General features: G+C 54.2%; 1 protein-coding gene across 2 annotated transcripts; it reads left to right on the top strand.

Annotated features, from left to right (window-relative positions):
* Nucleotides 1–1,470: 1,470 nt before the first annotated feature.
* On the top strand, nucleotides 1,471–55,076 carry CARS1 (cysteinyl-tRNA synthetase 1). Of its 2 annotated transcripts, XM_036764552.1 has the most exons (23): nucleotides 1,471–1,637; nucleotides 9,879–10,124; nucleotides 16,307–16,398; nucleotides 17,520–17,608; nucleotides 18,012–18,108; nucleotides 18,788–18,886; nucleotides 19,532–19,681; nucleotides 20,386–20,526; nucleotides 21,803–21,891; nucleotides 27,455–27,576; nucleotides 30,662–30,774; nucleotides 31,510–31,638; nucleotides 31,898–32,027; nucleotides 33,143–33,246; nucleotides 34,219–34,316; nucleotides 35,161–35,350; nucleotides 35,904–35,972; nucleotides 38,427–38,508; nucleotides 49,143–49,223; nucleotides 49,522–49,589; nucleotides 52,993–53,052; nucleotides 53,300–53,383; nucleotides 54,437–55,076. In XM_036764552.1, exons 1-23 carry the CDS (start codon nucleotides 1,610–1,612, stop codon nucleotides 54,569–54,571), a joined length of 2,496 nt encoding a protein of 831 aa, XP_036620447.1. In that variant the 5' UTR covers nucleotides 1,471–1,609; the 3' UTR covers nucleotides 54,572–55,076. The 2 variants fall into 2 exon arrangements, with proteins under 2 accessions (XP_036620447.1, XP_036620448.1); XM_036764553.1 differs by lacking the exon at nucleotides 9,879–10,124 and having other exon boundaries at nucleotides 1,480–1,637.
* The last annotated feature ends 2,505 nt before the right edge of the window (nucleotides 55,077–57,581 follow it).

Consider the following 57,581-nt stretch of genomic DNA (forward strand, 5'->3'; position numbering starts at 1 on the left):
ACATGACCCCTTCCTTCCTCTGACTCTGCCCCGGTGCAGACCCCCATCACCTCACACCTGGACTGTTGCAGTGATTGCTGATGGGTCGCTCTGCCTTAGGTGTCCCCTACCCCACTCCAGCCCATGCTCCATTCAGCCACCGAAGGGATTTTCCTAAAGCTCAGTAAACACCAACCATTCCTTGCTGACTCCTGAATCGACTACAGATTTGATCAAATTTAAAAGTACTGTTTGGCCTTCGACATCCTTGGTCGCCTGCCCTCTCCATCCTATCCAGGCTTCTTCCACCTTACTCTCCAACATGTACTCTTCGGTTTTGATACACTGGCCTCCTGGCTGTTCCACTAACAAGACTCTCCATCTCTGGGCATTCTCCTGGCCCATCTGCTGCCTAGGCTGCTCTCCCTCATCTCAGCCTCCTGGCTTCCCTGGTGTTCTTCTAGTTCCAGCTAAAATCTCACCTCCCACAGGAAGCCTGCCTCTCTTCATTCCAGTGCCTTCCAGCTATTAATTATCTCCTATCTATCTGATTTAAAGCTTACTTGGACACAGCTACATGGACTGGGCTTGGAATCAGGAACTCATGTTCATGAGTTCAAATATGGTCTCAAAAGAGTACTAGCTGTGTGACCCCGGGCAAGTCACTTTGCCCCGCTTGCCTCAGTTTCCATCTCTGTAAAATAAGCCGGAGAAGAAAATGGCAAAACCTTCGGTGTCTCTGCCAAGAAAACCCCAGCCTGGGGTCAGCGAGATCGAGCAGCAGTGACAAAACGCCTGCTTTGCGTATATGTGCTTGCATGGCAGCGGCAGCGTCTCTGCCGTCAGTCTGAGGGCAGGGCCTGTCTTTTGCCTCTTTGTCTTCTCCACACTCAGCACAGCATTCTCAAAGAGGACCCAAATACCTCAGGACGCTAGAGTCCAGTTTCAGTGTGTCTGACTGGCTGATCAGACCCACAGCCGCTCAGAACGCTCTGCCACGGCTGGGGCACCAACGGTGCCTGGGAACATTTGGGCATCCTGCCTTTGCTGTGAGCTGCCTCACTTCTGCTTTGCTCATAGAGCGCGGCACCTTCTCTGATGCGGGCACGTCAAGCTGAGCGGTCCTGTGCCAGTGTCTCCCGTGTCACACAGTCGATAGGTGGCGCTCGATAGGTGGTCCATTGATAACGCTGGTCAGTGCTGTCCTTTGGCCGGGGCTGGTTTTGTCCTTTTTCTCCCCTTAATATTTTGGAGGGTGAAGGGCAAGGCAGGACCCTGGGACAGATAGTGCTCCTTCCCCTTCCCACAAAGTAAGCTTTGGCAGGTCTCAGTTTCCCTAGGTTTTCCCATTGGGGCCCCGGTTGGGCGGGGCGTGCTGGTGGCTTCCTCGGGACCAAGACTACAATTCCCGCCATGCCTCGCGGCGGGGCATTTCACCACCCTCCCATCCTCTCTCCCTCGCGAGGCGTCGGGCGGTTGCCTGGCAACGCAGGGTGTCCCGGAAGCGGCCCTGGCGGGGCGGGGCGGGACTTCCGGAGCCGGGGCCGGGGTTGCATCAGCTCAGTAGGCTCAGGGGCCGAGGGGATCCCGACGTGAAGCCGCGAGCGGGGGCCGGAGAAGAGCTCGAGCCATGGCGGGAGCCGCGGGGGGCGAGCAAGGTGCGCGGGGCCGGGGGGTGGGGGGCCGAGGTACGGCCGGGCGGGGAGTGAGCCTCCCGTCAGTCTGCGGGATCACAGAGAGAGGGCGGGGAGTGATCAGTCTGGGGGATCACAGAGAGAGTGCGGAGTGAGCCCCATGTGTGTCTCAGGAGGCATGGAGGGCGGGGAGTGAGCCTCCCGTCAGTCTGGGGGATCACAGAGAGAGGGCGGGAAGTGAGCCTCCCGTCACCCTGGGGCGCCGTGGGAGTGAAGGCAGAGAGTGAGCCCCTGCTGCCTGGGAGGATCAGGGAGTGAGACCCTTTCCTGCCCCTGGAGGTCTCAGCAGGGAGGCTGGCAGCATGTCCCCCCGCCAGGGTCCCCCCAGCATCGCCAACCCTCTAAGGAGCGGACAGGTATGTGCCACATCCTTAAGCATCACCCCACCCTGTGAGGAGGCAGACCCATTTCAGAGATGGGGACACCGGTGTTTACTGGAGGGGAGCCCGGGGATCCTGGGGCAGGGGTGGGGGCACTCTGCTTCCCTCCCCGCCCCGACCACCAGGCACCGACAGACTTAATGCCGGAGGAGGGATGCTCCCCTAGGTATCTCAGAGCTCCTGCCCTCCTTGTGCCTCGGTTTCCGCATCTGTACGGTGAAGGCATTGAGCCGCCCGGTGCCCTCCGGTTGTAAATCGCCCGTGGTTGCCCTGAGAGGAGGTGACCCATGAGGGTGACTTTGGTCTCCGGCCTCGGTCTTCCCGTCCTTCTGTGAAGTGAGGGTGGCAGGGTCAAAGTTTTCTGGGTTTTCTTACAGTCCTGTGATGGCAGGGGAAGGAGGCAGCCCCTTGAGCGTAGTGCCTGGCCGAGTGCTGCTGCTGAGAGGCTGCCCCCATGGCCAGGAATGAGCCAACTATGGGGTCAGGGGTCAGGGCTCGGACCCCTGAATGCCAAGTTTGGGCAGAATCCTGGGCCCGCTCCTTCTCAACGACCTAAGGCCAGTGGGTCAGTGCCGCCACGTTGAGGGTGTGTGTGTGTGGCCAGAGGAGCACCCGATGCATCCACATCACAGATCTAGCCATGTAGCAAGCCTGGATGAGTTGGGTTCCTTTCCTTCTTCCTGGGCCTCAGTCTCCCCAGAAGGGTGTGGCTGTGCTTAGTGGCCCTTTCCAGCCCTCATACTCCTGGGTGGCTCTCAGCAATCAGTCAGTCAGTCACCATTTATCGAGCTCCTGTTATGAGCCGGGCACTGTGCTGGGGACACAGGAAGAGGCAGAAGGAGGTTCCTGCCCTCTAGGAGCTCACAGTCTAACGGGGGAGACCTAGAAGCAAATCTGTACAAAGCAAGCCGCAGACGGGATGAAGAGGAGCTAAGGGATGGAGGGAAGGCTTCCTTCTGGAGGGGGGATTGTAGTTGGGACTGAAAGGAAGGGGGGGAGGGCAGGAGTCAGTGCACTCCAGGTGTGAGGACAGCTGGGGGGAATGCCTGGAACAGCCAGAGGCCCATGGCCTGGATGGAGTCTGGATAGGTGGGCTGAGCTCCTCATTCCCAAAGGAGAAGGTCAGCTTGGAGGCAGATGAGGCCTCCATTCTGACCTCAGTATTTAGCCAACCAGTGCCAGAGCCCTGGGCCCTGGGCGGGGAGGAGGCGGGGGGGCAGAGGAAAATCTCTGTCCTCCTTGGGAGCTCTGACAATAATACTGGGTCAGGAGCTCCCATCCTGGGGCTGTACATACTAGGGAGGTTCAGGGCAGGCTTCCTGGAGAAGGTGACGTTAGAGGTGAAATAGGAATTCCAGGGATGCCTAGCTGGGGTGGAGGAGGGCAAGGCCCTGAGTGCCAGACCAGAGGCATCTGAGCTGGCTAGCACCACCACCTGATTCATGGGGCAGGAAGAACGCAGTGGGAGGCTGGAGGGGCAGGAAGAACGCAGTGGCAGGCTGGAGGGGCAGGAAGAACGCAGTGGCAGGCTGGAGGGGCAGGAAGAACGCAGTGGCAGGCTAGAGGGGCAGGTGGGTGGGAACCAGAGGATGTGGCCCATACCTCAGGTCTGGCCTCACAGGACCGCCAGGGAGGGGAGAGCCTCAGGTAACCTGTAAAAGCTCCCTTTGCTTGGCTTTATGAGCACTGTCATCTCAGGCTCCCCATTCATTAACTGAAGCCTCCTTGGCCCAGCTTTATGGAGGGAAGCCCTGGAAACTGGCATAACCTAGCCCAAGCTTCCGGGCCAAGAGGGTGATCTTGGCTTTCTCAGCTCCTGGTGCCTTAGGCTGCTGACAGGCGGGCATTGGGAGAGGGGCATTTGGATCATTCAGCCTCCCCTGGTTTCTCTGCACCCCACTCTTAAGTCTTTATTTGGAGTTAGAGGTCCCTGCCTGGGGTGGAACTGAGTTGAGGAGAATGGTCCTCTTTGCAGCGTGGGAGAAGCTAATGGGGCCCAGCCCTGTTAGTTACTGGGGAGACATAGAACCAAGGGCCAAGTGGTTACCAGAGGACAGAGGCAGAGGGATTGTCTAAGAGGACCTGAGCTGCCCCTACATGGGGGGAGGGGTCAGGCTGCTGTGGACGGAGTCCTGTACCCTGTTGGCCCCTGCCTGGGACCCATAGAGCCAGGCTTTCTGGTGAGAGCTGGTCTTCAGGAATGATCTCATCTGTAAGATGTGGATGGTAACAAGGTTATTTCAAGGATCAGATGAAATCCTACATGTAAAGTGCTGCATAACGTGTTTATTCCCTTCCCTTCCCTTCCCCTTTAAAAGCCACACAGAGGATTTTCTCTTTGATACTGGAGTCTCCTGAGCCAGAGTGAAGCCTGATTGCTTTTCCTAGCCCCTCTTCCTTCTAGTGCCCGTACAGCTGTTTGCCTGTTTCCTCTATTAGAGGAGGGGCTCCTTGAGAGCTGGGACTGGCTTTTGTCTTTGTATCCTCATCCCTTAGCAAGGTGCCTGTGGCACACAATAGGCACTTAATAAATGTTTATGGACAGATGGGCTAGGCTTTAGGAAGACCAGCTGCTACGGCAGCAGTCCTGGTGTGAGGTGACAAGGCCCTAATTCGGGGGTGGACATGTGGACATGTGAGTAGAGAGAAGGGGTCCATGAAGAGTAAGGACTCAAGGGGCACACCCAGTTTGTGGGAAGATAGAAGATGACAGTCTTGAAGCACAATGCCTAGACACCTGAGGAGGAAGAGGAGAGGAAGGGAGAGGAGGGAGGAGGAGAAAAGAGGAAGAAGAGAAGGAAAAGGAGGAGGAGAAGGGGGAGGAAGGAAGAGAAAGGGTGAAGGAGAGGAGGAAGGAGGAGGAAAAAGGGGGAAGAAAGGAAGAGAAAGGGGGAAGAAGGAAGAGGAGGAGGAGGGGAGGAAGGAAGAGAAAGGAAGAGAAAAAAGAGGAGGAGGAGAAGGGGGAGTAAGGAAGAGAAAGGGGGAAGAAGGAAGAGGAGGAGAAGGAGGAGGAAGGAAGAGAAAGGAAGAGAAGGAAGAGGAGGAGAAGGGGGAGGAAAAAGGGGGAAGAAAGGAAGAGAAAGGGGGAAGAAGGAAGAGGAGGAGAAGGAGGAGGAAGGAAGAGAAAGGGGGAAGAAAGGAAGAGGAGGAGAAGGGGAGGAAGGAAGAGAAAGGAAGAGAAGGAAGAGGAGGAGGAGAAGGGGGAAGGAAGAGAAAGGGGGAAGAAAGGAGGAAGAAAATGGGAAAAGAAAGAGGAGAAACGGGGAAACGGGGAGGGGGGGTGGGAGAAAAGGGAGGAAGGAGAAGGAATTGAACGCTCCTGGCCATGCAGGACTCAGGAAAAGCAGCCCATCCGGGTTTGCTGGAATACTGCACTCGGGTCATCAGAAGTTAGTTGGTTCCCTTCTATTTCCATGAGGCTTTTGCATTTCTTTGCAAGCTGAGAGTGGCCCATGGGCCCAGGTGACTGCCAGCCATTGTCACTTGTCACTTGTCACTTGTACCGGTGTCTGGGCTGGAATTCCCAGAGGCCCTTGGCCACCAGGATGGCGCTAAGTGGCCTCTGGGAAGGAGGGAAGCCTTTCGGCAGCTGGTGGGGGGGGGGAGGCCTGGCCCCTTTAGCAACCTCTCCAGGAGGAGCTGACCAAAGGGACACGTTCCTTCTTTTCCCTTCTCTGGGCAGCCCTTTAACCAGGAGCCAATTAGCTTTCCCAGTGGGCCCAGAAAGCTTGTGTTAAGGTAGGCTCATTCTGTGGGTGCCACTAAGAAGTCCAACCAGGAAAGTCCTCCCAGAGCAAGGTTGAGAAGTGGGGGAGACCCCAGCCTCCAATGGGTCTTCCTTTGGCACTGTGGTGAGTCACGGCTGTGCATTTTACAGGAGGACAGAAGCACCCCAAGGCTTGTTGCAAAACCCAGGTTCCTCTTTGGGAGCAAACAAGCATTCCTGGGCCAGGCTGCTTGGTGAGACTGTGCTGTGCTGGGGCACACCATCGGGGTGGCACTGCCCATCAGGCTGCCATTCAGTTTGACCATGCTCTCAATCAGGGTCGGCTGTGACCGGCATGTGGAAGCCACATTTCTTTCCTATCTGTTGGGCTCGGCTCTCCTCCCCCGGTGCTCACTGATGGCTCTGTCATCTCGTAGGTGGGGGGCTATGTTCTCCTGGCCCTCCATGGCACAGGGCCCGAATGCTGCTATTCTATTGTGCTGATGGTATCACAGCTTGGAAGGAGATCCACGGCTCCCTATCCATTTCTCTAATTCGTGGATTCTGTATGTCAGCCAAACTGGCTTGTCTCCCTTCCTCGAACCACTGCTTTCGTCTGGCCCCAGACCTGGAATGCTCTCTCCCCTCCTCCCCTCAAGCTCTGGGAATCCTCAGCTCAGGGGCACCTGCCTTGGAACAATCCCTCCAGTCACTCAGCAGGCCTCGACTCAGGGCGCTGGGCCGGGTACTGGGCCGTTACCCCCTCACACTTTGGTGTTTACTTCTCTGTTGCTATCTCATGTCCCCCTAATGTAGAATGTAAGCCTGTTCAGGACAGGCCCTATTTTTCAGGTTGTCTCTGTATCTCTCACATCCTATACAAGGCTTCACATACACACAGCAATTAACGCCCATTGGATTGCCCTGGAAGGAACCTCCTTTTGGTAGGGGCCTGCAGCTTGACCCGGCAATCACTTTCTTGTTCCTCTTATTAGAAATGAAGATTCTTCTTGTCATGCACCAAGTTGTAAGTGCTTTGAGATCCTCATCTTAAAGGCACTTTGCCAGAGCATTAGTGTGAGAAATACTACCCAGGAAGTGGTTATTTGCAGCTTAAGGATCCCTGCTTCCCCACCCCTCCCCTGTCCCCCAGGCCCTTTCTAAATCACAATGATAGTTTGGTCGGGCTCCCCTCAGGTATCTCTGAACCCTGAGTAAGTTGCTTCTCTGCATTCTTCCCTCAGTCCAGTAATGGGCTTGGTCCAGAGAGTATCTAAGTTCCTTTCTGGCCTGGAGACTCAGTGGCGTTAGGAGTCCGGGGTTTGGCTCTTACTTTATCAGATACGCTGTGTCTGCCATGGATTGTGCCAGGGGCACACCAGGCTTTTATTTTTCTTTGTCGTGTTTGGTGACAGTTCAGATCCCCTTGTTGGGAAAATGTCATCCATGCTGGTGGGCACTCATAGGTCTAGGCCTCATGGCCACTGCTCTGGGAAGCAGCATCCCTGGAGAAGAGGCTGGTCGTCCCCATTGACCGCCCTGAGGGAGAGCCAGGGACATAGTAGGTGCTTAATAAGTGCTTAGTGACTTGACTTGACTTCAGCAGCTGCCAGGGGCTGTCTCACCTCCCATTCATGGATATGGGTCAACATTGGTGTTGGTGGTCACCTAGGCCAGGCAAGTCACTCCCACCTCAACTAACTCCCTTCATATCCTTAGAGATACGAAGGCCCAAAGCCCTCAGAAGAGCAGGGTCCTCAAGGCTGCCATGTGCCTGCACCAGCTCGTCTCCAAAGAGAAAAAGCCACCCCTAGCATCCACAAGTGGCGGGTGTTGCAGGCCCTGCTTCCTCAGCATCCGCACCTACTATGTGCCTTCCATAAATGGCGGGTGTTATAGGCCCTGCTTCCTCAGCATCCACACCTACTATGTGCCTTCCACAAATGGCAGGTGTTGCAGGCCCTGCTTCCTCAGCATCCGCACCTACTATGTGCCTTCCATAAATGGCGGGTGTTACAGGCCCTGCTTCCTCAGCATCTGTACCTATATGTGCCAGGTGTTGTGCTAAGTGCTTCAGCTACAAAGAAAGGCAGGAGACAGCCCCAGCTCTCCAGGAGCTTCTAGTCTAATGAGGGAGACATATAGACAGAGGGGGGTCAGGAAAGACTTCCCATGGAAGGTAGGAATTTAGCTGAAGGAAGCTGGTCCTTGACACTGTCCAGCGATTCAGCATTTGGAACGGGTATGCTTTCATGGCTAGAAACATAAGGAAAGGAAACGCCTGACTGTGTGTGCGCTGGGGGGCCTCCCTGTGCCCTCCCAGAGGGCAGGCCTGGCTCTTCCTGTGAGGGACAGCCTGAGTGCTGCTTGAGAAGCGCTCTTTAGTCAGGCAGATTAAAGTCAAATGGACCCTAACCCTAAATGCGCTTTTCTAACCCAAGCAGCGTCTTGTCTTGTGTTGGGGGTTCCTTGCTTTTGTGACTCTGGCAGGTTTCTTGCCAAAAAGCTGTTTTAGCCCATGGTCGTCTGGGGCATCATTGGCATTGTGGCCTGCGGGTTCTTTTTGCTCTGACTTCCATCTGCTGGTGCACCATTCACTGGCGTGCCTGTGGGGCCTTTGGGTGTAAATCAGGTGACTGGAGCCTGGCCATGACCGTGGGCTCATCAGTTCTTGGCCTCCAGTCTGTGAAATGAGACTCGGGAGAATGTAGGTAAAGCGCTGTGAACTCTGGCCCTTGTTCATTCTGAAATGCAGCCAAACTATTGCTTTTGACTCATCGTCACACAGATCAAGCTTATACGTGTGTGGATGGCGTGTTGAGGCCAAAGCAAGTTCCGTGGTTGTGAGGATAAAAATAGTCCTGTTGGCCTAAGGAGCCTGCGCCAAAGCACCCTCCACCCCCATGTGCCCTGGGCTTGGGAGCTGTTTCACACGAGTCAGTGACATCTTCGTGCCCGTCCCAAAGGAGCTTGTTTTGGGACCAGCTGTGAGCCTCCTAGCTCTGGGACTGGCAGCCAGAGACTTCTCCTTCACCAGGGACACGAGGGCCATCTTCAGCACAAAATGCATGGGTGTTCGAGGGGGAAATTCTCTTCAATGTGGACATACACCTGTACAGGAATGCCAGAATCAAGGGCTGGGTAACCCAGTGAGACTCAGTATCTTCTGAGAGGCAGCTGGGGCTTCATCTCAGGTGTCTCCTGCAGAACTTAGCTCCCTGCTGTGCCCTTAATGAGCTCTCAATAAGTACAAGGAGGGAAGGGGGCAGAGAGACACATAACACAGAGACAGAGAGAGGGAGGAAAGAAGGAAGGAGAGAGGAAGGGCAGGCTTGCTTTACTTGTATAAACTACCATGGAAATTCTCACTAGCCTTAAAAATCATAGTGTTGGAAAGAATATTTCTGCGCATTATTTCTTGAAGGCCGCTTTTAAGTTGGGATTTTCCTTTTGCTGAAGTTAGTCATGCACTCTCAGAGGAGAGGAGGAAGGCAGTGACATGTCCTGGAGGGAGGTGTGGGCTTTGAGTCCCCCCCGGGTTAGTCCCAGCACACACTCCTTCCTATCCACATGCCCTTGGCCGGGTCATTCATCCCTCTGCCTCCTCACCTGTCCAAGGAAGGACTTGGACAGAAGGTTCTCACGGGTGTTCTCCCACCTGAGATCCTTTAAGCTTTTCGGAGTCAAGGTGAAGGTCTGGGGGCCTGGCCAGGGAGCTGGTGCCTGATGGGGAGGCCTAGAGAGAGTGAGGGAGGGCGATGATGAGCTGGGGAGGGGGGGATCAGGAGGCAGGACAGTCTGAAGTGAGTAGAATGTTGGCTCTTCTGGAGCTTGTGCTGGACTTCCCATCGCTTGTTGCCAGGTGGGGCCCTAAACATCTGGGAATTCCTTTTGGCAATCTCGGGTGGGCTCACAGGGGAAGTAGAAGGTCCAGAATGGCAGAGGGCAGCTTTTCTGGGAGAGCCTGAGGCAGAGATGTGGTTCTCCCCACACCGAAGGCCTTCAACAGCTCTGCCTTTGGGCCAAGGCCAGGCTGTGCCCCCTTAGCTCCTTTTTGAGCCGATTGTGGCTTGCTGGCCACACATTCCTGACTGATGTCTTGTCCCTCTGTTTTCACAGCTCCTGGCTACAGTTTTATTCTGAGCATTAGTGAAGAGGAGGCCAGGGTGAAGGCTTTGAATGAGTACCTCAGCACCCGTAGTTACCTCCAGGGCCACACCTTCTCCCAGGCAGATGTGGAAGCGTTCAGGCAGTTTACAGGCCCACCCGGGGACCAGCATTTCCACGTGGCCCGGTGGTTCAGGCACATCCACGCCCTGTCTGGCGGGAGCCCTGGCATGCAGGAGCCTTATAGAATCCAAACAAGTGAGTAACACTGTGCGAGGGGAGGCCGACAGGCTCAGCTCCTCAGCCACTCAGCCAGTCCTGTGCAAGGCTAACTTTGATCCTTCTCTGTTTGTGTCTGTGTGCCCAGCACCCGAGGGGCATGGGGCCATTTCTGGGAGGCCTGGGCAGTCAATACCAGTGATGTGTTTGCTTTGCATCGCCCAGAGCCAAAGTCCCCTTGGATATGGACCTGAGACTCCCACGCACTCACGGGCCCACCCAGCTGCTGCTGGGAAGGAGCGGCCCTGTACGGCTACCGTGGCATGATGGTGAGCACCAAGACAGTGCTTTGGGTCGCCATGGGCGCTGGCCAGATCCTGCCCTCAGCATCTAGCATCCACAACCATGACCCCGTGTCTCTAACACAGGGGCAAGCCTGGCACCTCATCCCTGTTTGGGGGGCCATGGAGGGTGGCCAAGCTGGAGAGCCGGGGGGACCGCTCCGTTTGCTGATGCTGCTGTTTGCATGTGGAACTTGGCTGTCATTCGATCTTACTGCCCAGCCCAGGGTCTCACAGTGTGGCAGGTGTTTGAGACTGTGTAAGGCTTAGGAGGTTGGGACCCCCCCCAAAAAAATCCCTAACTGATTATCAGCTTCTTCTGATGGAAGGTGGGGGGAGTGAGCCACGTCACTCTCTGGCTATGTCTGTGGGCCTTGGTTTCCTTAGGGGGAAAGGGTTAGCCAAGGTGGCTCTGAGGTTGCATTCTGCCTGCCCTGCACAGTCTGGCTCGGTGGCCTTTGGTTTCATTGTGTGTCTGGCTATGTTTGTGGGTACACACACTGGAAAGCCTCTGTGAGTCGGGTACCTGGAGGAGAAAGCGGCTAGTGGCCGGCACCATGGGGCCTCGCCAGGATGTTTGAGATGAGCTCATCCTGTGCCTCTCCCTTCCTTGACTCATCCGTGTTGACCACGACCCGCTTCCTGGTTTGTCATCACTGTTTCCTTGGTGGCTGGCCCCATCTTGTCTACATATTCCTCATGACTCCTTGGGACCCAGGCTTAGCTGTTGAGACGTCTCTATGTGGGTCTCCGCTCATCGGCCCCCTCCCTTGCCCCCCAGCACACAGGAGTCTGGCCACACGACAGCAGATTGAGATGGGGCACGCCTCCCCCAGGGCACGGCAGGTGGCTTTGAGCATCATGAGCCCTGCGTGGCTAGCCTGTTGTCTAATGAGGCCTAGCTGTCAGCAAGCATCTTTCATCTTAAGAGTTAAGAGACACTGGCCTTGTCATCTCCCAGGGGAGAGAGTGAGGTGGCCTGGCATTAGGGTAGGGCTTGGCATGAAAGTCCCTGTAATTACAGAGAGCATTGAACCAATTAAATGAGGCCACTCCGAGAGTTAATAAGATGGTTAACGTTGGTCGAGTTGGGGGTACAGGTTCTGTCTGGGGCCCGGGCCTCGGTTTTAGTTGAGCGTTCACAGCCGCAAGGAGCCCTGGGAAGAGGGACCAGGGCCTGGCAGCCTCTGGCTTCTTCAGATGTGTCTGACTCTGCCCAGCGGGCCACCTGCCCCCAAGCAAGCTCTCGGAAATCCTTTTTGAAACGTGAAAGGGGGAGTTCATTTTCTAGAGGAGACCTGGAGTCTTCTGAGGCCTATACCAACTCCTGGGGCATGCACATGCCCAAGATATTGCCTAGGTCAGAACTCCTCTGGGCCCTGACCCACTCCCTCCTGTGATTCCTTGTCACCTGGCCTTAGGTTTGAGGCCCCCACGAAGGCCTCAGGGATAGGCTGAGTGTGCGAGGTTCCCACTGGTTACGTAGAACGCCTGGCACAGTTCTGGGCTAAGCACAAGGTTCTGTCAGGCCAGGTGGGCAGAGAGCTAGGAAGTGGGTGGTCGGCATGCTCTGTGCGTGTTTCTTCAAGCTATCGAATAGAACTTAATTTGAATCCTGAGAGCCCCAACATTCCCATCAGGTTCCGGTAGCATGATAATGTTCCCTGGGAATCCACTACAGCTCCTGAGGAGGGGGAGGAAGGAAGAGGTTCCCTGGCTAGCTTCTCCCCATCCCCACCTCGCGCACACACCATCGGCCCTTCTTCTCCTCTCCTTTCTGCATCATCATCATCCTCTGGACCCTTCCACCTGTTGGTCTAAAAAAATGTGGCCAAGGAATGAAAGTCTGTCCTATGTGCCAAACTTTGTACCCAGGCCTGGGTCTGCAAATATAGAAGCCAAAGCACCAAGTGTGGAACCCAGAACATCCCTGTGCCCCAAGAACCCTTCCTTCACAGCCCTGTCACTGAGACTCCTCTGGTGTTACCGAGGGCAGCTCTCTGAGCCACTCTGAACCTTAGACTCTTCATCTAGTGGGGGGTGGGGGAGGAGCTCGATCTCACCTTGTGTGCTGGCCCTCTGACTTCTGTTCCCTCACCTGCTAAACCTATGGGTTTTTATACGGATTGATTGAAGTCGGGGGTCTTTGTCTTTGTGTCCCAATCATTTACTTCTCACTCCCCTGCCAAGATAAATCTTCCCTTTGTCTGGCAGTGTTGCTGGGAGGAAGGAGATAGTTTGTCCTCTGTGCTCTGCAACCTGGAGGAAGTTGTCCTGTTCTTCACACGTGGTCCCCCTGCTTCCTCAGTCCTACTCTTCATACCCCCATCTTCCAGCTGCCTCACTGGTTTGCATATCATAGGTGCTTAATAAATGTTGATTTAAATTGAATTTCTAAAATGCTCTCAGAATTGAACTCCATGCTCTAGTTGGGACCTGATGGGGGCAGAAGACCGCGTCTCTCGCCACCTTATTCCTGGAAGTTCCGAGGTCAAGGTTCACTTTGGGGGGCTGCCATATCACATGGTTGATGCCTAGTGAACTTGAGGCCCACCCGGACCCCCAGATTTCTTCCAGACCAATTACTTCCTCCTTGTATCTTGTACTTGTAAAATGGATTTTTCTTAACCTAAGCGTAAGACTTTGTATTTATCCTTCTTAAATCTCCACTTATTCAGTTCAACCCATTGTTCTCTTGAGCCCGTCAGGCATTTTGGATCCTGAAGCTGCCAGTCACTATGTTAGTCCAGAGCTAGCTCAGTGTTTGGGAGGCTTCAAAGGAAAGTGTGGGAGAGAAGAGGTATAAGGCTGACTACCAGACTGAAGGTCTACAGAGCCGTGGTGCTGACCTCACTGCTGTGTGAAACCTGGACAGTCTGCCAGGGCCGTGCCAGGACACTGAATCGCTCCCATTTGAAACATCTTGGGAAGATTCTGAAGATCGCCCAGCAGGACAATCACCTGCCAGACACCGAGGTCCTTTCTTGAGCTGAACTGCCAAGCATTCAAACTCTGCTTCAGAGAGCGCAACTGCGATGGGCTGGCCACAGTTGTTTGAATGCCAAATGCATGCTTGCCAAAAAGACCATTTTATGGAAAACTCCCAGAGGGCAAGGGTTCACATGGTGGTCAGAAGAAGCGATACAAGGACACTCTCAAGGTCTCTCTGAAGAACTTTGGAATCGATCGTGTGATGTGGGAGACGTTGGCACAGGACCGCCCAGCATGGCGTGCCCACATCAGAGAAGGCTCTATGCTCTATGCAAAGCATAATTGAAACAGCTCAAAGGAAACGCAAGATGCACGAGTTTGGAGAATCCTCCCCAGATGTTCACACGGACTATTTGTGCCCGGCCTGTGGTAGAGCTTTCGGAGCTCGTATTGGTCTGATCAGCCCCAGTCAGAGGCACGATTGCTGGAATCTGGCATGGTGATGTCATTCTGGACCTCTCTGAGAACGAACAACTATAGTCCTCTTTCCCAACCCTTTGCAGTCCAAGCCTTTATCCCCCTCCCTGGGTCAGGTACGAGCCCTGGGGCCCCACCCTGGAGACTTCATGTGGAATACCTAATGACTGTTAGCATCCAGGCCACTTTTGAATCCCTGTCATTGTGCTGTAGCCCAGAGTGGCTTCACTTCTGCCCTAGACTTGTCCTGGTAAAGCATCTGTGCGGTATTCCCCTGGTCTCCTGTCAAAGAGCCTAGTCAGAACAGGAGCTGGGGGAGCCAGACATAGTTCATCCTTGCTGAAGAGTGGAGCCTGGCCCTTTCCAGCCTGGGTTAAGTTGGTCACTAGTCAATAGTCTGCTTTCGGCCTTTTCCCAGGACTCCTCGTGCCTCGACCGGGCCCATTCTGTGATCTTCTGTCTCCCTGGGGTACACAGTTGGTCGTTTTCCTTCCCCTAGTGGCGGCCCTGGCTCCTGTTTGTGTGTATTGTTCCCCCAGGCGCCACAGGGCCAGACCTGTGTCCTGGGCATCTCTGAAGCCCAGGGTCCCACAGTGACCATTCTGGTAGTGTGGGTCACTCAAGGGTCTGCTCACTACATAGCAGACCTGAAAATGTGGGGAGGGATGAAGAAAACCAATCAAAGATTTCAGACTCAGAAAGCAGGGAGGTAGGAGTGAAGAATGTGCCAGACAGGGAGAAAGAAACTGAGAGTTGCCAGGGCCTCTTCATCCATCAGCTGGTCAGTCGGTCACCAGCTGAGCCAGAGCAGGGATTTGGGCACGGTGAGTCCACTCTCTGGGGAGAGTTCTGAGTCACCAGTGACTGACCACATAAAGGTGACAGTTCAGGCTGCCCTGCAGGCTGGATGGGGGAGGCCAGAGAGACCTAGGTCTGAAGGCCGCCTCTGACGCTAGTAGTGGTAGCCCCCAGTCCTTGGAAATGAGGGGAGGTGAGAGCACCTGCCTCCAGGGCTGTCGGGAGGATCAAAGGAGGGACACAGAAATGTAGGTGGGGAGTCTGCTGCCCTCAGGACTGTGACATTGTAAAGCGGTCCAGGAGAAGAGAGTGGGGTGAGGATTGTGGCTCTTGGGTGCAGGGCTTTAGCTGTTGGAATTCTTTTCCCCTGGGGTCCTTACTAGGTTCTAAGTGCTCAGTCCTGCCCCAGCCAGCCTTACTGGAGGGATTCTTGGTGGTGGTCATTGGGTCTGGTTTGAAAGGGGAGGGGAAGCAGGGGTCATGAACTTGGGCCAGAGAAGGAGGGCACTATTGAAGACTGGCTATTGAAGGGAGTGTCTGCCCAAAGCCACACATGAGTGTCTTCATTGCATTGTTTGTGGAATCCAGAACACGCAGTGGAAGGAACTTGGCCCCTTTGCCTAGTCTCTGCTCAGTCTTTCTGATTCTGTTTCATGCGACACAGTTTTTAAAACAGCTTCCTTTTATACCTGTGCTTCTGTGAAGTCAGATCAAGAGGCCAGGGGCCTAGCCTCTGGGTCAAGAGTCCAGCCTCTGACTCCGGTGAAAAGAGTAAGAGGTGTGGGCCTGGCTGAGTCTCTTCGGGCCCTGACCTCCATCCCTAAGTGGACCGGAGTGGACGAGGTGGTGTCTAAGGCCCCTTCAACCCTCAGTCTCTGCCTCTGACCCTGGCAAGCCCTTTGCCTCCCAGGATTGCAGGCTGGTCTTGAAGAGGAAGTCATCTAACACTTGGCCGCCATTTTGTCCCAAAGGAGAGTCTCTGTAATTATGTAATCAGAGGGTCCCCCCTCCCCAAAGGAAGACATTAAAGTATCATTATTAAAAACAGAAAACAATTCAATTAAATGCTAGATTTGTTTGAGTTCTGGTAAGCGGGGCATTGCTGCTTAGAGAGAGGGAGAAGTAAGCCGGTGGCTTGGGAAATCCATCTTCGGCGACGTGTCAGTAACGTGTGGATACTGTCCTTCCTGATTGGTTAGAGGCAAATTGCATTTCTAGCAATGGTTTTTTCCCTAATGGTGCTTCCGGAGGGACGTGGTCCCTTCTGATGGCTTCTCTCCAGGCTGTCATGAGGGCAGACATCGGAGGCAGGGGTGTGGGGGCCCTGGGCGGGCCAGCTCTGTGGCCACTTCCCTGGGAAGCATGGCAGGCAGAACCAAGGCTGGGGCCCAGCTCCTCTGGAGTTTCACAGTTACTGGGTTATCCTTACCCAGAGCAGTCGCTCAGGCTGTCTCTTCCTGTAGAAGGAACGAGAGGTGGGCGTGTGGGGGTCCTCAGGCCTACCAGAAGTGTGAGAGCCAAGGGCCTTGCCTACAGGCTATGCAGCAGGCCCAGGAAGCGGAGGACTCCATCTTCACATGCATTTCAGCACAGAACTCCATTCCTTCTTAAAAGCCCTGGAGGTGTCCAGGAGCCTTGAAAGGAACACCGATGCTACTCTTGCTTGCTTTCCAGGTAAGGGCCGACGTGCCCAGCCTCAGTGGTCTCCTCCAGCCGGAACTGCCCCTTGTAAACTGCGTCTGTATAACAGCCTCACTCGCAGCAAGGTGAGTGATCCCTGGGGAGATGTCTACCATCCCTGGCTCAGCCAGGCAGGAGATTGGCAGGACCCCTTCCCCCGCCACCCCCCGTGGGCTTCCCCTCTCAGTGAGCTCAGGGAGAATTTCAGAAATCTGAATGAAATGCCTTCAGTGGTTTTCTTCTGTGTGGGAACCACATCCCAGGGACTCACCAGACATCAGCCATGTGCAGAATCCTCCTGTGGCCGCCTGCTGATGGTGGGCCCAGCACCACTCGAGAAGAGGCTGATGGGGCAGCCGCCCGGCCATCTTAGACTCAGGCAAACAGAGTGACCAGAAAGGAGAAGCTGTCCTTAGGCAGTGAGGGCCCAAGGCTTCATTTAGCCCCACCAGGTGCCAGGCCTTTTGCTGAGAGCTGAGGTTACAAAGACAAGCAAACTGAGGCCCTGCCCCCAAGGAGCTCATTCTAAAGGGACAGGGCATATGGATGGGAGAAGGCATTAGCAGCTGGGGGGCGGGGAAAGTCTCCCACACAAGGAAAGATCGAAGAAGCTGGGAGAATGAGCAGGGAGGGCTGTCCAGGCACGAGGGGCAACCAAGAGATGAAGAGGGTTGTACAGGAAACAGCCAGGAAGCCATTAGGAAGCCCTCAGGAGGCGTGTGACCTGTGGGAGCTTTGCTTTGGGATTTGGGGAGCACACCGAGCCCCAGGGCAGGTCATTCCTCTGCCGTTGCTCAGGCTCAGAGAGGGTGGTTTGAAAGGCCCCTGGGCCTCATCGCCTGGCCTCCCCTGACCTGGGCTCTGGCCAGTGGCCAGTGTCTGAGGGTGGGGCCAGTGGTTGGGTTGGGTCGTAACGGTACCTTCTCTGGGACGGGTTCTATTCAGTGGCCTAGAGACGAACGTGGGCTTGGCTGTGACTCAGCCAGGTTGCATTGTAGGACAGTTGAGGCTTCTGGCCCCTTGTGCTGCAGCCTGAGGGTCTGGTTGTTGGGAAGTGGCCTGTGTGTCTTCTCCAGGGAGCATGAGGCTTCCTTCACCATGAAGCTGAATGGCCCTTGTCCCGTGGCATGTGAGCCTGGCCCTAAGGGCTTGTTCCTGGTGCCTCTGCTGCCTTCTGACCCCATCTCTTCATTCCTTCCTAACAAAGGATGAGTTTGTGCCTCAGCAAGGAAGGAGAGTAACCTGGTACTGCTGCGGACCGACCGTGTATGATGCCTCCCACATGGGCCATGCCAGGTAGGTCTTCTTACTCACTGTCTGGGTGATGGGGTTACCGTATGCAGGAATGAAACATCCAGGGCTGGGGTGAAGAGGGAGCTCAGGTGACTTAGTCTTGCTGGCAGAGGAGCAGCTCCTGGAGGGTATGGTTTTGACCTTTAAGGTCCGGCGGGCCCCATCCCCCCAATGCCCATTGCACTCTGAGCTTTAGTGAGAAGGCAGACTTGAAGATGGTCACGGTGAAGCAGTGGGCAAGGCTGCTGTGCTGGGAAGCCACTGGGCCGTGGTCAACACGTACGTGGTGCCGGTGCTGGGAAGCCATTGGGCCGCAGTCAGCACACCTCAGCCAAGGCTAACTGTCACTGCTGTATGCTTGGTGTCCTGCTTAAGGAAGATTTTGTTCCATCTTGAATGCTCGTAGGTCGTACATCTCATTTGACATCCTGAGGCGAGTGCTGCGTGATTATTTTAAATATGATGTCTTCTACTGCATGAACATCACGGATATTGATGATAAGGTGAATCAGGAAGTGGAGGAGTCAAGGGGGACCTTGAGGAGGTCGTGGTTAGTGGGCCGATTTGGGCTGGCAGTTGGAAGGGCTGTGGGCGCCCATGCCCAGTGCCCCCTGGGGAGCAGGTGAGGGCACCTCCTCCTAGGCCTCAGGGAAGGTGGGCAGAACAGGGGGTAGCTCGGCAGTAGGATCCCAAGGTGGAGCTGGCCAGGCCCAGAGGAGTGAAGTGAGCTATCCGAGGTCACGCAGTAGGGAGTAGGGGACAGAGGCAGGAGGTGGCCGCTGCCTGCCGAGCTCTGCTGCGTTCTCTGCTGGAGAGGAGCTCCCAGGTTGGAGGAGGGGGGGTTGGCAATAGGATCCTAGATGGAGGGCTGGGAGAGACCCCATCCTACCTCCCTGTTTTACAGGTGATGGAGCTCAGGGCCTAGGAGGGCTCCAGAACCTGTCTGAGGTTGCAAGCCCACCTTCCTTTTGCACTTATTAAATGCCTGCTGTGTGCCAGGCATTGTGCAAAGGGGCAAGGGTATAGAGACAAACCGACTGGTTTCTGCTCATCCGGGGTGACCAGGCATCTGAACAGAATGAGCCCGAGGGCCTTGGTAGGGGAGGGATTAGGAAAGGTGTCCATAGTCAGTGGGACGCCCAGGGCAGCTCTGGGTCACTGGGTGGCCTTCCCTGCCCACAGATCATCAAGAGAGCTCGACAGAACTATCTCTTTGAGCAGTACCGGAAAAAGAAGCCACACGCCACCCAGCTCCTCGAGGATGTGGCGACCGCCCTGAAGGTTTGTGTGCGGTTATAGCAACTTCTCCCTGGCCATATGGTGTGGAGGCTTCCTGCCGGGTCCTGGCCACTTAGAAGTTCACTGCAAAGGCCTGGGGAGCCCCCAGGGAAAGCCAGTTGCAGCCTGGTTCTCTCTCTCCCAGGGCCCTAAGGAAACCTCATGTCAACCAGAGGAATTCCTGATAGCTCTGTCCCCTTAGACCCCTACGATATCACTACTGCTGATGAGTTTTCTCCCTTCACCAGTGTGGATTGCAGCCCGTTCTTCCAGCCCTGTGCTGGCCTCCTCTGCCTTGGCTGCTTGGGGGGCAGGGTAGCCTGTACCCCGCTTCCCTGATAGTGCCCCTTTCCTAGCAACATGTGTATTCTGAGCATTGAGTCATACTTAAATATGGGGAAGCTTGAGGGGAGGGTCTGTTCCATGGTGACTTCAGGGAGTCAGACCGAGCACTGGGTGCCAGTCAGATACAAAGGGCCAGGCCTCACCATGTGGCCCTCGCCATACATCTGGTGAAAGGAAACAGGAAGGGAAGGCCAAGGTCTCTACATGCTGGGCCGGTCGGGACCCTTGGGGGAGCACCCTGTGGCCCAGAGGAGCCTCTGCATCGGGCCTTTTCTGAAAGGCTCTCTCCCTTTCTTGTGGCAGCCCTTTACTCTCAAATTAGATGCCACTACAGACCCCGATAAAAAGCAGATGCTGGAAAGAATCCGGGACGCCGTGCAGCTGGCAGTGGATCCGCTGACGAACTCAGTGCAAAGAAATGGGTCGGGAGATGAGGTCGATGCCTGTACTGAGGTGAGCCTTGGGGACCCTGAGCTGAAGGGACCGACCACTCAGTTTCCCATCCCTGCCCACAGAAGTCCAGGGGCCACCTCAGGCAGCGGCGGTGGCGGGGGGAGCTCCTGGCGCTGCCTCTTGGGCACTTGGAGCCCTTTTTTGAGGAGCTGGACTTGCCTTTTTCCAGCCTTAATACCCATCACTCCTCCAGTCAGTAATCAGCAAACAATGATTAAGCACCTACTATGTACTGGGCCCCACACCCTCCAAGCCATCAGCCTTGCTGCTCCCTGTCCTCTATATCCCATCTCTCATCTCCGTACCTTTGCCCAGGCTTTGCCTACCCTGTGCTTGGGGTTCACTGCCTTCTTACCTTCTGCTCTCCAGCCTCTCCACTGTAGGGATTCCTTCTCCCCCCACCCCCCTCACTTTGTCTTTGATCTTTTGTTCCTGGGGGTGGGGCAGGGGGGGGGTCGATGCCTCTGGGCCTGTTCTAGGCTCAAGGCTTTGTACTTGGCCACCTGTGCTGGGGTCTGGGGTGCAGATTCCTGAGATGAAGGCCCCCCCCCTGCCCTTGGTATTACGTAACGCTCTCAGAACCATCAGTATTTCTTGAATTATCTAATGGGCCCTGAATGTAAGAAGCAGGAAGGCTGACAATGGGCAGACAGAAGGATGGGAGGCGGAGGGAGGTGGTCATTGAGCCTCTGCTCTCCCCTCAGTTCTTGCTGGAGAAGGCCAAGGACCTGCTTTCCGATTGGCTCGATTCCCACCTCGGCTCCCAGGTGATGGACAACTCCATCTTCTCGGAGCTTCCGCAGTTCTGGGAGGCTGAATTCCACAAGGACATGGAGGCCCTGAACGTGAGTCTGGGCAGGGACCGGGCCAGCACACAAGGTCTCTTTGAATTGCTATGAGTCTGTCAGTTGGTGCAGTTCCCTCCCCTTTTTGGAGATACTCTGCCCTTAGGGAGCTCCCACCCTAATGAGGGAGACAATGTGCCAACAGCTGTGGATGGGTAATGCCAATGGTGGGGAGACACTGGCATTAGGGAGGAACCTGGCAGGGCTTCCTGGAGAAGGGGGGGTAGTAGCTGGGATCTGAAGGAAGCCCAGGCAGCCAGGAGGCAGAGGTGAGGGAGAGTGTTCAGGCATGGGGCACAGTCAGAGAAAATGCTTGGAGTCTGGAGATGAGGGGTGTGTGTGCACGCGCACAGGTTGGGGAGGCTTTGAAGGCCAATGAGAGGATTCTGTCCTGGATCCTGGAGGTGATAGGGAGCCCCTGGAGTTAATTGAGTAGGGGGTGGCGTGGTCAGACCTGCCTTCAGGGAGGGTTGGTGGGAGAGCTCTGCAGAGGAGGAATCGGAGTGGGGAGACTGGAGGCTGGAGGGGAAGGGATGGTTGGAAAACATTCTATTAAACCACAGCTGATGAAGGAACAGAAGAACAGGTAATTGGGCTTTTCGGGGAGTTGTGAGCACCTACTGTGCGCTGGGCACTTGTACAAATCATTTGATCCTCACAACAACCGTGTTGTACAGGTGAGGAAACTGAGGCCAGCAGGGGGACATCCAAGGCTGCTCCTGAACTTGGGTCTTCCCGACTCCAGGCTGGTGCTCTGGGCATGGTGGTGCCTCCCGGCTGCCTCTCTGTGTTTAGGCTTTTAGAAGCCAAGTAGTTTAGTGGGAAGAGCGTTGGGGGGCGGGGCGATCCCCGCACCTCCCTGTGACTCAGTTTCACTTTGTTCAGAATGGGGGTAATCATCCTGCCCAACCCGTTTTTCCTTTTATTCTACTGCAGTAGACGTGGGCCAGAGGCCAGCTGGGGGCGCCATAGTGCACAGAGCCCCAGGCCTGGAGGCAGGAAGACCGGTGTTCAAATCCAGCCTCGGACACTGCCTAGCGGGGTGACCCTGGGCAAGTCACCCCTTTTGCCTCCGTTTCCTCAGCTGTAAAATGAGCCGGAGAAGGAAATGGCAAACCGCCCCGGGCATCTGCCCGTACTGCCCAGTGGGGTCCCAGAGAGGCAGACACGGCTGTCTGCGTCCGCTCTGCACATGCGGGACTCGTGCTGGGGACTCCTCTCCCCAAAGCGAGGCGTCGCTGGGGCCATGTTCACATCTTGTTCCTTGTCCTTGCAGGTGCTTCCCCCAGACGTGTTAACTCGAGTCAGCGAATACGTGCCCGAGATCGTGCGCTTTGTTCAGCAGATTGTGGACAACGGCTATGGGTGAGCAGCCCATGTGCGACGTGGCCCCCAAACCCTGCCTCTTCCCTCGAGCCCGCCTTTGCCCGAGGCCTCGTCAGGAGGAAGGGGTCGGGATCTCGAAGGCCCTTCCAGCCCTCGGTTCAAGCTTCCTTCATCAGCCACAAGGAGGACAGATCGGGGCGGGGGAGAGCCGGGAAGCCGGGGGACCTGGGAAGAGGCGGTGGTGTTTGAACTTGGTTGTGTCTATGGTTGGGGCGGATGGGAGAGGGGCCAGAGCAGCCCTGGATGCAGAAGGGAGCAGTCAGGGCACATGGCTGACTGTGGACTGAGCCCTGGGGTCTGAGTGCAGTTTGAAGGAGGGGCAGCTTCAGGGGACAGATGCCAAGCTCTGTGTGTGAGACACCTGCGGCTCATCCCAGAGAGACCCAGAGGGTGTTGGCCATTGGACCGAGATTCGAGCTATCTTTACCGAGTTTGGGAGCGCTCTTTGAACCTATGGCACAGTGTGGTGCCTTGCATGTAGTAGGCGCTTAATACATGCTTGCTTGCTGGATGGGAGCTAACAAGATTAGGGTGAGCAGTGAGACAGAATGGAAGAGGGCCAGGAGAGTGCAGGAGTGAGATCCCTGCCCCGCCCCCAGGGCAGGAGGTGGTGGAGGGAAGGTCATGGAATCCAAGAAGCCCTCAGTGGCACCATCATCCCTGCATGGCCCTGTAGCATGGCTTCCTCTTCCAGGCAGCTCATGGGGGAGCGCTGGCTTTCAGGACCAGCTCTTTGGGCTCATCTTTGGATCGAGCCCATCAAGGGGCCTCAGTGAATCACACGAGGCTTGGCCACGACATGGCACAATTTCTTCGTGTGCTTAGGGACAGTGACTAGTGGGTGAGTCAGTTGGGCTTTCCCTCACGCAGTGATTACAGTCTCTCGTCTCATGAGGTCTCAGCACAAAGCGTTGCCAGTGCAGGCCGCCAGGAAGACCCCCCAGATTGCTGTGTCTAGACACGCTGAGCCAGTTACTGTCCGAGTGACTTAGCCCACTGTCGCCCAGAAAGCTTGCCCTTCAGTGGCAGAGGATTCTGGGAAGGAACCTTGGACTTGAGTCAGGAGCCAGGGTCTAAATCAGGCCCCAACCATTAGTCAGCCAGCATTTATTAAGCACTTTCTGTGTGCCAGGCACTGTGCCAAGGGTTGGAGATACACAGAAAGAAAACCTCCAAGAGCCCCCATTGCCAGGGAGGAGAACTTGGGTAACGAGGGGTGTGCAGAGAGAGTATGTGGGAGGCCCTCGTCCCTGGGGGCTGCAGAACGTGGCCTGTGGGAGGGAAGCCAAGAGGACTAGGGGGTGGAAGGAGGAGACAGAGCCCACCAGGAGTGGAGGCCAGCCTCAGTCTTCCCTTCTGGAACATGGGGGCTCACAGGGTATATACGAAGAATGTGAATCACTGGTACTTCACGTGTGCCTCAGGTACTCTCTGAGTGATTTAGAAAATGATGCTGCTTCCCCTGGGCCCAGGTGAGCCGTGGCTGGGGCAGTTCCCGGGTCCCTGGCCCTTGGGGAGCTCACCAGCCATCTCCTCCCCACCAGGGAGATGGGGCTCTGTCTTAAGTGACAGGGGGTAGTGGGAACTTGTATGTGACCGGGAAAGGAACCTGGCCATGCTCCAGCCCAGCCCTCCAACCTCCAGACATCCCAGGACTTAGGGAGCCCCTGGAATTGGGGGGAGCTCAACGAGGTGGGCTGGGTCCATGATTAGAGCATTTAAAAAGGCAGCACTTGTGCTCCCCCTTGTGGGGGCATTGCCCTTCTGTGCGCTAAGGTCTGCCCTGCATTCTCTGGGCATGTGGACAGTGTGGACGCTCTGGGTTCAGTGCTTGGGGCTTTCTCTGAACAAGACACAGGCATGCACAGCTCCCAGTCCAGGGGGAGCCGTAACACACGTGAATAGTGATGCTCCAGGTAGGCTGGACCTGGGGCCCTGGCTCCAGCAGACCCCCCCCCAGGCCTAGATCACTTCAGCATTCATCAAGCAGCTGCTTGTGTTAGGCCCTGGGCTAAGTGCTGGGGGAAGAGACAGAAAGGAAACAGGCCAGTCCTGGGGCATGTGCCGCTTACATACATCAGCATGTACTAGGTACATGCAAAGATCCAGGGTCATCACAGGGGGCTGGGCCTCCTGCTGAGTCTGGGGGTGAGGGGAGAACATTGCGGGCCTGGGTGGCGGCTGCTGCCCAGGCACAGCAGTGGAAGATGGGGTGTGGAGAGGAGCCTGAGAGGCCCAACAGAGGGATTGTGAGGCCGTCCTGCCCATGGCCAGGAGCCGCTGGAGGGCCAGCCCTGCAGTTGGGTGGCTTTGTGGAGGATGGATTAGCACAGGGAGAGACTGGAGGCTTTTCCAGCAGCCAAGGCAGGTGGTGATGAGGGCCAGAGCCAATTTTGTCACCGTGTGAGTCAAGAGGAGGGACCATCGATGAGCAGTGTTGTCAAGACAGCAGTAACAGGATTTGATGATGGGTTAGGTGTGTGAGTTGGCTGAGAGGAAGCATCAAGGATGACGCCCTGGTGACAGACCTGGGCGGCAGGAAGGCTGGTGGTGCCCTCAGTGGCCATGGGAGGATGTGGGCCCAGGATGGCGGATTAGTGAGAAGTGGTGCAGCTGAGCTCACCAATGCCATGCCTCCACAGCCAGACCATGTCCTGGTGCAGAAATCCAAGGAAAAACCACAATGAGGTCTATTTTCAGCCTAGGTCAGGATAGGGAGACAGAGAGGGCTGTAGATACTGGAGATGAGGACTGGACAGGGGTCTGTGGGCCTTGAGTATCCCAGCGCACAGGAACCGAGAAAGGGCTGAAGCTGCACCAGAATAAGAAGTCCCAGGCAGGGGCAGGAGGGGGGAGCAGCAGGTGCCAGCTGGCAGCCATCACTCACCTGTGCCTGTCACAGATCCCTGGAGGACTGAGGAGGCCTTCCTCAATTAAGAAAATGAAATCAGAAGGGTAAATTGGGCATGCAATGAAAAAAACTAGAAAACCAACTAAGTGAAGGACACCCCCCCCAATTAAACAAGACAGAAGTCTTGAAAATCGAAGGAGAGATTAACAAAATTGGAAGCAAAAAACTTCTTGTGAATTGGCAAAACTGAGTTGTTTTAAAAAAAAAGTAAATTAGATAAATCATTGGTTAACTTGATTTTTAAAAAAATACAAACCAAATTACCAGCATCGAAATTAAATAGATGCGTTTACAGTCAATGAAGAAGAAATAAAGGAAGTTATTAGGAGCCGTTTCAGCCAATTATATGCCAATAAATGAAATGGACAAATATTTACCAAAAATATAAAACTTCCACCTTACCAGAACAAGACACAGAGGACTTAAATAACTGTAAATGAATAAGCTGCAGATGAGCCCCCAAAGAAACCTCAGCAAGCTGACTCAGCGTTGTCTGAGGAACGCCTGGGACAGTTCAGGACGGGAGAAGGGAGAGTGCAGACAGCCCAGATTTCAAGGCAGGACAGAGGCAGAGAAAACCAAACCTTTAGGTCTGGAACCCCTTTCACCTGCCGTGAATGGCCTCCCGCCTTCTCTGGGCCTGGAAACGCCACCTCAGGAAATGCTCCTGTGTGTCATCCACAGTGGCATCTCCTTGGAGAAGGTGCGTGTGATTGGAGAGAGCTCTCCCCAAGACACTCTTGGCTTCTCTTAATATCTCACGTCTATTAAGGGCTTCAACAAGGATATATACTTGGGTTACATAAAATCTCATTTACCATTTCAGTAAAAAGGCATCCAAGCAGGCAAAATATCAAAGCTTTGATGATCTGGTTACAATCAGATTCAAAATTGTTGGTTTTGGCAACATGTTGTGTTTCTAGGTTTTTGCATGCATTTTGATGGGAGCACTTGGTTGTTTCATACCTGCTGGTTAGGAACATTTCTAACTATAAGTGTAGGAAATCTTAAACGTTAGCAGGCTTTAAGGATCATTTATACCCCAGGAAATGGCCTTTAAAGATCTGCATGAGCGCCTCACAGAGATGGAATGAGCATCATCTTTTCCTCTAAGGAATTTTTCTCTTTTTGTAATTATGCCGCTGATCCCACTTTGTAGCCAAGAACACGGTTTCCTTTTCTTTCCGAACCAAAGCTTAGCACAGCTTTCTACATAGTTTACTGTTTTCCAAATGGTCTCAACGGTCTTGGTCTGAAACATTATCATGAGGGAGAAGCTAGCCTGTTAGAGTTCTATGTATTGTGGGAACCGTGCTTTAAGGAAAGGAACCTTAGAAGCGTAAGCTTGGTCTCTGCTTCTGGAACAGTAAAATATTTTAATTAGAAAAAAAAATCCCAAGTAGGAGTCTGCTTCTTCCCCGCCTGTTTAATTTACCAAGTGTTGATTGCACAGGACCCCTGCCCTTCATACACTTCTGTCCCCCCAAGGGGCCGGTATGGACCCAGATTCCATGAGGACCTGCTCTGTGCAAATACATAGAAAGCAATGAGGAGGGGGAGGCACGAGCAGCTAGGGGAAGGGTCAGGAACGACTTCGTGTAGGAGGCAGCCTTAAAGCAAAAGATTCCATGAGGTTGAGGCGAGGTGACATGGAGTCAAGGCAACAAGCTTTTATTAAGCACTTACTGTATGCCAGGCACTGTGCTCACTGCTGGGAATACAAATACAAGCAGAAAGAAAGGTAGTGCTTGCCCTCAAGGAACTTATGCTCTAATACAAGAGACAGTGCACTGAATGTGGTTGAAAAGTGTGCATGGGGCATAAAGGTCTGCTTAAGGGGGTGGGAGCAAAGCCTGGAGAGGAATGAAGACACGATGGCTGGGCCAGGTGGTTTCTTTCACCTGGAGGTTCTGGGAGGAATCATCCAATCAGAGGAAGTGGCCCCAGCGACAGAGAAGATTCAGTGGCACATGGAGAGAGGGAGTGCGACCTGGGATGAATGCGGCATGGAGAAGAGAGGAAGGAGGTCATCTTCAAGGCCATGCAAGGAGGCTGGTTTGACTGAGCCCTAAATTTGCACGACCAGAAGAACAATCTTCTGATGTGCGTGTGTGTGAAGGCCAGCTGGGCTAGAGGGATTGTAAGGGGCTTCCCGTGCCACCCTCATAGCAAGCCTTGCAAGGCTTTTGGCCTGTGGAGGCACTGTTGGCCAACTCTTGAGACCCACTAACTTTAGGAATTTGTTTGGTCCCAGGGAGGAGGGTTGAGGGAAGCTCAGTAAAACTGAGCATAAGCAAGTAGAGGCTGAAGATCATGCCTGAAGGCTGATCATGTGGAGGCTGTGCTCCCCTCCCTGCAGATCGGTCCCAGGACCTCAGGATGTGTTTTGGAGGACTCGCCATACCCCAAGCAGCTTTGTGCTGATGTTCCGTAGAGAGAGGACATGAAAGTCATCCAGACAGCCACTTCTGACAGAGGAGGAAACCAAGGCCCTGGGGGAGTCGTTTGGGTAGAAGGTCATCAGAGGCAAGATTTGAACCCAGGTCCTCACTCCAGAGTCATCGCACCTACCACTGTACTGTGTTTTGATAGGACTGACCAATTCTTTTAAAAAAATCTTTTACTTCCTAGTTACGTGTCCAATGGTTCTGTCTACTTTGATACGGTGAAGTTTGATTCCAGCGAGAGACACTCCTATGCCAAGCTGGTGCCGGAAGCTGTTGGGGACCAGAAGGCCCTCCAGGAGGGAGAAGGTAAGAAGACCATCCTCCTAGGGGCTGGTGCTGGAGCCTCCTCATACCTGAGACCCCTGGGTGTACGGGTGGACACGTCCCTGGAGCTCTGAGGCCCAAGCTGGGGATGCCCTTTCCTTCCTCATCTGCAGGATGAAGCATTGGAAAGACCCCTCTCAGCTTTCCTTTAACATCTTGAGCATTTTAGCCCTGGTCTGCCCTGGCCTAGTCAAGTGGCTGATTGGGCGGAGTGTCCTTGAGGGTGACCGGTGTGTGCTCCCTGACCGTGAGGGGGAGCTGGTGTCCCCTGGGACTCTGACCACACCTCTGTCCCCCCCGCGCAGCTGTTGTAATCCCAGCAGTGAAGGCACGAGGGTGGCCCTTGCCTCCTCAGCAGCCTGACAGTCCTACCTGAGTGGACGTGTGCACGTGTCCATTTTAATTGGGTTCAACCATCAGCCCCCCACTTATCTGTCATGTGCAGCAGAGGAGCCCGGGTGGGGGCATAACATACCACTTCCTCATGGTGGGGAATGACCCACATGTGCCCCCACACACTGTCAGGTCCATTCATTAGGAGCTGAGCACACCTGCAGCTGGGAGCCAGAAGGCTAGTGAGGAAGTCAGAGTGGGAGGGTGGGCCAGGCCCCCCAGACCCTGGTCTCTCGGGGACCTGTGAAGTACTCCTCTTCTCCCTGCTGGGGACCCACAGGGTGGGGCCAAGCTCTTCTGTGCCCCCAGTGAGGCAGGTATTGCTGCGACCCTCACCCCTAGGCTTTCTCACACTGCCTCCCTCCCCCTTCCCTCATCTTTGGCAGTTGAGTTCTAGGGAAATCACTCCCTTTCCTGTTCCTCTCTCTTGCCCCTTGCTTCTCACTGACTCCCTGGTCACCTAGGGCTGTGTCAGCACAGGCCAGTGGCCGCCAGGGATAGAAGGCAATGTCACTGTTGGGCTGTGTGGACATGTCATCACTTCGGGGGTTGTGATGAGTGCGCTCTGTCACACCATAGTTGTTTATCCTTGTACCTCCACCTTGGAACCTTCCTCAGGCTGGTCACTGCCCAGGCCCAGGCATTGCCCAGGGAGCCAAGTTCGGTCTGCCCAGGCCCTGGCTCTCCAGCAGCAGGAGGGAGGGAGCCTTTTTACAACATCTATGTGTCCTCTGCCAACAGTGTTGGTCTCAGCATTTGACGTGAGTCAGGCTGCTTTTTAAGGCTATTTTCTTTGGACATTATCAGAGCAATTATATTAATTTTGCTTTCTTCGCTTTGCCTCAGTTTGTAAAAGTCTTCCCACGTTTCTTGGAGTTCTCTACATTGGTCATTTCTTACTAAACCATCAGTAGGCATTTCTTAAGTAAGTACCTATGATGTGCCAGACAGTACTGGGCACTGGGGTTACAATCCCTGCCCACAAGGAGCTTATGTTCTATCAAAGGATATCACATACAATTAAGTGTCCTGTGTACAGAATAAATTCAAGGGAGGGAAGGCCCTGGCAATCTTGGGGAGGGGGGAGCAGAAGCGGGGGAGGGGGAATCTGGAGGAGGTGACATTTGAGCTGCTCCTAAAAGGAAGAAGGAATTCTCTGAGGCGGAAGAGAGGAGACAAGGCATGCGAAGCATGAGGGATGGCCAGTGCAAAGGTGTGGAGGAAGGACATGGAGGGGTGCAGTACAGGAACACAGAGAAGGCCCCTTGGGGCTGGATCACAGAGGGCCATGATGTCCATTGTGGCTGTCCAGGGTGCTACAAGTCAAACTGGGTAGTTCACCTTTGATCCTAGAGGTGGCAGGGGGCCCAGGGGAATGATGTGGTCAGCTGCTCAGAGGAGGAGGCCAGGGAGGGTCCCATCTGCTTGCCCTCAGAGGCTACCTTTGTTCAGCTGACCCTCACTGCTCTCCTTTTGGCTTTGGCCACCTTGGCTGTGGTGAGTGTGGTGTGATTGACCTGAGGAACCTTCCTCCCCTGGCACAGCCTCCAGCAGGGCCTTCCCGGCTGCCCTATCTGGGCCAGACCTGCTCTGTTATGGCTTAGCGCCACATGAGGGCGCCACTGGGACCACATCAGTAGTGTTTGGCTGGTCAATGGCCCATCCAGGCAGCCCAAGGTCCTGGCCTTCTCCCTTTGGGAGCCTTTGGATTGACTTTCCTGTGGAAACTCCCTGAGGGCAGGGGCTGTTTGGTTTTTGTCTCTGTATGGTTCCTAACAAACATCTATGGGATTCTTCAGTCGATGCTTTAGAAACTAGTTGATTCTCCCCCAGTCCCTTCAGTCTAGGGAGATGGCCCTTTTCTGTCCCTTCTGAGAGCCATGAATTCGAGGGAGGCATGATAGAAGTGTGCTCAGGGACTGCCGATTTGGTGCGGTTCTTGTGTGTGTTATGGCCTTGTCTGTGGCCAGTCTCTCTGTATCACGTTCCCTTTGTTGGTGAAAGCATAGGAGGTGTCGGACTTCTGATCTAGAGCCCTCAGGTCAGCCCTTTGGCAAATGTGAGGGAGTACTAAGTCGGGGTTGGCCCAGTGGTTACAGGCTTGTGACCGTGATGCTCTCTCTTTGTGGCCCACTGAGCAACAGAGGCTGCCCCCGTGTCTCCCCATGCTGTCTCCTGGACCCTTCTTCCTGGCACCGGCCTTTACTGACCATCTGTCCCCTCCCTGCCCCCTGTTTATCACCTTACTTGCTTCCTCCATCCCACATTCAACAAGGGCCTGAGAATCATGTCGCTAGTATGGTGAACTGTGAGCCTGGGCATCAAAATCTCATTGCCCCCCTCTCCCCCACCCCCAAAGGGATCACAAGGTCCCCTTGGCCATTCCCCGAAGCCACGATCACGTCACAAACCAGAGCCGCTGGGTGAGATTCTGTCGCTAGACACGTTCACCTGAGGTTGGCTTAAGTGGATTGTAAGGTGCGCTTGTTCCTACCTCGACACCCGCTTCATCACCAGATGGGGTTTGGTAGCCACGGTAGAGTTACAAGCAGGGCTGGAGCCAGTTCATCAGAGAGCATTTTGCAGCTTAATAGAAGAGGCGTCTCCTCCGTTAGAAGTCACCGATTTTATATCACGTCCCCTTTAAGCAACATTGGCTTTTCTGCATCCTCAGGAGACTTGAGCATCTCAGCAGACCGATTAAGCGAGAAGCGATCTCCAAATGACTTTGCTCTTTGGAAAGCTTCCAAGCCTGGAGAGCCGTCCTGGGAATGTCCTTGGGGAAAGGTAAGATGTTTCACCTGGGACCCTGCTCTGGGGAGCATACTTACCATCAGGGACACCAAACCCCAGTGAGGGAGGGCCGGGGCTCCTTCTTTGGCAGGTTGTGATACTGTGGGTGAGTACGCGTGCGTGCACACATGCACACACACACACATGCATGCAGGCACACAGACACAGACGCGCACACACAAATGCACACGCACACATGTGCACATACACATATACAATTTCTCAGTTACATGTTAAAAATTTTTATTTCTTTTAAATTTTGAGTTCCAGAGTCTCTCCCTCCCTCCTGCCCCTCTCCCATCCCTTGAGAAGGCAAGCAATGTGATGTCCATTAAATATGCACATGCAATATTGTGGGGGCCACTAGGGGGCAGCATAGTCTGTAGAGTGCCAGCCTCAGACACTTCCCAGCTGTGTGACCCTGGGCGAGTCACTTAACCCTGTCTGCCTCAGGTTCTTCATCTGTAAAATGAGCTGGAGAAGGACATGGCAAACTCCTCCAGTATCTTTGCCAAGAAAACACCCAAAATGGGGTCATGACGAGTTGTTGACTGAGTAACTGAACTCTTGGGGGGCCCTGGTGCCCTGACTCCCAGTGCCAGTCCCAGACGGCCCGGTTGAATGGGGTTAGTTCCATAAGTGAAGGGATGGGCTTGAAAGCGCCAAGCCAGGGATGTGGCAGCCATCCCAGAGGCTTGTCACTGGAAGCGAGCTCTGGTCTCTCTGCAGGGCCGCCCGGGCTGGCACATTGAGTGTTCCGCCATGGCAGGGACCGTTCTAGGATCTTCGATGGACATTCACGGCGGAGGCTTCGATCTTAGATTCCCCCACCATGACAATGAGTTGGCTCAGTCAGAGGTAAGTGCCCAGCCCCCCCGTCGCCGCCATCAGTGCAGTGAGCTGCTCTACAAACACTCACATTTCAGAAGACACTTGGCGCGAGAGCATTGGGATGGAAGAGCCTGGTTCAGACCTCAGCTCCCTCCTTGCTCAGCCACGTGGCGTGGCACACTTGTTCTTCAGCTGGGCTCCGGGCTCCGGGCTCCAGGCTCTGGCTGAGTGGTTCAGAAATATCTGGTTTTCCCCAAAGTCTTTACACTTTGACTTTCTGCTGTAGGCATACTTTGAAAATGACTGCTGGGTTAGATACTTCCTTCACACCGGCCACTTAACCATTGCAGGCTGCAAAATGTCAAAATCTTTAAAGAACTTCATCACCATCAAGGACGCCTTGAAGAAGCATTCAGGTAAGGCCTGACCTTCTTCGCCCCCTCAGATGGATGCGCCACGGCCCTCCTGCCCCTCCTTCCTCTCTGCCTGATGGTCTTTTCTGTCCCTGGCACATCCCTCACTGGGGGAATTCCCCAACATTCTGTCCTAGGCTCGTCTTTCCTGGCACTCCTTCGGGGGAGCTTGTGAGCTTCCATGGGCTAACCCACCCTGTCCTGCATCCAGTTTACATCTCTCCCAGCTTCGTTCCCACGTCAGCAGCTGCTATGGGACAGCTTGTACCAGACAGTGTGTCCGCACCTGAATCCCTTATCTTTTCCCTAAAACCTCCCCACTTCCCTGTGTTCCTGATGCCGTCCTCACATCTCCCAGACCCAAAGTCCTGGCGCCCCCTCCCTCGCCACGCTCCCTCATCCATTGCCTCGAGTCCTTTCTGTCTCCACATCTTCTCCCGCCTTATGACCCCTCCCTGGACAGTGTCCTCACCTCACACCTGGGCTATTGGAATTGCCTGCTGTGGGGGGAATCTCCCTGCCCCGATCTCTCCCCACTTCAGCCTTCCCTCCATGCCACAGTCAGAAGCATCTTCCTAAGGCTCAGGTGTGACCAGGGAACTCTGGGGGCTCCCAGATTCAGTGCTCTGTCCAGTCTTTGAAGCCCTTCCCATGCCAGCTCCAGCCTTACCATGCACATGCTCTGTGGCACAGCCAGACTCGTCTTTGCTCATCCCAGTCAATGACATTCATCCCGTCTCCCCCCTCTGTGCCTTTGCTTGGCTTGTCCTGCCTCTTAGAATCCCTCGTGTCCTTCAGAACCTGGACGAGGCGCTGCCATCCCGCTCCACTAGGCCTTTACTGATCTCCCTCAAATTCCCTTGTGTCAGCTTTGTGTGGATCACGCTTGTGCATTGGTGTGTGTGTTGTCTGCCCTCCCAGATCATGAGCTCCCAGAGGGCAGGGGTGCTGCCCCATTTTCTGTGGGGCCGCCATGCCTGACTGGCGCTCGGTTGGCACCCATCGATTGACATTCATGGGTTTCATGTCACAGCTTCCTTGGTATTTTCAATGGGTTGGTTTTTCTAATGTCTTTTGCAAAGAAATAAACCTCCCCATTCCAATGTGTCTCATTACAGCGCGCCAGCTGCGGTTGGCATTTCTAATGCACTCTTGGAAGGATACACTCGATTACTCCAGCAACACCATGGAGTCTGCCATTCAGTATGAGAGATTTATGAATGTGAGTAGGCGCACTGCTGTCCAGCCTGGGAGCCGCTGCCAGCCATGGGTCACAGCGTGCATTTCACTTGTAAACTCTCCCCATTCCTCCTGCCCGGGGAAGGGGGGGCCGGGGCATGGTCTGCCACCTGTGGGGCTTTAGCTGTGCTTCATGCTTTTTCCTCAACAGTACCTTCTCAGCTCCAAGCAGAGCCAGAAACCTGAAGTGGGCCTGCCTTGAGAAGCTGGCCATCCCTGCCCCCCATCCTGCCCCCTCCCCATCCCCCATCCCCCAATCCCCTGTGCACCCCTGCTGTGCTGGGAGGGAGACTCTCAGCTTCTTCTGTGCTCTCCCTCAGGGCGAAAGCTGCTTAGGGGCTTTAGTTCCAATGTATGATACTTTACTTAGGGTTAGGGTTAGGGTTAGAGCGCATTTAGGGTCAGGGGGAGTGTCAAAGAAAAAAGTAAGATCCCCTGCGGGTGACCCTGAGGGGTCTGCCAGAAATGATTTTTGTTAAGTTGACATTATGTAAATTCAGGCATTGCTCAGCTGGGGGAGAAACATTCTTTCAGGAAGGCCGGGCCAATTCCCCTCTCTACTCCTCTGCTCATGTGCCCCAAGGAGTCTCTAACATCGGATAATTTGAAGTCATCTTGATTGGGATCTTAAATGAGGAAAGGTCACAACATGGTCACATAGTTTGGCTCATAAAACGCTGCTTCTCCCACAATGCCCCCCTGGAGAAGTCTCAAGGCATAAGCCGAGGGCCTCCTTCCTGTTCCCTTCTGGATGGGCTGGAAGGCCCTGGGGTGGGTCCCAAATGCGCCCCTCCCGCTTCAGGATGGGCAGGGAGGCACCCTCACCCAAGGCCTTTTTCCTTGGTCTTGACCTTTCTCAAAGAGCAGATGGCCTGGAGAGGCCAGAAGCCTGGAGAAAGAGCAGTTTCTGACTCTTCAGCTGAACTACAAGGGAGGTTTTTACTCTTTCTCACAGGAGTTTTTCTTAAATGTGAAAGACATTCTTCGTGCCCCAGCTGATGTGACAGGTCAGTTTGAGAAGTGGGAAGACCAGGAGCTGGAGCTGAACAAAATGTGAGACGCCTTCATTGTGCTCTGGAGGTTTTCTGTGTTTGTGACAAGCTTCGGGAGGGGAACTCCTCGAGGTCCTGAGCACCCCCAGGGGGCTCCAGCTTCCTGTGGCCCCGCCCTCCCCGCTCTCCCCAGCATCTTCAAACATCCTTCCTCTTTTCCACTACATTCACTCTCCCATCTCCCTCCCTCCCTTCCAGTGGCTTTGACGTCACATGCGAAACAATTCTAGTTCTGTTTTTCTAAATTTCCTTTTTATTGTTTTCCACTTTTCAAGTCTTTCTTTTTTTCTCCCCACCCCCTTCCTTCCCCTCCTCGAAGAAGGAACACAAAAGCTCTGGACCCCAGAAGCCCAGTCAGACCAGACAAATACGTTGGCCCTGCCTGTTCATTGGGTCACCCTCCACCCTGAGGTGGCTGGGCCTCTGGGAGTCTGGGTTGGTTAGGGTTCCCAAGGCTTTCATGTCTGCTCATTCTTGCAGTGTCGACGTTCCTTGGGTCCTGCTCACTTTCCTCTGCATCTGTTCAGACAAGTCTTGGAGCTCTCTCTGCAGCCAGCCCCTTCCTCCCTTCCCCAGCACAGCAGTGCCTCATGACAGAGCTAGTCCATTGCTCATGCCACATCCCGGCTAACCGGCAGCCCCTCGCCCCCTGTTCAGCCACTGTCAGTGTTTGGGTCCCTGAGGGTCCTTCTCCTCTTGGCCGTGTCCTGGAGGAGCCTGGGCCCCGAGGAAGGTGTAGCTGGTGATTTCCCAGGCCAGATCCATGTTTTTCTTTCAGAATGCCCAGGCCGATTCCCCTCTTCACCAACAAAACATTTGCCAACTTTGCTTCTTCTTCTCACCAGTTTTTATGACAAGAAGTCAATGGTTCACGAAGCCCTCTGTGACAACATTGACACACGCACGGTCCTAGAGGAGATGCGGTCGCTGGTCAGCCAGAGCAATCTCTACATCGCGGCTCGGAAATCTGCCCGGAGGTTGCCAAATCGCGGCCTGCTGGCCAACATTGGTGCTTATCTCACCCACATGCTGAAGGTGAGCCAGGGGTGCTCAGGACCAGGAGGAGTTTCTGGGGGCCCCATGCCTGCAGGGAGGGGGCGGCAGGGGAGGCTTTGCTTGTGGAGCCCTTGGCTGTCTGGCCCAGTTATTATATGGCTGATGTCGCTGCCTCCAAAAGGGGAATCCTACACCTGCGGTCTGTGATCTGCCATGTCCTTGACAAAGCTCTCAGGTCTGAATTTAATGGTGTCTTGGTCACAAGGAAGGCACCCAAGCATGAGCTGGTGCAAGCCACGAGGCAGGCACCTCTCTGCCGTCAGGCTGCTGCCCCAAGGAAGGGAACCTGAGTGCCTAAAATGTCAGTGATGGAGGGAAAGGGCAGCTGACTGGCCCTTCATGGCTGTCAGGGTGGAGCCCATCCAGTGGGCACCCTTCTTAGGCCAGACTCCTAGGGAAGCTCTAGGCAGGGCTCCCTGGCACCATTTGTGCTCTGAGGAGGCCAGGGAACCAGGCATGGAAGAAGGAGCCCAAGCTTGGCCACCCTCCGCCTTCGACGTGACATTGTGTTTTTGTTTGTCCCCGACCCTAGATCTTTGGTGCCATAGAGAGTGAGGAGACACTGGGCTTCCCAGTCGGTGGAAGTGGATCCAGCGTGAACGTGAGTAGAAGCTGAGTCTCTGTGTCGGGCCTGCCCTCCAGGAGGCTCACGTTGGTGGGGTCTTGTCTGGAGCGGTGGGCTCATCCCTAGCCTGCTTGGAGGAATCATCTCTTGGAGTGTTTCAAATCCAAAGGAGGACTTGTACACAGAGGCTAAATGTGGGCTTCCACCCACGCCTGGAAAGGAAATTGGCTAGAAAGTGACAATTCCAAGATTTTGGGAGCCATTATATACTTCAAACCCCCTGTCCAATTCAGTCCTCGTTCGTAATATCAGTGCTTAAGACCATACCAGAAACCAAAAGCCAAAAACTCTAAAGCAATGAAGCTTTTTCCATCCCAAGGTGCACTAATACGACTCCTGCACTTCTGGTTTGCGGGCATTTTGTCCAGAGAATCTTGTGTGCTTTAGACCAGTCAGCCACGTTAATGTAGGGAGAAGGAAGGCCCGCATGGATGCGTCCTGGAGCAGCTGTGGCTGTGGGCCCTTCTTCCTAACCAGATCTTAGGTAGAAAACTCCTTTTTGGCGACCCCTCTTCCCTGGGAGAGCAAGCGCTTCTCAGACATCTGTGTGCCAGCCGGGCCTGTCAGGAGTGGGGGAGTGGAGCAGAAAGGGGGCAAGCAGCAGGCCCGTACGGCCTGTGTCCCCCCCCGAGGCTTCTGGCAAAGGAGGGGGCACTCAAGTCCAGAGCCATAGAAGGACCACCCAGCACGCTCTGTCCAGAAAGCCTCGGACTCAGGCTTTGAACCCAGGGAGAGTGGTTAGGGTCACCTCCTACCCCATCTGTTCCTAGGGCCGTAACTTTGGAAGAAAGCTCAGGAGCACGTCTCCCTCCTCCATGGGCATCTCAGTTTAGTTAGCGTGGCCCCAGCTCTCACTGTGTACCCAAAGCCAAACTGACCATGCCTTCTCCAGGGAACAGGACACACACAGCAAACATTAAACACAAAACCTATACAAAGGCTTTTCAAGAGGAGGGCACTTCCCAGGGGCTGCATCGGAGCTGAGCTTTAAGGAAAGCTAGGGATTCTGAGAGCTATGGCTGGGGAGGGTGCGTTCCAGGCATGAGGGACAGCTGGGACAAAGGTCTGGAGGCAGGAGTACAGCCAGCAGGCCAGTGTGCGAGAGAGCCGTGTGTATGTGTGCCACTAAAGTCGGCTGGAGTCAGGAGCTGAGGAACTTTCAAAGCCAAACAGCTGAAGTTCATGTTTTGTCCCCAAAGTAAGAGGGGGACATTGGAGTTTGCAGAGCCAGGAGGTGGGGGAGGCTGCGGCTGGTACATTAGGAAAACCACCCTGGCAGTTGGGCAGAGTGGAGACTGGCAGCCTCTCGGAGAAGAAGCCGCCTCCTGTGAGGCGCTCCCGACATTCTGGTCAGCCTTCAGTACAGGGTTTGGTAGGGTGGGTTCCCAAGACTCAGAAGACAGGCAAGCCTCTCCTTATTGGACAGCAAAGATTGGGAACCAGGCTCCTTGGTTAACTCCTTGTGGGGCTTAGGGAGCCAGGTGACCTTGGCCAAGTCCTTTGTAGAAAGGATTACAAACTCTGAAGCTCAGGGGGCTTGAATCAGATGTGAACAGTCCTAAATTGGATGTCAGTGCAAATAAACCAAACCCTGGGACAGAAGCCAACCTGGGGAGATCCTTGGGCCTTCTGTTAGCATTTCAGTGAAAAGAGACAGTGTGTGGGTAGAAGTGGTGGCGGCCTCCTTCATCCTGGCCTCAGACCAGACCTTTAGAAGAAGGCTCCTTCTCTGAGTGCTGCCTTTAGAGCTGGACCTGGGGCTCCGTGGGCTCGTGGCCATAGGCACACGACAGGCTTGGCCCTAGCCCAGGCACCCATGGGCCAAGAGTGGGGAGAGGTTGCTGTTTGGGTGGTAAAAGGAGGGCTGATGGAGCCTGTTAGGTTGCCCACTTTACCCCCAAAGGCTGCTGGCTGCTCTGTCACTCTGAAGATGGCCTGGGCCCCTAGGGAAGGTCACCCAGCAGAGATGAAGGCAAGAGTGCCCTGTCCAGGGTCCTGCCTGGTGGGGGTGGGGAAGGCTCCCCTGTGCTCGCTGGCCCCCTGGGGGCCGGGCCCAGGCTGCAGAGGCCATGGGCTGAAGGGTCCAGGGGCCCTGCCAGAATCCGGTCCAGGTTACACAGGATCTTTCCTGTTTTTAAACCTGCTGATCCCTGGAAAGAAGAGAACACAATTGTTTGTGCTCATTAGGTGGCTAGGAGTCATAATGGATAAAGCCAGGCTGGTCCTGGAGTCAGGAAGGCCTGGTGGCAGACTCTGACTAGCTGTGTAACCCTGGACTTCTGTCCGCCTCAGTTTCCTTGGCTCTAAAATGGGATCATAACAGCTCTATTGGGGTTGTGAGGATCAGACAAGGTGCTGTTTGTAAAGTGCGGAGCACAGTGCTTGTCATGCAGTAGGTGCTTAGTAAACGCTATTCCCTTCCTCTTGCAGCTGGAGTCCACGGTGATGCCCTACCTGCAGGTGCTCTCAGACTTCAGAGAAGGGGTGCGGAAAATCGCCCGAGAGAAGAAAGGTAAGGTCCGGCCCTGCTTGCCCAGGAGATGGGGGGGAGAAGTCGTTGATGGGGCTTGCTGGGAGGAGGAAAGGTTGCTCTCAGAGAGCCTGGCTTTTGGAATTTCTCCATTAGTGGGTGTGCCCCTGGACATTTTTATTCAAATCTTTGACCTGTTCCTAGATTAAAATCATAGCTAGAGGGCTGGGAGGAGCAGGGCTGTTACCCGCCCCCCCTCAGCCTGCTGCCCCTGAGCTGAGCACCCAGGAGCCAACCTCCTCTTGGTGGTTGTGTCCAAAGACCCAGGAAGCTTTGGACTCAGAAAGGGCCTCAGGTCCTGCCTCAGACACTTCTGTGTGACCACAGGAGAGCTGCTTTACTCGATGAGCCTCTGAGGAAAGAGGGCATTTCAGACACAAGGCACAGCCTGGGCAAAGGCCTGTAGACAGGACCTGGAGTGTCGTGTGGGAAGAGTAGCAAGAAGGCTGGTGGGGCGGCCTACAGAGTGTGCCAAGGGGAGTGGCATGAGCACGGCTGGAAGAGTCAAGGGGCCCAGACCAAGGGGCTTGTGTTTGACCACAGAGGTCACAGGAAACCCTGGGTGCGAGAGGAGTGGGCGTGGGTGTGGAGGGCCATGGATGTGGTCTGAGCTGGCCTTGAAGTGTTGAGGGTTGAGGGAGACAAGGTCCAGGAACCCCAAGACTGGAATTCCCAGACAGGGTTGTTGAGGGGGAGAGCCCCTCAAAGACCCAAGTACTGGAGAGGGTCGGGCCCATCCGGAATGAATTCACTATCTCAAGCATTCTTTAAGTCAAGGTGGCAAAGGTTTATTACGCTTTACAGGGGGCAAGAGAGTTCTTAGGGAACCTGCAACCTTACAGGGGCACAGGAAAGTTTATATGTGAGATTTGGGGGTAAAACCTGTCAATTAGGTGTTTTGGGATGGGATTAGGGAGTGGTTAAGAGGTGGTCAGTTCTTAAAGGAACATGCACTTTTTGTATCTACTGCCCAGGTGTCTTACCCAGAGTTCACTGGGAAATAGCCCGGGGCGGGGGTGGGGGGGAGGTGACCTGGAGGTGTGGTTTTGACCTTGAAACATCACTAAGTCAACCAACAGTCACATCGGAGTGGGAATATCCAGGTGGCTTTCATCAAACATCTTGTTAGACAAAATGAATGTAAAGGAGTATACATTTGACTATGTCTAGGATACACATCAGTAAGGTCAGTCAGTAGTAAATATTGTTATGTCCCAGTGCACAGCCAATTAGCAATACACAAGGAGCCAGACCAATAAATTCTATATGTGCAGCTGGCCGCAGTATCAGGAGGAGAGATAAGTGTTTGGCTAAGGCATGCTGCCCTTGAACTGGAGAGCAACTGCTGGGGCCAACGCATTGAAGCTAGGAAGAGATGTGATTTTAGAACTAGATGTGGTTTTGGAATTGGGGTCCAGGCACAGGCACCCAAGCAGAGGCTAAGGAGAAGTGTTAGAATTAGGGTCCAAGCACCCCATCAGAAGGAAGCTCCATTGTTAGAGACTAAGGCTGGAGGCCATAGTAGGAGCCCCTCCAGGAGGCGTTCTGGGTCTGACTCCCGTACCAAAGGCCTTCCGGGATGAGGGCGGAGGGGGGGCGCACCGAGCTGAGGGAAGAGAGAAATGAGCTCCCCCCCTCAGTGGCTCTTGGGAATCTCTCAGCAGTGTCGCTTTAAGGTGTTTTCAGTCAAATAAGAGGAGGGGGTTTGTAATTCCTGAGTGTTTCCTTGCTGTTTCAGCAGGTACCCGGCCTAGAGAGTGACCATTGGACACAGGAAAGGGCCGCTCTCTTGTTCAGTGTGCTTTGGGAGTTTTATCAGGAACTTAAGGAAAGAGCCAGCTGGGGAGGGAGAGGCACACACTTAGATGCCTGTAGTCAGATTTGAAAAAGATCTGGGGGTTTGAGTGGACCTGAAGCACCATGTGAGTCAGCAGTGGGATCCGATAGCCAAAGAGTTCCTGGGATCGAGGGCTGCCAGGCCTGGGGATGTGGCTCCCTGCTGTGTCTAGAATGGCATGTCATGTTCTGTTCCGTGTGGTGGCATTTAGCAGTCTTTCCAGGACCAGGTGTGCTGTGGCCCCGGGTTTTTTAGTCTCGCTCTGATGGTGATATGTGGTCGTCCCCAGCTGTGGGGTGGGGGAGGAGGGCATTCATTCGGGTCCTGCTGGGGACACTCTTCCTGGCCCCAGAGGAAGGTGGGAGCATGTTCCCCACAAGCTGCTCATTTAAACTCCTCCAAGTACTGAGTTTTCTTGATGTTCTTATGGTTTTCATCTGTTCCTGTTTATAAACTTGCAATAAGATACATGGTCCTGGGCCAGCCGGTCCCAGGCCAGATGTAGGCTCCAGGGCCAGCCGGTCCCAGGCCACCTGTGGGCTCCAGGGCCAGCCGGTCCCAGGCCACCTGTGGGCTCCAGAGCCAGCGGGTCCTGGGCCAGCCTGTTGTGGGCCATCCCATTCTGGGCCAGCCGGTCCCAGGCCAGATGTGGGCTCCAGGGCCAGCCGGTCCTGGGCCAGTGGGTCCTGGGCCAGCCATGGGCTTTAGGGCCAGTGGGTCCTCGGCCAGCCGTACGCTCCAGTGCCAGCCCGTCCTGGGCCAGCCGGTCCCAGGCCAGATGTGGGCTCCAGGGCCAGCCGGTACCGGGCCACCTGTGGGCTCCAGAGCCAGCGGGTCCTGGGACAGCCGTGGCTCCAGGGCCGTGGGCCTGCTCCATGGGACACAGATGCACTCACGGGGCCCCGTGAATGGCTAGCTATCATGGCAGGCGCTGGCTGGGCACGCAGTGGCTATCTTAAATGAGGCTATGGGGAAGATTGTGGGAGGCCTGGGCTTGAAGCAGAAGTCAAAGTTGGGGTGAATGAATCCACACATTCAGGGTCACTGAAGCCAAACCACCCCATGCAGGAATATGAGCATCTTTTACTGTAAGAAGCTTTACATTTTTTTCTTTTTGGCAGGGCAGTTGAGGTTAAATGAGTTGCCCAAGGTCACATAGCTAGTACATGTGTGAAGCATCTAAGGCCAGATTTGAACTCAGGTCCTCCTGATTCCAGGGCCGGTGCTCTCCTTACTGCCCACCTGGCTGCCCTGAAGCTTTACATTTTTAAAAAGTGTTTTTTCTTGTAAAATTTTAAAAAGAAAACTGATCCTTAAAGTACATTGGATATTCCCAGTGTAAAATGTTAAGAGAGATGAGGATAAACAATTCAGAGAGAGCCTACTGTGTGCCGGGCCCTGCACCAAGCCCAGGGAACGTGAATATAGATGTGCAGAGTCTGCCCTGGGAGCTTCCAGTCTAATGCGCAGGAAGGGGCCGCGGAGGGGTAGGGGGGGCCACGGGGGCACCCATGTGGTATTCCCTGATTGCCTCCGCTCAGATTCTGCTCTTCAGTCTCCCAGTAACATGGAGATAAGGAACAGGCAGGAAGCTGGTAGACTGCTGTCCAGTGAGGCAGGAAAGGTCAACCGGGGGAGGGAATTCCTAAGGGGCACGTTGCCTGGGCTGCTGTGTGGAGGGAGAGAAGCTGTCACAGTGGGCAAGGCCCAAGGTGATGGGGGCAGCACCTAGAGAGAAGAAGGAGACGGTAGTGGCCCACTCGGATATGGCGGCCCCCCCCCCCCCCCCCCCCCCCGGGAACAGGAAGGCTCCTCATGCATGACCCGGGCAGAGGGAGTGCAGTGTGGAGGAGGCCTGGGGTGGAGGGGAAAGATCTTGACTTCTGTTTGGACATGTCCCCATTCCACTGTCTCCAATTCTGGAGAAAAGGCTGGGCAGCTCTGGGGGCCTCTCCATTGAGAGGGTGCTCCAGTCCATGGGAGCTGCAGAGGTCAAGGCGGGAGTGTAGACAGAAGGGGCCAGGATGGAGCCTTGGGGGGACTCACGGACTGGGGAGCAGACAGGGAGGGCTGGGGTGGGGGCTCTGGGGGCTGCAGCACTGTCGCACCAGACCAGAGCCTAGGTTCTTGGAGTCCTGGAGTGTTTCTTAGGAAGATTCACACCAGACCACAGGATGTCCAGCCTGGCATTTACACACCCGCCCGCTCCTCCAAACTGCTGCCACTGTCCCTGTTGCAGAACCTTGGCTCCTCCTCTTCTGTTTTCCCTGCTCTCTTCCTAGCCACTCCCCCCTCCCATCACGCCCTTAGGGATCTCAGAGGGACCGGCCCTGCCCTGGTCTGACCACTTCACTGTCCTGCTAAAAAAGCCTGCAGTGACTCCCCAGTCAATTGGGTGGCCTCCCTCCCACCTTCCTTCAGACTGCTCGGGCTGGCTTCCACGCCTCCTTGTCTCCACCTTCCGCAGTCCTTATCTTCAAGGCTCTATCACCAGTGGCCTGGCCCTCGGCCCTTTTCTTTGAACCTTATGTGTCTGGACAGTGGTCTGCCCATTCCCCAAGATGATTGTAAGGTCTGTGAGGGCACAGGGGCTGGCACACAGCAGTCACTTAATAAATGCTTAGTGAGTTGCATTGAGTTGCCACTTCCAAGTAATAGTGGTTGGGTTTTCAGCTTTGTTGTGTCCAGTGGCCACTCTAGGCTCCTAAGGATGGGCCCTGTGCCGTTTTTTAAGGCTGTTTTCCTGTCCTTTTGTGACCTCTCTGGAGAGCAGCATGGAGAAGCGGGAAGAATGTCTGGGTGTGGATCCCACTTTGGGCCTGTGGGCCCTGGGGAGGTCGCTGCCCCTCTTTGGCCTCAGCTTCCCTATCTGCCAAATGGACAGGTGGGACTGCATGACCCAAGGTCCCTTCAGTCTCTGAAGGAACGATCCTTGGATGATTTTTAAAATCAGGTGAAGGGGAACCACAGACGAAAACCACTATGAGAAGGAATCTCCATGATTAGAGAGTAAAATCTATGAGGGTATTGAAGTCAAGAACCCATATTAGCACGTACTGGGCCCCAGCTTTTTAAATGAAGTCCTTGTTCAAATTCTAAGCATTTCTTTTTTCTCCTTCCTCCTTCCCCCACCACTGGAGAAAATGTAGACACCATCCCCTGGGTTACAGCTAGGCAGGGGCCAGGTCAGTGAAGGGATGCCTGGCTGTGCGTCAGGGGGTCACAGGGCTGGGCCGGAGGCTCCCAGGGCCTCCCTCCTTCTGCAGCCATTCACCCAGGGCTACCCTGCTCTCCTGAGTCACCCTTCTGTTGTAGCGTGATAGAGAGCCATGACTTTGCTGGGCCACAAGAGGATGTCAGTCTCTTCCCCCATGGATGGGCCCACCTTGGCTCTCAGCTCTTTGTCACCCTCGGGATTTCTGTAAGCCTCTCTTTCTTCTTTGGTAAAGTGGGGATTCCACCTTATTCTGCCCCCTCAGTGGGTTCTTGGGGGGCCATCCCTGGCTCTCTAGAGATGCTGTTGCAGTTAGGTTTCTGATAATAAAAATCCCCAAGGCTGCATGTGTGGTGCCCCAGCATCCCAGAGGGCAGAAGAGGAAGAAATCCATTGAAGCTACTATTGGTGCTGGCCTGGAGGAGCTCATGGAAAAAGGGCAATGGGGGCACCGCCCAAAGGCGGGGGGCGGGGGCTGGAAGACTCAGCATCTCTCCATGCCGAGCTTAGAGGCTGGTGAGCTTCAGACAAGCTCTGAGATTAGGTACAAGATCCTGTGCCGTTGGGACTGGGATGGAGCATGTCTCTGCTCGAGCCTCCAGAGGGCTGTTAATCTGGAATTTTCATAAGATTTCCCAAATTTTCCACCCCCACCCCAGGAGATTAAAGAGCCAAGCATCAGGAGAATGTGTCTCACATGAGTGAGTGTAGGGAAATGAAATTTGGGAAGGAAATCTCTGCCACAGACTAATCTCAGGTACACTGCAATGTGTGGCATTTTAATAGTGTTAGGGGAAGGTCCCCATGCTGAGCTCTTAGCCAGATTTGTGCCATGCTAGATTTTAGGACAAAGCCTGGACCAAGCCTATATTGCACAGCCACGTTTGAGTTGGAGGCTGCAAAGTAAAGCCTACTTTCCTGGCCTGATCTGGTCTGACCTAGTATGGCCTAGCCCAGCCTGGCCTAGCCTGGTCTAGTCTGGCCCATTCTGACTTGGCCTAGCCTAGCCTGGTCTGCCATGGCCCATCCTAGCCTGGTGTGGCCCAGTCTGGTCTGACCTAGTATAGGCTAGCCTAGTCTTGTCTTGTCTGGCCTGGCCAGCTGCTATTTCAGTAAAACAGGGCCAGGGGAGGAAGCTGCTTTGCATGCAGATTGTTTTTTTTTTTTTTGCTAAGGGTAAATATTCCATTAACCTTCCCTTGGAAAAGGATATACATATTGGAGAAGTGCTCTCTGCTCTTCAATTTTGGCCTAAATCTCTGTCTCTGAAAGAAGTTTGAATTATTAATGGAATTGGTCCCAGAGAAAGATGTTAAGTGGTTCTTGAATGAACCTGAGGCTGGGAGTCTCAGCAGTATCAGAGAAGCTTCTGGAAGAGGCCAAGGAGCTCAGCTGATGCCTAATCCTTGTGTCAGACAGGAGCCTTCTGCCCTGCTCTGTGCCAGGCCACCAAGGATGGCTGGGAAGGCCTGTAGGTCCTCCATCTCCAGGAAGCTTGTAGGTGCTGAGTGCTAGCTCAGGGAGCCTGAGGAGCTCCAGGATTATGGGCTCAGAGAGGAAAGGGAAGGGGAAAGGACACCCCTCAGTGCCTGGTGGCCCGGCCTGCTCCTGACTGAGCTGAACTCTTCCGTACATCAATGCTAGATTCCTGCCACCACTCAGCGTCAGGCCGGCCCACCCCGGCTGCATCCTCTTCTCTGCGTTTAGAATCTGGGCAGAGCGTGTTTTCCAGGATCTCTTGAAGATGCTGACAGCAGTGTGGCCACTGGGGCCACCTGTTCTTCTGGGCGCCTGGGATGCTGATCCAGCCCACTCCCTTGGACCCATTTCTCTTCTTTCTTACCTTTCCAGTAGAGCATCATCTCTGCAAGAACAGGGTTTGTCTGGCTCCTCTCACAGTGCCTGCTGGCACATAGTAGGTGCTTGATAAGTGCCTGCCTGGAAGAGAGGGTCCTGTGCCCTCTGCCTCTTCCCTGTGGCCACCGTGGCTCCCTCCTTCTCTGGCCCTCGTCCCCAGTACAGGCTCCCTGTACTGTCCTGCGTGGTCCTTGCCACCCAACCTCATCCTAGGACCGGGTCAGGAGGCCACTTCCTGTGCAGTTTTTCCACATGTTGGATGATGGCCCCCTCAGACAGTGCTCCCTTTTCCTCTTTGCTGGGATGACTTCACAGTTTGATTCCTGAGAGATTCCTCCAAGGGGGCTGTTCTCCTAGGACTCTGTTCTGGGGCCTGTCCTTCCCTGTCCCCCTTGGTCATCTCACCAAATCCTGTGGCTTATGCCAATGACTGCCAAGTCTCCAAGTTGGGTCCTGGGTTAATTGTTGTCCCTCATTCCCGAGGAGGACCAGAATGACTCTGCTAGAGTCCGGTGTCTGTGCCTCTGACCGTGGCTCATCAGACCAATACAAGCTCAGAAGGCTCTGCCCCGGGTTGGGCACATAGTCCATGCGAACATTGGAGGTGGCACATCTTGCCACCAAATTTGCACATCTTGCATCCTTGGGTCCTAACCCTCTCCTGACCTGCAGGCTCACATCACCACCCGTGTGCTGGACAGTTCCCTATGGGTGTCCCACAGGTATCTCAAAGTCGGCTTGTCACCAGACCACAATCATTGTTCCCTCCGAGCCCAGGTCCCCTCCAGCCAAGGACACTGTCATCCTTCCACTCCCCCAGGTTCACGACCTTGGCATCGTCTTCCTCAGTCCCACAGCCACTCAGCTGCCCTACCTCCTCCATTCTGCCTCTGGCCACTTCCCTCTGCTGCTGTGGCCTCCCTCCTTAGTCTCCCCTCTTCTAGGCCCTTCTCCACACAGTTGGTGCTCCCAGAACACGGCTCTGATCATGTCACTGCCACAGCCCTGCCCTTCAAAAGACTGGCTTCTAGATGGTTCTCTGGTGTTGAATGCTGGCCCTTAAGACTCATGTTGTAGACTCCCCTCCACTCAGTCTCCACTCCGGTAAAATGGGCTGATTCCTGTACACAACATCCCCGAGTCTGCCTTTCTGCCTTTGCCCAAATGAATGGGGGCCATGCCTGGAATTCTCTCCTCCCTTTCTGAATCCCTGGCTGGCCAGCCACCTTCACATAGTCCAACGCTTTTCTCATCTGCTGCCCATGTTGGCTCTGGGTCCTTTGACTTGGTGTGATTTTGTACTTGCCTATCTCTGCCTCCCTCCCCTGGCAGACTGTCACTGTCCTGAGGCCAGGGACAGGGTCCTTTTGGTCCACATCCTCAGTGTCAGAGGTGCCTCATGAGGATCGGTGGTCGAGCTGTACCACTGTTCTTCCTGGGCTGACTCCTCTGGGAGAACCAAGGCCAGGGGTTCGTGCTGCCCTTTCCCTGCACCCTAGGGGATTGATCTCGCTTCTTTGTCCTCTTCTCAGCACTTTTTAGAAGCTTCTTTGGCAGTGAGATAGAAACTACTTCAGGAGAATCTCCAAAGTCATTAAAAAGAGTTGGAAGTATTCTTGTAACCAGATCTCATAGATTTTCAGAACTGGCCTCAGTGCCCTCAAAGGCATCTCACTGAACCTGCACCTGGAAAAAGATTTCCCCCCCAACCCCATTCCAAGAAACTGTCAGCCGGCTTCTGTCTGAAGCCCTCCGGGGACAGGGAACACACTACCACCTCCATTTGTGGAGAGCTCTGAATCATGCGAAGTTCTTTCTGACACTGAGATATAATTGAAAAGGGGCCTCTTGAAAACTCTTGGCTCTGCCCCCTGGGGCCAGACAGAGCCTGACCGCCCCCTCTTCTGCTGGGCCAACAGCCACTGTCTGTTGGGGTCCCAGCTGCTTTCTCTGGTCCTTCCCCATCCAGGCTGTTTCCTCCCTGACTTTTGTAAATCATGATGCCCAGAACCAAACCCACGCCTGGTGGGCTTCTCTACACCCATCCCAATCAGGCTGCATTGATAGTCGACAGGAGAATCTTTTCCCAGCTCCCTGTGCTTCCATCTGCTTCCTTATCTGGAGCCCTCGTGGGCTCTTCTCCCAATGGTGCTTGGGTCACAATTGGCAGGAAGGCTCCAGTGCTTTGGCAGAGCTGACCCTGACTAGGTCTCCCCAGGCAGTCTGCATAAACAGGGAAGGGCCATGGGCTGGGGTCTGGAGCCATCTCTGTGTGGAGGGTCTTGGGCCACTTCAGCATCTCCAGGTCACATTTTACTGTGGGTGGGCTCTATTGTGAATACTGGTAGGGAACCACAGGTGCCTTCTGGGACTGTAGGGTATGATGGAGGAGCAGAAGGCCCACAGTGCTCTCTGCCTGAATCAGAGAAGTGTCGGGGGTTTATTATATGGACCTGAGAAATCTGGGAAGGCATTAAAAAATAGGGTAGAGTAACTTGGCTGATGAAAATACCTTTCCACTAACCATTAGCCACCTGCTGAACACACAGCCCAGTGCTGGGCACTGGTAGGGCAGAGGAAACAAGCTGCGTCTGCCCTCAGGGAGCATACTTTCTCCTGGGGACAGGGAGAGGAGGACATATTGTGTGAGTGACCCGAAGTTCAGGGCTGCGTTTACAAGGCACAGAGCTCAGAGGGGCTCCAAGTGGAGCGTTAGCAGCTGCTGGTGAGGCAGCAGGGCTTTGTCAAAGGAGCGTCAGAATGGCGCGACCTGATCTGTGCCTGAATAAGATGGCTCTGGCAGACCCTTGGGGCTGGTTGGAAATGGCAGACCCAGGCAGTGGCCCAGGCAAGAGTGGGAAGGCTGCCTCTGATGGGGTGATTGTGTTGGGAACAGAGAGGAGATGATGTACAGGGCAGGGCGGGGGGGACCCACTCCACCCTCTGTCTCAAGTGAAGGAGCTCAGGATGCTGCCCCTGTAGAGACACTGGGAGGGTCATGGGCTAGCCCCTGCATTCTGGCAGTTTGGGAGCCCTGGGAGAGTGCCCAGGAGGTTGGCAGCACTTGACCACTCCCTGCCTTGGCTTCCCTCTTTGCCCGGGGAGGGGGGCGGTGATTGACATTTTTTTTCTACGAGAGGAGTTAAGAGATTACTCTCCTACCCTGTTCATCAGATTTGGTTCTTCGGGATTTTGAGTTCTTCCCAGCACTGAAGTCCATCCCCAGAGGATGGAGATTTGTGCTGTCCTCTTCTTCTGGCTCCAGATGGCCAAAAGGATGTGTTCCCACCTCTGAAGGCAGGCCAGAAGAGCAGGGGGGTTCTCAGCATGTCCTGAGTGCTGGGTGCCAGGGAGCAACCAGTATAGCCTGATGTTTGGGTTAGAAAAGCAGTGGCAGTGCAGTGATGTCCCACTCTTGGAGAAGGAAGGAAAGGAGGGAGGGAGGGAGGAAGGAAGGAAGGAAGGAAGGAAGGAAGGAAGGAAGGAAGGAAAGAAGGAAGAAAAAAGGGAAGGCAGGAGGGAAGGAGAGAGAAGGCATTCCCTTGGGTCTTCTGTTCACATCCTTTTCTTTGACTTAAATGAATCCACTGGCCCCCAGTTTCAAGCTGGAGGGGTTCCTTCCCAGAGCCTTTCAAGGCTTCCCTGTCATGCTGCCCAGTGTGCCTGGGTATGTTGGGAGATACTGACCCCTTACCTTCTGTTGCCCAGTCACTGAGGTGCTGCAGCTCAGCGATGCCCTCCGTGATGACATTCTCCCCGAGCTCGGAGTACGGCTAGAAGACCACGAAGGTAACTTGGGCATCTTGGGGTCTGTTTCTAGGGTCAGATCCAAGTAGCTCAGAGCAGAGAAAGACCCTGGTGGGAATTCTGCACAGCTGATTACCAAAGGAAGGTGGGAAATGTCACCTTGGGTGGATGGCTGGGCTTCCTTCCCAGGTCTCTAAGGTGAACCCCCAGTGTCCAGGAGTCATTGCTTTCACCACTTTTCACCACTTCACCCTTCCCTTTGGGGCCTCCTGGGTGGGGAGGAGCACTGAGGCTGCTCTTCAGTCCAGCTGCTCCCGTAACCAAACAACTTGCTTTGCAGGCCTTCCGACCGTGCTCAAATTGGTGGACAGAGACACCTTATTAAAGGAGAGAGAAGAAAAAAAAAAGGTTTGTTTCTGAAAAGAGGAGGAAGCCTTGAATTTAAGGCCATTTTCTGTTTGAGGGTGTTGAACAGTGGTGGTTCTGTGTGGGAGGAGAGAGGCCCAGGAACGGTCTTTGCAGCATAGTGAGATCAGTCTGGAGGATGGGAGGCCATGGGGGTTGGGCTGGGGGCTAATCAGAAATGAGCCCCACTGGCCCCGAGTTCAAATGAAGGACAAAAAGTTGGAGTTAATTCACCGGCGTGAAGCTCTTGGTGAGACTCTCGAGTGACAGACAACACTGACTCCAAACCCTCTGAGCCCCCTCGGCCAGGCAGCTGCCAAGAAGGAAGGGATTCCCAGGCCAGGGAGGTTTGCACATCCAGCATCCCTGACTCTGCAGTGCAGACACAGGACCCTCTTTTCTGGGCTGTTCCATGTGTGGCCATTCCCTTGGTTCAGAATTTTAGAAAGTAAGAGGGGAGGGCAGGGAGAAGTCTAGGTTTTTGAAGATCTGAATGGAGTCACCACCTGCTTGTGGGCAGCTCTGTCCTCTCCATTCTGCCCGTGGCCCAGGAGAGATGCTTGTTACCTGATGAAGGCTTTTACCAGCCCTGAGAGACAGGGAGGGGGCCTTCAGGCAGGGCCAGACACACCCCCAGCACACAGCAGGCTTCATCGGGGGCTGGCTCAAGAAACATGTCATGGAATGAATGAGGTTCCTAAGTCTAAGAGGCCTTGAAGGCCAAACCTTGTCCTTCTTAGGGCCTGTTCATTCCCATCCTGACCAGCTACATCAGTTCAGTGCAAAGTAGTGTCTCCCAGCAACACTGCCATTCTCTGTGGCCTGACCCGCATGACAAGGTGGCTCCGGGCCCCCAGATCGGGGACAGGGGGCAGCTCTGCTGGGCCTGGCCAGGGCTGGTGAGAGCTGTGCCGGTGGAGGAGGGACCTGCCCGAGAGCTCCTGGTGACCCGGAGGAAGGCTGCCCTTCCTGGCCTGCCCTCAGGGAACGTGCATATGCTTAGTACTGTGTTCTCAAGGGGTTCCAATTCAGGCTCGTCTCTGTCGCATGCTTGGCTTGTATCTGTCTTGTGCCTCCACCTGAAGAACATCATGGGTGTCCAGAATGCCGAGATTTGGGGGGCTGTTGGATGGTCCCTTCCTGGAGCTGTGCATATGTGGGGAGGATCCTGATGGGCGCACCAGCGTGTGAGCCTTGCCCTTGGGCTCGGGACTCCCCGTCTCTGACTCACTTGTGGAAGCTGGACCTCGAGGGCTATCTGACCCCAGGCAGGCGCTCAGCGCCGCCAGCAGGCGACATGGAGGACAGGTGGCAGGCAATGGGGCATTTGTTACTCAGTGATTGTTCTGGCATGGTCCAGTTAAAGTCTCAGTGATGTCAGCTGAATACGGAGAGGGCCTGAGGCGCCTCCTGACCACTGACCTGACTAGCCTCCTAGCTGGTTAGTGTTGTGGGACCTCACCCAGGGTTATGCCCAGTCTCCCATGCTCCAGCCCAGATCACCGAGTCAGCCTGTGGGAATGTCCCTCACTGCCACTGTCCTGGCCAACTCCTTCTCCCCAAAAACCCTGGATCCTCCGGCTTTACTAGAGTCAGACAGTGGTGAGGATGTCCTTGTGGCTGCCGCTGTTCAAAACCTCAGCATTATCCCTGACTCCTCCTGCACTGACCAGACTCCAAGTCCTCTAGACTCTCCATCCTAATGTTGCTCAACCTGTCCCTTCCCATCTCCTCCTGTTGCCATGGGAGACTTATCCCAAGGATTGCTGCCCACAGATGCCCAGGGGCCACAGCACTCTAAGGGGTAACAGAAAACCAGCTGGTTCAACCCTCTTGTGTTACACAGGAAGAAACTGAGGACCAGATAGGGCTGGGACAGAACCAGACCCAGCTATGGGTGGCTGGGTTCTTTTCATGGGCCCGTCCTGCCTCATCACTCATCAGGCTTCCTCAGCCTCCCCCTTCATTAGGCCCCTGCCCTCATTGGAACCTTTCTCTGTTCCATGACACTGACCACCAGTGAGACCTGAGGCAGAGCTTCATTTCCATGGGCATCAGTTTCCACATCTGGAAATGAGAGGGTTTGACGTGATGGCCCCTAACTGCCCTTTTAGCTCCAGATTGAAGGTCCTGTGGTTGTCCTTCTGCTGCTTTGTTCACACTGGGCCCCTCCTGACATGCTGCTCCTCTCTCTCCCTCTCTCTCCCTCCCTCTCTCCCTCTCTGCCTTCTCTCCCTCCCTGCCATGCCCCACCCCCCTTCTCTCTCTGTGTCTCTCTCTGTCTCTGTCTCTGTCTCTCTCTCTCTCTCTCCCTCCCTCCCTGTCATGCCCCACCCCCCTTTTCTTTCTGTCTCTGTCTCTCTTCCTCTCCTCTCTTTCCCTGCCATGCTCCATCCCCCCTTCTCTCTGTCTCTCTCTCCCCCTCTCCCTCTTTCTGTCTCTCCCTCTCCTCTCTTCCCTTCCCTTCCTCTCTCTCCCTCCTTCCTTCCATGCCTTGCCCTTGTCATACACAGAGTTCCAAGGAGAGGTATATATACTCTTCTTCCCTCCTCCCTGCTGATAGCAGGTGTTTCGTTAATGCTTGGGATGGTGAAATAAAGCTGTTTTCTGCACGGTAGCAGAGAAGTGCCCAGCATTGGTTTAGTTGGCTGAGCCTCCCGATTCGGGCCTGGGGCAGGGCACACACCTCGTTAACATGGACAGTATCCTCCTTGAGCCGTGGGAGGATGCTCCCAGCATGCTCTGACTGGCTGCTGGTCTTACAGAGCGCCTACTGCTAGAGAGCGAGGCTGTGACAGAGCCTTGGGCAAAGCACTTCATTGTCTAGTTTTCCCCTAGAATGTGTTCTCAAGTTTGACTCTGAAGGTGAAGCTTCAGGGAGGCGAGAGGGGCTTAGGGGACCCTCTTCTTCTTCCTCTTCTCTGTCTCCAGGCAGGGCTGGGAACTGGCAGCAGGACATTTTCATGAGTCATTTTGATGCTCTTTTAAGTCCCATAGTGAAGCTTCTGCTCAGGGAGCATTTAGTGTTGGCAACAGATGGAATCTCATGACAACAGAGTCTGCAGTTAGGAAACATGCCAGTGCTCTGGCCAAAGGCCAGCAGCACTTCCAGCAATGGCCCCTCTCTTCTCCCTTCCTGCTCCCTGGTGGGCAGTAAGGAGATGCTCAGGGCTAGGAGGGAGCCCACACGGAGGCCAGGTAAGCTTTCGGCCTGCTCCCACAAGGGGCTCAGGTGCCCTGCAGCAGTCAGTCCCTCCTGCTGACCAGTGGGGTAGAGGCCGGCCTGCCTTCCCTTAGGGGAAAGCTCACTCAGGACTGACAGCTACAAACTCTGAGCTCACCCACCCATGCCACTTGCCTGTGACAGCCGTGACATAATAATGTAACTTTTCACTGTGTCCCCCAGGCTGAAGAAGAGAAAAAGAAGAAGAAGGAAGATGCCACGCGGAAGAAGCAGGAGCAGGAAGTAAGTTGTCCAAGTGAAGTGACCCAAAGGGGTGAGTGGGCTGTGCGTGAGCACTGTGGCCCCTGGGGCTCTCTGGGCTTCTCCTGCTGCCATTGTTCGGTCCACATTTCCCTGGCCCAGCTAGGGGGGTTTGCAGGCCCTTTGATTCTGCTGGGGTCTCTTGTGATCCCTGTGGCTGTTGGCATAACTGTCATGGAAACACTGGAACTCTCTGTTGTTGGCAGTGACTCATATCTGTGTGTTACAGGCGGCCAAACTCGCAAAGATGAAGATACCACCAAGCAAAATGTTTCTGTCAGAAAATGATAAATACTCCAAGTTTGATGAAAATGTAAGGAATCTTTTTATCTCTACTAAATGGACATTGGGATCAATAAGTTTAGGAGGGTGAAGATACCCAACCAAGTTGGTGTTGTAAGAAAGGGTTGCCTCACCATCTGTTTGATTGGTATTTTCTCTGCACCCTTCTCCACTATCCATTTCCCTGCCAGAGCAGCCAGGAGAGCCTAGTTCCTGGTCTCTGTAGCAAGGGCTCTCCCACACATCTACTTCCCTACCAGGTATCAGGCCCACCAGCCTTGTGTGGAGCTATAGCTAACGCTTCCTCATCTGGCTTCTCAGTGAACATGGCAGGCTGACCCAGCAACAGTAGCCCAGATAAATGTGTCTCCTGTCTTCCCTGAGGAAAATTTATATCCCAGTAATATGTCTTCTGTCTCAAATTGCTTTCAGCCTTCAGGATCTGCCATGTTAGTTCCTTTATCTATTTATAACTTTCTAGCCAGTTTGATAAAAATGAAAAAGAGTGCTTGACTCCTTCCTACTCCCAGCACTTCCCAGATGAAAGTCTACTACATGAACTTCTGTGAGAAGAGACAGGGATTGTTCCTTTCCTTTTTCTTTTATAAATGAGGGGAGAAAGGCTCAGGCAGGCAAGGTATGAGAGGGGCAATGTGGAATAGTGGCTGGAGAGCTGGCCTGGGAGTCAGGAAGGCCAAGATTTATTCCCCATGTCTGCCACGTCCTGGCTGTGTGACCCTGGGCAAGCCATTGTGTCTCTCAGTAACTCTGGCAATGCTCTAAGATTCTTATGTGGCAGAGAATGTGTTGACTTGCACTGGTGGAAGGGGCTTCCTCATCAGGAGTTCCCTGAACTGATAAATTACAAGTCTGAGACTTGACTGTTGTTGGGTGTAGATTCCTAGAATGTCAGAGCTACCAGCCAAGAGCTGGTCTGATCCAAGGCCCCGACTCAGTACGTGGTGCCGCCTTTTACAGCCGTCCTTGCTGTGAGACACCTGGGCAGAAAGAGGGAAATGGCGTACTAGGAAGTTACCTAATTATGGGAAACGACTCTGAAAGCAGTCTGCTGTTAATGTTACAGGGATTTCCCACCCATGATGCAGAGGGCAAAGAACTCAGCAAAGGACAAACAAAGAAGCTAAAGAAACTTTTCGAAGGTCAGGAAAAACTCCATAAAGAGTATTTACAGCTGGTTCAGAATGGCAGCTTAAAATGAGAAGAGAAGGCAGATGGATTTTCTTGAAGTGATCCAAGGTGAAGGAGTGATTCCTCTGTGCCTGCCAACAGCCATCCAGACCACCTACGGAAGCTTTTGTTGTGTGGACCATTTCTCCGGTGGCCCAGACTGAAGGTTTGCATGGTGCAGATAGCCATCATGCATTGTCCACTTTAGAATTTCAGAAATTAAATGGCCCTAAGGACCCTGAGGCTGAGCCAGCTTCACTCTCCCGTGTTGCCTGTGTGGCGCTCCCAGACTATGGTGCTCGGTCAGCAGCTCCCAGATGAGGGGCCCCTCAGTGTGACGGCTTCAGCCGACTGAGAAAACTGTCTCCCATGCTGATTGTTATCCAGCTAATCTCAGCTGTGGTCTGAGGGCATCGACCTGAGAGATGTTAGGAGGTGAATAAAATGGCCAACAATTGTATAGCAGAACCCACCGAGAGACCCTAAACAAAGGTTTGCCTTTTCAGTCATAATGAATAAATCCTTCACCAGTTCCATTGTGTTTCCAGTTCACAATTACACTTAGGACTAGGAAGCAAGGGAAGTGACAGCTCAGCACAGTGGTGGTGGTGGTGGTGGGGGGTGTCCATGCTGTCGGCCCTGAGCCGGGGGTGGAGACAAGTGCTGCATTTACTATTAGGAGATCAGAGGTGCGCCACACCCCGCCCCACGCCGCCCCAGGCACCAAGTCTTATTCAAAGATTCCCTGAATCTGACTGCTTCACTTTGAAAGAGTCACGCTCCCCATTGGCTCCTCCCTCCCCTGTAGGTGCAGGCTTCTGGGAATGAGCCTCTCCAGGCCCATGCCTCTGATCGCAAAGAACTGTGAGCCCAGAGAGGAGAAGGAACTTTCCTAAATTCATCCAGCTAATGAGTGGCTGAGCTGGGATTCTACTCCAGGTCCTCTGACACCTCTAAATCCCATGCTCTCCTCACACAGCTAGACTGGTGCTCAGACAGCAGGTAGCTGGGCTCTTTGTGTCCAGGCCTGTACTCGGACTTTCTGACTACATATCATACTAGAAACTTGCATCCACTGGCATGATAATTCGTCTTCGCAGTACTTTTTTGGTTAGAGGCATTATATGTCAGGAAAGACAATGACTAATTGGAGAGGATCAAGAGGGGGCAACCAGAATGGTGAAAGTCTTTGAGTCTATGTCATATAAGAATTATTGGGAGGAATAGGGCAGATTTAGCTTAGAGAAGAGAAGACTAGGGAACAATAGTCGTGTATTTGAAAGGCTGTCCTGTGGAAGAGGGATTCAGTTTTTCTGTTGGTCCCCAGAAGGCAGAACCAGGAACAGTGGGTTGCCAAGTTTAATCTCGATAAAAGAGAAAACTTCCTAACAATTCAAGCTACTTAGTGGCTTCAAGAGATGGGAGTTCTGCCTCTTTGGAGGTCTTCAGACAAAACTTAGAGGCCCACTTGTCAGGGATGTTTAGACTATCCAATCAATTAACAAGTATTAAATGCCTCCTGCTTACTAGCCCTATGCTGGGGTCTTTCTACCCTCAAGAAGCTTATGTTCTGTTGGGGGAGATGAACATGTAGACATATGTACAAAATAAGTAGGCAGAATATATATAAACTAGATACGAAATGACAGAGGGAAGTGAGAACCAAGGAAGGCTTCACATAGAACGTGATGTGAGCTGAGTTTTGAAGGAAACCAGATATTCCAAGAGGTGAGAAGGAAGAGGAAGAGGATTCCAGGCACGAGTGACAGCCAGTGAGCTCAAAGGCCTGGAGATAGTGGATTAGGTGAGGAACGGCTGACCCAAAGAATGCCCAAGAGGCTGTCCGGCGTAGCAAGCCTGGAAAGGTAGTCTGGGACTGGGGTTGTAAAGGCCTTGAATCACTCATGTGTCAATGGATCCAGAGCTGCTGAGGTCTCTTCCATCACAGATTCTGGCAACATTTACAAAAGATTTTCTTTACCCCATGACCCGTGAGGAAGTACAAGGATCTAAGAGAGATGCTGCAAGAGGGTCAAAGACTTGTCCATAGTCACTCCGCATCATAGGATCGGAACTGAGCCTCCACCCCGACTTCCCACGCTCCCAGGCCAGTGTTCTGTCTTCCGCATCAGCGATTCTCAAACTTGGGAGTCTCAGGAAATCTTTATCCCCTTAAAAATCATTGAGGACCCCCCCCACACAAAGAGCTTTTGTTTATGTGTCTTATCTCTATTCTATTTGCCATGTTAGGAAGTAAGATTTTGGAAAGAGTTTTGACTTTGCAGACCCACTGAAAGGTTCTCAGGTCTTCCATGGGTCCCTGGGAGACAGCTAGGTGACAGAGGGGATAGAGTGATTTTCCTGGAGGAAGACCTGAATTCGGATCCGGCCTGAGACACTTCGTAGCTGTGTGACCCTAAACAAGTCATTTCACCTTTGTTTTGCCCCATCTGTAAAGTGGGGATAATAGCGACACCTACTTCTCAGGGTTCTTATGAAGATCAAATAAGACAATACTAAATAGTGAAGCTGTTAGCACAGTGTCTGGAACAAAGCAGGTGCTTAATAAATGCTTGTTTCCTTCCTTCCACCCTTTAAGAACTGCTGCCCCATGCGTAATGCCTCTCTAGAACCCCAGGTTATCTCCAGGAAATGGTAAAGCAAAACAGAAGAGGACTTTCACAGCAGTGACTTTACTAGCAATCGATTTTCAACAAGGCTGATGAAGGCGGGCATATGTTACCTTTTCATTGGGAAGGAACAAATTCTGAAATGAAAATAGAATTCGATTGAGGGCCTTTGAAGAAAACTTGCCCCCAATCGGTTGTAGCCTTATGCCTACCAGTCCGGGACGGTTCCCCATCAGTCCTAGACAGAGATTACGACACCTCGTCCAAAGCTGGACTTGCCCCTCTTCCTCTGTGAAGAAAGTCCTTTGTCTCTTTCCGTACTTGAGCTGAATCCACTATGAGGCAGCCCTACTGCCCCGGCTCTCCTTCTCCTGACATAATTCCCCTTTTGCTCCGTGAACCCTTTCCCTA

Source organism: Trichosurus vulpecula, chromosome 6, assembly GCF_011100635.1.
Source record: "Trichosurus vulpecula isolate mTriVul1 chromosome 6, mTriVul1.pri, whole genome shotgun sequence".
In the NCBI taxonomy this organism is placed as follows: Eukaryota; Metazoa; Chordata; class Mammalia; order Diprotodontia; family Phalangeridae; genus Trichosurus; species Trichosurus vulpecula.

What these genes read in the sequence shown, in the direction of transcription:
- CARS1 (XM_036764552.1), top strand. Translation starts at nt 1,610, where the DNA reads ATGGCGGGAGCCGCGGGGGGCGAGCAAG. An exon ending in GAAGTGGATCCAGCGTGAAC is followed by an intron (nt 35,973 to 38,426) that starts GTGAGTAGAAGC and finishes TTCCTCTTGCAG; the next exon opens with CTGGAGTCCACGGTGATGCC. An exon ending in AATCGCCCGAGAGAAGAAAG is followed by an intron (nt 38,509 to 49,142) that starts GTAAGGTCCGGC and finishes TCTGTTGCCCAG; the next exon opens with TCACTGAGGTGCTGCAGCTC.